Consider the following 71,383-nt stretch of genomic DNA (forward strand, 5'->3'; position numbering starts at 1 on the left):
GACTAAAATGAACAATGCTCTTCTTGCCCCTTATACTGCTGAAGATGTTCGCAAGGCGCTATTCGAGATTGGGGACTTAAAAGCTCCAGGGCAGATGGACTCCATGCTATCTTCTATAAAAGATTTTGGCCTATGCTAGGGGACGATCTAGTTGAGGAGGTCCTACAAGCCATCAATACGTGTACTATACCAGCTGGTTGGAACGATACTGCGATTGTGATTATTCCAAAGGTTAACACACCCGAAAAAGTAACCCAATTTAGGCCGATCAGTTTATGCAATGTAGTATATAAAATAATTGCAAAGATGGTGGCCCTTCGCTTGAAGGTTCTCCTGCCAGATATTATAAGCCCGACTCAGAGTGCTTTTGTGTCTGGCAGACTAATAACGGATAATATATTGATAGCTTATGAGTGTTTTCGCACAATCAAAAATAAAAGAGAAGGTAGAGAGGGCTTGTGTGCTATTAAACTGGATATGCACAAAGCTTATGACATAGTTGAGTGGCCTTTTTTGAAGGAGATTATGCTGAGACTGGGCTTCCGTCAAGATTGGGTGAAATTAATTATGCAATGCGTCTCAATGGTCGAATACAGAGTAAGGATTAACGCGGAGGATAGCGAGAGTTTTAAACCTACAAGGGGTTTGAGGCACGGTGACCCATTGTCACCATACCTTTTCTTGTTGTGCACAGAGGGATTGAATGCACTACTTACACGGGCGGAGGAAATTGGAACTATTTCAGGAGTAAAAGTTTGTAGAGATGCCCCGCCCATCACAAACCTTCTCTTTGCGGATGATTCTTTGATTCTCGTGAAAGCCAACCAACACAATGCGGAAGCTCTGAAAACAGCGTTAGATTTATACTGTCAGGCATCGGGACAATTGGTAAGCATTAAAAAATCCAGCATTTTCTTTAGCCCAAACACGAAGGTGGAGATTAGGGAACGATTGTGTATAACGCTGAATATAATGACAAAGGCCCTCGGTGATAAATATTTGCGCTTGCCAGCAAATGTGGGTGTAGATAAAATAGACTGTTTCCAATTTCTGATTGAACGGATTGTCAAGAAAATTAGTGGCTGGAAGGAAAAATTATTGTCTGCCGGGGGAAAGGAGATCCTGCTCAAGGTTGTGATCCAAGCCATACCCACCTATGCAATGTCGGTCTTTAAAATTCCTAAAAAAATTGTAAAGGAATCATTGACACGATAGCGCATTTCTGGTGGGGAGACGAGGAGAACCATAGGAGGATGCAGTGGATGGCCTGGTGGAAAATGTGCGTACCTAAAAACCAAGGGGGGGTGGGATTTCGTGATATTCACTGTTTCAATCTGGCACTGCTCGCCAAACAGGCATGGCACCTTCTGGATAATCCAGATTCTTTGTGTGCCACAATTCTAAGGGCTAAATACTATCCTAATGGCGATTTGTTAAATTCTAAACAAAAGAAAGGCTCTTCTTTCACCTGGCAAAGTATTATGGTTGGCATAAATTCTCTGAAACGTGGCTATATTTGGCGTGTGAGGAATGGACAAAATATAAATATTTGGGAAGATGTCTGGATCCCAAATTGTGATACTAGAAAAGTTGTGACACCTAGGGGGACAACTGTTAACTAAGGTGGGTGATTTGATTGACCCTGTTTCAATTCTTGGGACGAAGATCTGATTACACAAACAATGTGGCACATTGATGTTCAACGGGTTCTCTCAGTTCCAATCTCGCAACATGATATGCCAGATTTCATTGCTTGAAGTTATACGAAAAATGGTATGTTCTCGGTTCGGTCTGCTTATTTTGTGGAGTGGAACCACCAGTATGGAAGTAGACTAAGACATTCTAACGGGACGGGGCGAAGCACAGTTAATCCTATTTGGAGTAAGATATGGAAGTTATCGTGTCCGGCAAAAGTCAAAAAAATTATATGGCGTACATTACATGGAACACTTCTATGTCGGGTTACGCTCGCAAATAGACATATGAAGGTCACGCCCATTTGCCCTACTTGCTATGAGGGTTCTGAAGATACGAAGCATATGCTTTTCCTTTGCAGTAGAGAAAAGGAGGTTTGGACAAGGCTAGGGATGGATGATATCATTGATAAAGCTTGCAAGGTTGACCTTGCTGGAGAGGCGGTGCTAGAATACCTACTACTTCTGCCAGACCAAGATTTGAGGATAATGGGTCATCACAATGTGCGTGAAATGATTGTTGTTTCAGCATGGTATCTATGGTGGGAAAGACGGAAGTTAGTGCACAAGGAGACAACTCAGAATGCACTTCAAATTTCAATGGGGATTCTAGCCCTTACGTCAAACTTCGTAAATGCATCATCCCCCAAGGCTACTATGAAAAAGGGGGGTTGGTCATGTCCTCCTAGAGGTTTTGTGAAACTTAACGTTGATGCTTCTTTTTGAAGGAAATATGCCCTAGAGGCAATAATAAAGTTATTATTTATTTCCTTATATCATGATAAATGTTTATTATTCATGCTAGAATTGTATTAACCGGAAACATAATACATGTGTGAATACATAGACAAAAACAGAGAGTCACTAGTATGCCTCTACTTGACTAGCTCGTTAATCAAACATGGTTATGTTTCCTAACCATAGACATGAGTTGTCATTTGATTAACGGGATCACATCATTAGGAGAATGATGTGATTGACTTGACCCATTCCGTTAGCTTAGCACTTGATCATTTAGTTTGTTGCTATTGCTTTCTTCATAACTTATACATGTTCCTATGACTATGAGATTATGCAACTCCCGTTTACCGGAGGAACACTTTGTGTGCTACCAAACGTCACAACGTAACTGGGTGATTATAAAGGTGCTCTACAGGTGTCTCCGAAGGTACTTGTTGGGTTGGCGTATTTCGAGATTAGGATTTGTCACTCCGATTGTCGGAGAGGTATCTCTGGGCCCACTCGGTAATGCACATCACTATAAGCCTTGCAAGCATTGCAACTAATGAGTTAGTTGCGGGATGATGTGTTACGGAACGAGTAAAGAGACTTGCCGGTAACGAGATTGAACTAGGTATTGAGATACCGACGATCGAATCTCGGGCAAGTAACATACCGATGACAAAGGGAACAACGTATGTTGTTATGCGGTTTGACCGATAAAGATCTTCGTAGAATATGTAGGAGCCAATATGAGCATCCAGGTTCCGCTATTGGTTATTGACCGGAGACGTGTCTCGGTCATGTCTACATAGTTCTCGAACCCGTAGGGTCCGCACGCTTAAAGTTCGGTGACGATCGTAATTAGGGTTTTGTGTTTTGATGTAACGAAGGTTGTTCGGAGTCTCGGATGTGATCACGGACATGACGAGGAGTCTCGAAATGGTCGAGACATAAATATTGATATATTGGAAGCCTATATTTGGATATCGGAAACGTTCCGGGTGAAATCGGGATTTTATCGGAGTACCGGGGGGTTACCGGAACCCCCCCCCCCGGGGGGGGGGGGGGGTTATTGGGCCTACTTGGGCCATAAGGGAGAAGAGGAGGGCCGGCCAGGGCAGGCCGCGCGCCCCCTCCCCCTAGTCCGAATAGGACAAGGAAGGGGGGGCGGCGCCCCCCTTCCCTCTTTCTCCCTTCCTCCTTCCTTTTCCAACAAGGCAAGAGGGGGGAGTCCTACTCCCGGTTGGAGTAGGACTCCTCCAGGCGCACCCATAGGGCCGGCCGCACCTCCCCCTCTCCCTCCTTTATATATTGAGGCAAGGGGCACCCCATGACACACAAGTTGATCCTCGTGATCATTCCTTAGCCGTGTGCGGTGCCCCCTTCCACCATATTCCACCTCGGTCATATCGTAGCGGTGCTTAGGCGAAGCCCTGCGTCGGTAGAACATCATCACCGTCATCATGCTGTCGTGCTGACGAAACTCTCCCTCAACATTTTGCTGGATCGGAACTCGAGGGACGTCACCGAGTTGAACGTGTGCAGAACTCGGAGGTGTCGTACGTTCGGTACTTGGATCGGTCGGATCGGGAAGACGTACGACTACTTCCTCTATGTTGTGTCAACACTTCCGTTGCCGGTCTACGAGGGTACATAGACAACACTCTCCCCTCTCGTTGCTATGCATCACCATGATCTTGCGTGTGCGTAGGAATTTTTTTGAAATTACTACGTTCCCCAACAGTGGTATCAGAGCCTAGGTTTTATGCGTTGATGTTGTGCACGAGTAGAACACAAGTGAGTTGTGGGCAATATAAGTCATACCGCTTACCAGTATGTCATACTTTGGTTCGGCGGTATTGTTGAATGAAGCGGCCCGGACCGACATTACGCGTACGCTTACGTGAGACTGGTTCTACCAACGTGCTTTGCACACAGGTGACTGGTGGGTGTCAGTTTCTCCAACTTTAGTTGAACCAAGTGTGGCTACGCCCGGTCCTTGCGAAGGTTAAAATAGCACCAACTTGACAAATTATCGTTGTGGTTTTGATGCGTAGGTAAGAACGGTCCTTGCTAAGCCCGTAGCAGCCACGTAAAACTTGCAACAACAAAGTAGAGGATGTTTAACTTGTTTTTGCAGGGCATGTTGTGATGTGATATGGTCAAGACATGATGCTAAATTTTATTGTATGAGATGATCATGTTTTGTAACCGAGTTATCGGCAACTGGCAGGAGCCATATGGTTGTCGCTTTATTGTATGCAATGCAATTGTGCTGTAATGCTTTACTTTATCACTAAGCGGTAGCGATAGTCGTGGAAGCATAAGATTGGCGAGACGACAACGATGCTATGTTGGTGATCAAGTTGTCGCACCGGTGACGATGGTGATCATGAAGGTGCTTCGGAGATGGAGATCACAAGCACAAGATGATGATGGCCATATCATATCACTTATATTGATTGCATGTGATGTTTATCTTTTATGCATCTTATCTTGCTTTGATTGACAGTAGCATTATAAGATGATCCCCCACTAAATTATCAAAGTATAAGTGTTCTCCTTGAGTATGCACCATTGCGAAAGTTCTTCGTGCTGAGACACCACGTGATGATCGGGTGTGATAGGCTCTACGTTCAAATACAACGGGTGCAAAACAGTTGCACACGCAGAATACTTAGGTTTAACTTGACGAGCCTAGCATATAACAGATATGGCCACGGAACACGGAGACTGAAAGGTCGAGCATGAATCATATAGTAGATATGATCAACATATTGATGTTCACCATTGATACTACTCCATCTCACGTGATAATCGGACATGGTTTAGTTGATTTGGATCACGTGATCACTTAGAGGATTAGAGGGATATCTTTCTAAGTGGAAGTTCTTAAGTAATATGATTAATTGAACTTAAATTTATCATGAACTCAGTACCTGATAGTATCTTGCTTGTCTATGTTTGATTGTAGATAGATGGCTCGTGCTGTTGTTCCGTTGAATTTTAATGCGTTCCTTGAGAAATCAAAGTTGAAAGATGATGATAGCAATTACACGGACTGGGTCCGTAACTTGAGGATTATCCTCATTGCTGCACAGAAGAATTACGTCCTGGAAGCACCGCTAAGTGCCAAGCCTGTTGCAGGAGCGACACCAGATGTTATGAACGTCTGGCAGAGCAAAGCTGATGACTACTCGATAGTTCAGTGTGCCATGCTTTACGGCTTAGAATCGGGTCTTCAACGACGTTTTGAACGTCATGGAGCATATGAGATGTTCCAGGAGTTGAAGTTAATATTTCAAGCAAAGCCCGGATTGAGAGATATGAAGTCTCCAATAAGTTCTATAGCTGCAAGATGGAGGAGAATAGTTCTGTCGGTGAACATATACTCAAAATGTCTGGGTATCATAATCACTTGACTCAACTGGGGGTTAATCTTCCTATTGATAGTGTCATTGACAGAGTTCTTCAATCACTGCCACCAAGCTACAAAAGCTTCGTGATGAACTATAATATGCAAGGGATGAATAAAACTATTCCTGAGCTCTTCGCGATGCTAAAAGCCGCGGAGGTAAAAATCAAGAAGGAGCATCAAGTGTTGATGGTCAATAAGACCACCAGTTTCAAGAAAAGGGGCAAAGGGAAGAAGAAAGGGAACTTCAAGAAGAACAACAAACAAGTTGCTGCTCAGGAGAAGAAACCCAAGTCTGGACCTAAGCCTGAGACTGAGTGCTTCTACTGCAAGCAGACTGGTCACTGGAAGCGGAACTGCCCCAAGTATTTGGCGGATAAGAAGGATGGCAAAGTGAACTAAGGTATATGTGATATACATGTTATTGATGTGTACCTTACTAATGCTCGCAGTAGCACCTGGGTATTTGATACTGGTTCTGTTGCTAACATTTGCAATTCGAAACAGGGGCTACGGATTAAGCGAAGATTGGCTAAGGATGAGGTGACGATGCACGTGGGAAATGGTTCCAAAGTCGATGTGATCGCGGTCGGCACGCTACCTCTACATCTACCTTCGGGATTAGTATTAGACCTAAATAATTATTATTTGGTGCCAGCGTTGAGCATGAACATTATATCTGGATCTTGTTTGATGTGAGACGGTTATTTATTTAAATCAGAGAATAATGGTTGTTCTATTTATATGAGTAATATCTTTTATGGTCATGCACCCTTGAAGAGTGGTCTATTTTTTATGAATCTCGATAGTAGTGATACATATATTCATAATGTTGAAATCAAAAGATGCAGAGTTGATAATGATAGTGCAACTTATTTGTGGCACTGCCGTTTACGCCATATCGGTGTAAAGCGCATGAAGAAACTCCATACTGATGGACTTTTGGAACTACTTGATTATGAATCACTTGGTACTTGCGAACCGTGCCTTATGGGTAAGATGACTAAAACGCCGTTCTCCAGTACTATGGAGAGAGCAACGGATTTGTTAGAAATTATACATACATATGTATGTGGTCCAATGAATGTTGAGGCTCGTGGCAGATATCGTTATTTTCTCGCCTTCACAGATGATTTAAGCAGATGTGGGTATATCTACTTAATGAAACATAAGTCTGAAACATTTGAAAAGTTCAAAGAATTTCAGAGTGAAGTTGAAAATCATCGTAACAAGAAAATAAAGTTTCTACGATCTGATCGTGGAGGAGAATATTTGAGTTATGAGTTTGGTCTACATTTAAAACAATGCGTAATATTTGCGCAACTCACACCACCCGAAACACCACAGCGTAATGGTGTGTCCGAACGTCGTAATCGTACTTTATTAGATATGGTGCGATCTATGATGTCTCTTACTGATTTACCGTTATCGTTTTGGGGTTATGCTTTAGAGACGGCTGCATTCACGTTAAATAGGACACCATCGAAATCCGTTGAGACGACGCCTTATGAACTGTGGTTTGGCAAGAAACCAAAGATGTCGTTTCTGAAAGTTTGGGGCTGCGATGCTTATGTGAAAAAGCTTCAACCTGATAAGCTCAAACCCAAATCGAAGAAATGTGTCTTCATAGGATACCCAAAGGAGACTGTTGGGTACACCTTCTATCACAGATCCGAAGGCAAATTTTTTGTTGCTAAATTCGGAGTTTTTCTAGAGAAGGAGTTTCTCTCGAAAGAAGTGAGTGGGAGAAAAGTAGAACTTGATGAGGTAACTGTACCTACTCCCTTATTGGAAAGTAGTACATCATAGAAACCGGTTTCTGTGACACCTACACCAATTAGTGATGAAGCTAATGATAATGATCATGAAACTTCAGATCAAGTTACTACCGAACCTCGTAGATCAACCAGAGTAAGATCCGCACCAGAGTGGTACGGTAATCCTGTTCTGGAAGTCATGCTACTAGATCATGATGAACCTACGAACTATGAAGAAGCGATGGTGAGCCCAGATTCCGCAAAATGGCTAGAAGCTATGAAATCTGAGATGGGATCCATGTATGAGAACAAAGTGTGGACTTTGGTTAACTTACCCGTTGATCGGCAAGCAATTGAGAATAAATGGATCTTCAAGAAGAAAACTGACGCTGACGGTAATGTTACTGTCTACAAAGCTCGACTTGTTGCAAAAGGTTTTCGACAAGTTCAAGGGATTGACTACGATGATACCTTCTCACCCGTAGCGATGCTTAAGTCTGTCTGAATCATGTTAACAATTGCCACATTTTATGATTATGAAATTTGGCAAATGGATGTCAAAACTACATTCCTGAATGGATTTTTGGAAGAAGAGTTGTATATGATGCAACCAGAAGGTTTTGTCGATCCAAAGGGAGCTAACAAAGTGTGCAAGCTCCAGCGATCCATTTATGGACTGGTGCAAGCCTCTCGGAGTTGGAATAAACGCTTTGTTAGTGTGATCAAAGCATTTGGTTTTGTACAGACTTTTGGAGAAGCCTGTATTTACAAGAAAGTGAGTGGGAGCTCTGTAGCATTTCTGATATTATATGTGGATGACATATTATTGATTGGAAATGATATAGAATTTCTGGATAGCATAAAGGGATACTTGAATAAGAGTTTTTCAATGAAAGACCTCGGTGAAGCTGCTTACATATTGGGCATTAAGATCTATAGAGATAGATCAAGACGCTTAATTGGACTTTCACAAAGCACATACCTTGACAAGGTTTTGAAGAAGTTCAAAATGGATCAAGCAAAGAAAGGGTTCTTGCCTGTGTTACAAGGTGTGAAGTTGTGTAAGACTCAATGTCCGACCACCGCAGAAGATAGAGAGAAAATGAAAGATGTTCCCTATACTTCAGCCATAGGCTCTATCATGTATGCAATGCTGTGTACCAGACCTGATGTGTGCCTTGCTATAAGTCTAGCAGGGAGGTACCAAAGTAATCCAGGAGTGGATCACTGGACAGCGGTCAAGAACATCCTAAAATACCTGAAAAGGACTAAGGATATGTTTCTCGTATATGGAGGTGACAAAGAGCTCGTCGTAAATGGTTACGTTGATGCAAGCTTTGACACTGATCCGGACGATTCTAAATCGCAAACCGGATACGTGTTTTTACTGAATGGTGGAGCTGTCAGTTGGTGCAGTTCTAAACAAAGCGTCATGGCGGGATCTACATGTAAAGCGGAGTACATAGCTCCTTCGGAAGCAGCAAGTGAAGGAGTCTGGATGAAGGAGTTCATATCCGATCTAGGTGTCATACCTAGTGCATCGGGTCCAATGAAAATCTTTTGTGACAATACTGGTGCAATTGCCTTGGCAAAGGAATCCAGATTTCACAAGAGAACCAAACACATCAAGAGACACTTCAATTCCATTCGGGATTTAGTCCAAGTGGGAGACATAGAAATTTGCAAGATACATACAGATCTGAATTTTGCAGACCCGCTGACTAAGCCTCTTCCACGAGAAAAACATGATCAACACCAAGGCTCCATGGGTGTTAGAATCATTACTGTGTAATCTAGATTATTAACTCTATTGCAAGTGGGAGACTGCAGAAAATATGCCCTAGAGGCAATAATAAAGTTATTATTTATTTCCTTATGTCATGATAAATGTTTATTATTCATGCTAGAATTGTATTAACCGAAAACATAATACATGTGTGAATACATAGACAAAAACAGAGAGTCACTAGTATGCCTCTACTTGACTAGCTCGTTAATCAAACATGGTTATGTTTCCTAACCATAGACATGAGTTGTCATTTGATTAACGGGATCACATCATTAGGAGAATGATGTGATTGACTTGACCCATTCTATTAGCTTAGCACTTGATCGTTTAGTTTGTTGCTATTGCTTTCTTCATAACTTATACATGTTCCTATGACTATGAGATTATGCAACTCCTGTTTACCGGAGGAACACTTTGTGTGCTACCAAACGTCACAACGTAACTGGGTGATTATAAAGGTGCTCTACAGGTGTCTCCGAAGGTACTTGTTGGGTTGGTGTATTTCGAGATTAGGATTTGTCACTCCGATTGTCGGAGAGGTATCTTTGGGCCCTCTCGGTAATGCACATCACTTAAGCCTTGCAAGCATTGCAACTAATAAGTCAGTTGCAGGATGATGTATTACGAAACGAGTAAAGAGACTTGCCGGTAACGAGATTGAACTAGGTATTGAGATACCGATGATCGAATCTCGGGCAAGTAACATACCGATGACAAAGGGAACAACGTATGTTGTTATGCGGTCTGACCGATAAAGATCTTTGTAGAATATGTAGGAGCCAATATGAGCATCCAGGTTCCGCTATTGGTTATTGACCGAGATGTGTCTCAGTCATGTCTACATAGTTCTTGAACCCGTAGGGTCCGCACGCTTAAAGTTCGGTGACGATCGTAATTAGGGTTTTTGTGTTTTGATGTACCGAAGGTTGTTCGGAGTCCCGGATGTGATCACGGACATGATGAGGAGTCTCGAAATGGTCGAGACATAAAGATTGATATATTGGAAGCCTATATTTCGATATCGAAAACGTTTCGGGTGAAATCGGGATTTTATCGGAGTACCGGGGGGTTACCGGAACCCCCCCCCCCCGGGGGGTTATTGGGCCTACATGGGCCATAAGGGAGAAGAGGAGGGCCGGCCAGGGCAGGCCCCCCCTCCCCCTAGTCTGAATAGGACAAGGAAGGGGGGGGGCGGCGCCCCCCTTTCCTCTTTCTCCCTTCCTCCTTCCTTTTCCAACAAGGCAAGAGGGGGGAGTTCTACTCCCGGTTGGAGTAGGACTCCTCCAGGCGCACCCATAGGGCCGGCCGCACCTCCCCCTCTCCCTCCTTTATATACTGAGGCAAGGGGCACCCCATGACACACAAGTTGATCCTCGTGATCATTCCTTAGCCGTGTGCGGTGCCCCCTTCCACCATATTCCACCTCGCTCATATCGTAGCGGTGCTTAGGCGAAGCCCTGCGTTGGTAGAACATCATCACCGTCATCATGCCGTCGTGCTGACGAAACTCTCCCTCAACATTTTACTGGATCGGAACTCGAGGGACGTCACTAGGTTGAACGTGTGCAGAACTCGGAGGTGCCGTACGTTCGGTACTTGGATCGGTCGGATCGGGAAGACGTACGACTACTTCCTCTACGTTGTGTCAACACTTCCGTTGTCGGTCTACGAGGGTACGTAGACAACACTCTCCCCTCTCGTTGCTATGCATCACCATGATCTTGCGTGTGCGTAGGAATTTTTTTGAAATTACTACGTTCCCCAACACTTTTGACCATGACCTACTTAGGGGCACGATGGGGGTGGTTTTGAGAGATGAAAAAGGTAGGTTTATCACTAGAGGAAACGGGAAGATTGACTATTGCGAAGATGTGTTGATGGCAGAAGCCTTAGCTCTTAAATTTGGTATAACATTGGCGCAAAGGGCGGGATGTAATCGCCTTATTATTAATTCGGACAACCTGGAGGTGATTGATACCATGAAGAACGGAGGACAGCCGGCGGGTGTGGCGGCGGCAATTTTCGACAATTGTTTTCATTATGCTTGTGACTTCGTTGCTACTAGATTCGAACACTGCAACAGAGAAGCAAATAAAGTAGCTCATAAGCTTGCGACTTTAGCTAGATTTTCGTTGATTTCTGATTGGTTTGAGGAACCTGTAAATGAAATTGTAATGACCCTCACAAACGATGTACTTGCTATCTCTAATGAATAAAGTTTTCGTTTATCTCAAAAAAAGCCAGGTCTATGTGCTAGAGTAGACGGTATGTGTGAGAAAACCTATCTTTCAGCCTTATTTCATGGCGGTTTGGATTCTTGGTGGCTAGTACAATTTATAGCAGAGAATGGTTATGTGTTCTCTGCTTATCAAAAAAGGCTTTCACCCCGCTTTATATATAAAGCAAACTGCCAGAGCACAACCACGAAACAAGGTTCAACCCATGCACGCACACGCAGGCACAGAGGCACACACACAAGGTAGCAGACGACACAAGTACGGGGTACTGCTGAGGGCACAACTCAACAAGCCCTACACAACACACACGCCCAGACCCAGCACCGGGTGGGGCAGCCACAATAGGCTAATCAGGCTCTGGCGGAGGCGGTGGAAGCGGCGGAGACAGACGACGCGCCATCGAGCGAAGGTCGGCGATGAAGGTGTTGACGGCGTCCTGGTCGGAAGGGCGGCTAAGCGGCCGCCAGAGCTGCAGGTAACCACACAGTTTAAAGACAACGTCAGTTGCACGTCGAAGGGGAACGCGCTGAATCACAAGCTTGTTGCGGACCGTACAGAGAGTCCACGCGAGCGTGCCTACGGTGAGCCACCTAATGTGGCGGACCGAAGGGGGAATGGCCTCAATCTCCGCGAGGAGGTCGGTGGGGTTAGTGTAGCACCAATGGACGCCCACGGCCTCATGAAAGCAACTCCATAGGAATTGGTGAAGGAAATATGCCCTAGAGGCAATAATAAAGTTATTATTTATTTCCTTATATCATCATAAATGTTTATTATTCATGCTAGAATTGTATTAACCGGAAACATAATACATGTGTGAATACATAGACAAACAATATGTCACTAGTATGCCTCTACTTGACTAGCTCGTTGAATCAAAGATGGTTAAGTTTCCTAGCCATAGACATGAGTTGTCATTTGATTAACGGGATCACATCATTAAAGAATGATGTGATTGACTTGACCCATTCCGTTAGCATAGCACGTGATCGTTTAGTTTGTTGCTATTGCTTTCTTCATGACTTATACATGTTCCTATGACTATGAGATTATGCAACTCCCGTTTATCGGAGGAACACTTTGTGTGCTACCAAACGTCACAACGTAACTGGGTGATTATAAAGGTGCTCTACAGGTGTCTCCGAAGGTACTTGTTGGGTTGGCGTATTTCGAGATTAGGATTTGTCACTCCGATTGTCGGAGAGGTATCTCTGGGCCCACTCGGTAATGCACATCACTATAAGCCTTGCAAGCATTGCAACTAATGAGTTAGTTGCGGGATGATGTGTTACGGAACGAGTAAAGAGACTTGCCGGTAACGAGATTGAACTAGGTATTGAGATACCGACGATCGAATCTCGGGCAAGTAACATACCGATGACAAAGGGAACAACGTATGTTGTTATGCGGTTTGACCGATAAAGATCTTCGTAGAATATGTAGGAGCCAATATGAGCATCCAGGTTCCGCTATTGGTTATTGACCGGAGACGTGTCTCGGTCATGTCTACATAGTTCTCGAACCCGTAGGGTCCGCACGCTTAAAGTTCGATGACGGTTTTATTATGAGTTTATGTGTTTTGATGTACCGAAGGAGTTCGGAGTCCCGGATGAGATCGGGGACATGACGAGGAGTCTCGAAATGGTTGAGACATAAAGATCGATATATTGGACAACTATATTCGGACATCGGAAAGGTTCCGAGTGATTCGGGTATTTTCGGGAGTACCGGGGAGTTACGGGAATTCGTATTGGGCCTTAATGGGCCATACGGGAAAGGAGAGAAAGGCCTCAAAGGGTGGCCGCACCCCTCCCCATGGGCTGGTCCGAATTGGACTAGGGAGGGGGGCGCCCCCTTCCTTCCTTCTCCTTCTCCTTTTCCCTTCCCTTTCCTTCCCTCCTACTCCTACTACATGGAAGGGCTCCTAGTTCTACTAGGAAAAGGGGAATCCTACTCGTAGGACTCCCCTAGGGCGCGCCATAGAGAGGGCTGGCCCTCCCCCTCCTCCACTCCTTTATATACGGGGGCAGGGGGCACCCCAAACACACAACAATTGATCCCTTGGATCTCTTAGCCGTGTGCGGTGCCCCCCTCCACCATAATCCACCTCGGTTATATCGTAGCGGTGCTTAGGCGAAGCCCTGCGTCGGTAGAACACCATCATCGTCACCACGCCGTCGTGCTGACGAAACTCTCCCTCAACACTCGGCTGGATCGGACTACGAGGGACGTCATCGAGTTGAACGTGTGCAGAACTCGGAGGTGTCGTGCGTTCGGTACTTGATCGGTCGGATCGTGAAGACGTACAACTACATCAACCGCGTTGTGCTAACGCTTCCGCTTTTGGTCTACGAGGGTACATGGACAACACTCTCCCCTCTCGTTCCTATGCATCACCATGATCTTGCGTATGCATAGGAAATTTTTTGAAATTACTACGTTCCCCAACAATTGGGCCGTGACACACACAAAGAATATGTGGTTCGCATCCTCTATTGTACCGCAGAGGGGACACATTCCGTCCCTAGGGCCATTACGTTTGAGCACCTCCACCCCAGAAGGTATCCGACCCCTAATCCATTGCAATAGGAATATCCTTATCTCGAGCGGCAGCTTGATGGCCCAGACAACAGTGAAAGCCGCCGGGGCCGTCGACGAGGCGATGGCCTGGTACAAGGACCGAGTGGAGAAACGGCTCGAGGGCTCAAGGTGCCACGACATGCGATGCGAGACCCTGTCTACGTCGGGGGTGTGGAAGGAGATGCACTCGAGCATCTCATCCCAGGCAGCAACATCTGGGGGACCAAAGGGGCGCCAGAACGCGAGGCGCCCAAGGTCCGAGAGAGCGACCTCGACCGAGATCCTAGGCTCCACCGCGGTGGAAAATAAATCCGGGAATCGAGCGGCAAAAGGGGCGTCACCCGCCCAATGATCGAACCAGAACAATGTAGCAGCGCCGGAGCCGATCGAGATGGACGAACTGATGCGAAGGACCGGAAGCAGCTGGATGATGGATTGCCAGAACTGGGACCCTTCAGAGCGCTGGCAAAAGGCTAGCGGCTGGCCCCGAAGGTACTTGTTTATAATGATGTCAAGCCAAAGCCCGTCCTCACCGTTGGCAATCCTCCAGAGCCATCTGGTCAGCAAGGCGATGTTCATGCGTTTGGACGACATGATGCCCAGACCATCCTGATCACATGGCTTGCAGATGTCGGGCCAGCTGACCATATGGTATTTCTGCTTGTCACCCTTGCACTAAGGTTAGTCTGGTTGTCTATTTTGTTATTAGGAATCGCAGCAATGCACCTGTCAGCTTCGCAATGCAAACGTTGCGATTGATCGGTAGGCTGATCACGGGACCTGAAGTTGGATGTTTGGATTGCGACTAAAATTGGCATTACCATCATTCTGGTCATGATTTTGGATGGTCAGCAAGGAATTGGTTTGCCCATACCCTTTCCCTCGGCGGTTTATTCTTCTTGCAAAAACCAAAACACGGAACAATTAACGTCAGCTTATCAAAGTGTGTTGTTACAGTTCAGAAGAAGAAGAAGAAAAACTATATTACATGCACATCACTATGTGAAGAGCCGGATATTCATTCAATTTGGCTCTGGCCAAAACCTCAAAATGAAATGGAAACATGCCAAAAACGTAAATTGCATAAAAGGCGTGGGGCATGGACAAGACTTACCTGGCGTGCTGCTGCTGGAGTGGGAATCTCATACTGTACTGCACACGCACGCACGCACGCAGCGCCAAAGGAATCCAAAGGGGTTCAGAGTCATGTCCATCATATCCTGGTGAGAAGAGACTGAAGCAGATTCTGCAGTTTTGGGTGTCACTTTCTTCAGCACATGGTCACGGGATCAGACTGTACAAGAATGCATCAGTTACAAGGGGTGTTAGATGAACAGGCACCGGCAGCTGCCGCTCCACTAGGCACAGACCTCTGTCCGGCCTGCGCCGCTCTGCTAGATCGCCACCTTCCAGTACGCACCTGCGGTCACTGCCTTGAGTGGGCTCTGGGAAGGATGGATATGCATCGTCAGCAGCGAGAAATCAGTTCAGAGTTTTACTGATGGTCAGGAAACTTGTGTTCAAGGAGCAATCCAACGGCAGACTGTGCTGCAGAGAAGACGGCCAGGTGGGGCACGCAGGTGCAAGGTGATCTTGTGCTTCATTTCCTATCCTTCTTTCACGATCCACGGCCGCGTTCCTTTCATGGACTCATCTTGTTCTTCTGTATTTCAGTCGGACAATCTCTTCTAGCTTTCAGGGCAATGCAGCTTCATGCAGAGGAGAAATGGGAACAATTGAAGCTAGTCAGTTGAAGGTAGTGTCTCAACAACACATAACTCAAGTTTCCTCTAAATGGTTGATGCAACTCACAAATATACATTGCTATGCTAGCCAAATATTTCACCTGATCACAGTTTTGGGTTGCTCTGAAGCAAGACAATGATATGCACTGACTTTGACTTAGAAAGAAAGAAACATGATTGCCTTAGCTCATGTAGGTAATAACACGGGTCTAATTTGAACATTTATAACATCGTTCAGCACTAATTCAAGCTGTTGCCAACTTCTGCGGGCCCTGACTTGGTTTGCTAACAAAATAATAGATCAAGGCAGCTCTTGTTTTTTCCCAAACAGACACCAAGTCTCTTATGCTATGTGATCACAATTTTTTCTGCAAGTACTGAATTTGACTCGTGCTATTCGTAAGAGCTGTGGAATTTTTCTCCAGCCTAAAGGATCTGTTGTGTCATGTTTTTCTCACGTGTGTGTGCAGGAAAATAATGCCCATCAGGGCCAAAACAATTAAAGCCAGTCAAAAGAATCAGTAGAAATCTTGAAGGGGGAAGAGTGTATGACCCGAACTCAGAAGCAGAAAGAGCAGCAAGATAAATAAAATCAAGCATCGGTACAGAACTAATCTGATGAGCAAGAGAAAAAAGGAAGAGCGAGACCATCAGCGCAAGAGGCCACTAAGTGTAACAGATACAGACCTGATGGGAAAAGGCAAAGGAAGAGATGCCCTACCTGCCATCAGCTATACAGATCAACAAATACCTTTTTGGAACTTGCGTACAAATCATCAACCATTGCAACTCAAGGAACCATGCATGTGCAGGTGCCGAATTTGCAAGGTGTTACGAGGAAATTCAAATCATCAACCATTGCAACTCAAGGAACCATCAGCTGTACACAGTGCAGTAACTGTGAAGCAAATTACCAAACAAAGACAAGAAAATGAATTAGCAAGAACAGCAAGGATGAAGAGGAAACTTGTGTTGAAGGAGCAATTCAACACAAATACTGGTAGTAAGATATGGAATTTTGAGGAGGCAGCTATAAGAAAACAACAAACACTGGGCTGGAGATTGCAAAAATTATGCACTTGCCAACGTTGCCACACGTTCGGGGCAAAATCAAATTATCAACCAGCACAAGTCATGGAATCATCAGCTGTAAACAGTGCAATAATGGCTGACCAGATGATGAAACTAAGACGCCAGGACGACTTAACAAGAACGGCACGAATGAAGAGGAAAGCACGAATTAAACTTAATAAGAGCAGAAAACGTGCCAGAATCAATAATGGTGAAATAGACAGGGTTGACAATTCTAATGCCAGTAAGATATGGAACTTTGGGGGGCCAACATGCATCTGCCAGCACTGCCATGCACTTATGTGGCATGGAGAAAAACTACAATCTTCCAGTAGCACACAACCATCCTTTGGACAATGCTGCAAACAAGGGAAGATTATCTTGCCGCCATTTAAAGAACCACCGCCTTACCTTACAAGTTTATTGACAAGGGGTGGAGGGGAAATATCAGCAAACTACCGAAAAAACATTAGGTCTTACAATTCCATGTTTGCGTTCACATCAATGGGGGGGACTTTGGATAAGGAAATAAACAAAGGGCGTGGACCTTATGTTTTCCGACTGAATGGTCAGAACCGCCACCAGATAGGAACCCTGCTACCTGAAGAAGGAAATAAGCCTCGTTTTCAACAGTTGTATATCTATGACACAAAGAATGAGATCCAGAACAGGATAGAAGCATCAAGGTCTGGTAAACGTGATGCCTCACTAGATGAAAAAATTGTCAGTGGCCTACTAACCATGCTCGACAAGAATAACACATTGGCACAATCGTTCCGGATGGCAAGAGATAGATTTAAAGAAAATGACTACAATAACTTGACTCTAAGGTTACTCGGTGATAGGGATCAAGATGGGAGACAACACAACATGCCATCAACATCAGAAGTTGCCGCGTTGATAGTCAAAGATCCAACCCAAAGATATGGACGTGACATTGTTCTTGAGTACAAAGATAAGAAACCTAAAAGGATATCAGAAATCCATCCAAAATTCATGGCCATGCAATACCCGTTGCTCTTCCCATATGGAGAAGATGGTTATAGACTTGGAATAAAATACAACAAAAGGAAAGGTTTAAGTAACAAGAAATACATCAGCATGCTGGAATACTATGCATATCACCTCCAACAGCGCCCAGGCCAGTCGATGTTAATGCTAACGTGTGGAAATCTGTCAATGCAGTTTGTGGTTGATGTCTTCACATGCATCGAACATAATAGGCTCCACTGGATCAGAGAAAATCAAGGAATTTTACGAACGGAACTTTATGACGGACTACAGGATGCATTCAGAAAAGGAGACACGCGGACAGAACAAGTAGGCAGGAGAATAGTACTCCCAGCAAGTTTTACAGGAAGTCCTCGAAACAAAGAGCAAAACTACCAAGATATGATGGCAATATGCCGTTGGGCTGGACAACCCCAATTGTTCATAACATTCACATGCAACCCTAATTGGCCAGAGATTCGGTTGATGCTAAATGAAGCTGGGAACCAGAAGCCAGCAGAACGCCCTGATATTATAGTTCGAGTGTTCATGCTAAAACTGAAAGAGCTAATGTCTGATATTAGCAGAAAACAGCATTTTGGAAAGACTAAAGCAAGTAAGTATTTGTAAATCATTTCCCGCAAAAAAAGAGTATTCGTGAATCATCACTTATCACTTTATCAGTATCAGATGCTTGCATTTTTTTTTCATGGCCAGTCATTTACTAACACAAATTTTAAAAATGCAGCCGTCTACGCAATAGAATTTCAAAAGAGAGGACTCCCACATGCCCATATTCTAATTTTCCTTGAAAACGGACAAAAAAGTCTCAAGCCCTCACAAATTGATGAAATAATATGCGCTGAGATCCCGGACAATGACAAGGATCCAGAAACATTCAAAGCTGTCAAGAATTTTATGATGCACGGACCGTGTGGAGAGGCAAATCCAAAGTCCCCGTGCATGGAGAAATATATGTGCACCAAGCGCTTTCCAAAAATATTTTCTGAAGAGACGATCATAGATGAAGACCATTTCCCACGATACAGGAGACGAGACAATGGGCGACAAATAGATAAGGGAGGAGTCAAAATGAACAATGGTTTTGTTGTACCATACAACAAAGATCTGCTGGTGAAATTCCAAGCGCACATAAATGTGGAGTGGTGTAATAAATGCATGTCAATCAAGTACCTCTTTAAGGACATACACAAAGGAGATGACCAAGCAACAGCACTGGTTCAAGAAAAAGTACCATCAAAGACTGATGATGAGATTAAAATGTACCTAAGATGTAGATACATAACAGCGACTGAAGCATGCTGGCGAATATTCAGATTCCCTCTGCAGTACCAAGAACCATCTGTTGAGAGGCTAACGTTTCACCAGGAGAACAAGCAACTAGTAATTTTTCCTGACTCCAGAAACCTAGATGAAATCATTAGACACCCAAGATCAGGTGTCACTATGTTTACCGAGTGGATGGAGACGAACAAAAAGCATGAAGATGCCAGAGAATTAACATATTCAGAGTTTCCTACAAAATGGACATGGAATCACACAGAAAAGAAGTGGACACGGAGAAGAGGAGGAAAGAAAATTGGCAGGATCTACAATGCACATCCTGCAAGTGGAGAAAGGTACTATCTTAGAGTTCTCCTCAACACTGCGAAGGGTTGCATGACATTTGAAGACATCAGGACAGTCAACGGAATTGTGCATTCGTCATACAAATCAGCATGTCGTGCGCTAGGATTTCTGAACAATGACAATGAGTGGATTGAATGCATCAAGGAAGCATCCAACTGGGCATCTGGGGTGCAACTACGACAATTGTTTGCAACTATACTGTGCCACTGTGAGGTTACTGACCCAAGGATGTTATGGGAATCCAACTGGGAGGTTCTCTCTAAAGACATACAGCATACACCAAGCTGGATCTTGGACTTTCCAGCCCCCTTCAGTCCTTCACACAAAAGGGAATGCAGTTTAATGGAAATTGAGAAGCAAATGGGACAAGCTGGAAAATCACTAAAGGAATACCCTGGCATGGAGCTACCAAATATGCCCGGGTTACATGAAACTGAGAAAAGGCTTATAAATGAAGAGATGAACTATGACAAAGACAAACTGAAGGGTGAGCACGTGCAAATACTAAAGAATCTAAATTTTGATCAGAAGAAGGCCTTTGATGCAATAATAGAATCAGCTGATCAATCATTAGGGAGAATAATATTTGTGGATGGCCATGGTGGGACAGGTAAGACATACCTTTGGAAAGCTATCACAACAAGGCTAAGATCAGAGGGGAAAATCGTACTTGCAGTTGCATCTTCTGGCGTCGCAGCACTTCTGCTTCAAGGAGGTAGAACAGCACACTCAACGTTCAATATTCCAATCAATCTGACAGATCAATCTACATGCTACATCAAACAAGGTTCAGATGTGGCGGATTTATTAATGAGGACGTCACTAATACTGTGGGACGAAGCTCCAATGGCAAACAAACAATGCTTTGAGGCACTTGACAAGAGCCTAAGGGACGTGCTGAGGTTCACAAATGAGAATAGTTGTGCCAAGCCCTTTGGCGGCATGACTGTTGTTCTTGGAGGGGACTTCCGACAAATCCTCCCTGTTGTGCCAAAAGGAGGACGGGAGCACATTATAGATGCATCAATCAAATGTTCATACCTCTGGCAATATTTCGAGGTATTTAATCTGACAAAAAATATGCGGCTCAAATCTCTATCCAGTGATCAAGCAGAGCAGCAGAAGACTGCGGAATTTGCAGAGTGGATACTACAGATTGGCAATGGAGACACATGTTTACTAGATAAAAAGGACTATCTAGGTATCCCCAGTGACCTGCTGCTAGAAAATAGAGATGATCCAAAAACAGAAATCATCCAAAGTACCTATCCTGACCTGCAAGACAATCTCTGCAAACACGAGTTCCTGGAAGAAAGGGCGATACTGTGTCCATTGAACGAGACAGTCAATGAAATCAATGAGTATATTATGAGTCAAATCCAAGGTGACAAGGTGACGTACCTGAGCCATGACAGTGTGAGCACATCGATGAATTACAGCCATGAAATGGAATTGTTGTATACTACAGAGTTTCTAAACAAGTTAAAGCATCCGGGATGTCCAAAACACCTACTTGAGCTCAAAGTTGGTCTGCCAGTGATGCTTCTCCGCAACATCAATCAAAGTGCAGGGCTGTGCAACGGTACTAGAATGATAATCACAAAACTTGGAGAAAGAGTCATCGAAGCGCAGATCATAACTGGAGCACACGTCGGTGCTAAGGTGTGCATCCCTCAGATCATCATGTTGCCATTCGAGCCTAAATGGCCATTTGTTCTAAAAAGAAAGCAATATCCTCTCTCTGTGTGCTTCGCGATGACAATCCACAAGAGCCAGGGACAATCTTTGAACAAGGTCGGCCTCTACTTGCCCAGGCAAGTTTTTGCTCATGGGCAACTCTATGTGGCAGTCTCCAGAGTAACAAACAGGCATGGCCTGAAGATCCTGATCACTGACGACGAAGAGCACGCAAGCAAAGGAAAGGCGAAAAACATAGTGTACAAGGAGATCTTCTAAATGCCTATCTGTAGCAGTGTAGTACTGTTCTATGTAGACTGTAGTAAATAATGTTATGTCAAAATTGGCCGTTCTGCTGTTCCGGCCATTAATAATCTAGTGTTCTAGAGCACGGTTGCAGCGCAACTGATGCCAAGACTCTCAACCGCGGATATGTGCTTTGGTTAATCTCATGTGTTACCATCTATTTGCTCAAATATCTGTTTTCGTCTCATCACTCAGACTGGATTACGGGTCAACAATTCGAGGTTGCGTCCGAGCTCACGCACCTCGAACAGTAGAGAATGGTGCATTGACGCAAAAAAAGGGGGAGGCGGTTGTAGTACCGGCGCATTGAAGTTGGTTCGCACAAGGGCGGAGTGGATGGCACGTTGAATGTGAGTCACAGCTCTGGCGGCGGCGGCGAGTTCCGGTGGGCTGCGCCGAGTCAATGGCGGAGCCAGGAACAATAGTAAGCACCGGGCCAGAAACAAATAAATTCAGTAACATGGGAAAATGTGGGCACTTATAGCTACTCAAAAACACATCATAACATTCCCTTAGTTCTACAACATGAAATAAAATTGACATAAAAACGAATCAATTTGAGTACATACACTGATAAAATCCATCGATTATTTTCAGTTCAATTTCACTAGTTCAGTACAACGTTCGAATGCAGAGGAAAGACAGGGGCTAATCAAATGCATCAATTTGGCAGAAAAAAAATACCCAATCTTGGGCGCAGCCGCGCAGCAGAGAGGCAGCAGCAGCACGAGTGCACAACGACACGGCGAGTCGGCGACAGGCGACAGCCACAGCACACAACAGCACGGCGGCTACTCTGGGGCTCTGCCGCTCTGCGCTGCAGCTGTGCAGCACGGCGAGCCGGCCGCTGGCCGGGGCGGAGCCTTGAAAGGCAACTCGGCTCGGCAGTAGGGGGTCGGGTCGGAGCAGCCAGTCAGCAGGCGCAGGAGGGAGGGGGACGCGTGGGAAGGCCGGGTGGGACGGAGACCGGAGGGTGGGTGACGGCGGCGCCGGCGCGAGCGTGTGCTCTGGGCACACCGTGCAGCATGCGTGTGGTTCGGGCCTTTTTTGGTTGGGATGGGCTGTGCTGGGCTCAAATCAAACTGCTGGACCAGCAGAAAATATAGGCTGTTCCTATGAGCCGCTCGTTGCGGCGAATTGCCGAGCGGACGCACAGGCGCGACTCCAGCTGGGCCGGCCCATTAGCGTAACCCAGTGAAAAATCCCAAAAAAATACTGCAAGCGGGAGGGATCGAACATGGGAGCTGACGTTGCTCCCGCGGCGAGTCTAGCCAACAAGTTAGATAAGCTTTCAGGTTTCACTACGGCGCGCAAAGCTACAAGTTATGTAGATCCGAACATTTTGTCAAATTCCGAACTCTATCATTATTCTGAAAAAGTGTTTTTCTTAAAAAAGCGAACACTTTTCAAATTTGAGCAGGAAAATAAATAGCTCCAATATTTTTTGAATATGCGAAGAATTTTTTGATAAAACGGAACACTTTTCTGAAAATCACGAACATTTTTTAATATGTGAACAATTTTTTGTTAAAGGGAACATTTTTTTAAACTCTGAACAAAAAATTGGAAACGCAAATATTTTGGAATCCGTGAACAATTTTTGAACCAAGAACATTTTTTCAAACTCAGAACAAAAATACGAAAATTAAAACATTTTTAAAAATTTCAAACATTTATTGAAAAACATGATCAGTTTTTATGAAATCAAGAACATTTTTTAAAACTGTTAAATATTCTCAAAAATCAAAAAAGGATCGGTGAAAATAAGCAGAAAACCGAAAAAAAAGAAGATGAACATTTTCAAATTCCAGAACAAATTTTGGATACGTGAATTTTTTTTTGAAAATTGAAAAAAAATGGAAACTCCTCAACAAAATTGGAAAATGTAAACATTTTGAAACATTTGCAAACATTTTTTGAAACTCCCAAACAAATTTAGAAATAGAGACATTTTCGAAAATTGCAAACAAATTTTGAAATGGAAACAATGTTTGAACCTACCGAACAAAATTGGGAAGCACACACATTTTCTTGAAATTGTGAATGAATTTTGAAAGAGGAAAAAAAGTCAAACTCCTGAACAAAATTCGAAAACGCGAACATTTTAATAAGAATGGAGAATATTTGAAAGGTGAACTTTTTTTCAAATATGCAAAGATTTTTGTAAAAAATGGAGAATTGATTTTTGAATTTGTTAACAAAATATAATAACAGGAACATTTTTTAAATTTCTGAATAACTTTTTGAATTTTTGAACAAAATTTGAAATTCTCAAGAACAAGAAAGAGAAGAAAAATGAAATACAAAGAAAAAGAAAAAAATGAAGTAAAGAAACAGAAATACTGAAAAGGAAATGTTTTTTTTAAAACACAAACATTTTCTGAAACTACGGAAGAAATTTGAAAACGTGAACAATTTTTGCAAACACAAACATTTTTTGAAAAACAAGAAAGTTTTGAAACTCCTAAATTTTTGTAAATGCAAACTTTTTTATAAATTTGAGAAGAAAACTCCGAATATTTTTTGAAATAAAAACGAAAAATAAAGAAGAAGAAACAGAAAAATGAGAAAAAATAGAAAAAAGAAACAGTAAAAAAATAAATTGAAACAGCAAAAAAACGGTTCAGGAAGCTTCTAGAAAGTTCCCAAAACCGAAGAAAGCCGGTTCAGGAATTCCTGGAAGGTTCCCAAAACCGAGATGGCATAGCGGTGGGCGGGCCGGCCCAGGTCATCCCTCGCTGGCGAACCTCTGTGCGAAAGCTCGACAAGACGCAAGGTGCGTCAAGTAGGATTTTCCGAAAATACCCCACGCCCTCCTCTCTTCTCTTCGGCGCTGCCCCCACGCGCCCATTTGCGCCGGCCCATGAACGGAGCAAGACGCCCCCTATTTTCTTTTTTAGTTTTGTTTTTTTTCATTCTTTTCTTGTTTAAATAATTCGGGATTTCAAAAAAGTTCTAAAATTCAAAAAAATGTGAATTTTGAAAAAGTTCGTGGAGCCAAAAAATGTCCTTCAATGCGAATAATGTTCACGAATTTAATAAAAATGTTCGTGAATTTGAATATGGGCGACGCTACGCGTCCGCCGGTCGATGTTTAGATTTTATCCGTCGCCGCGAGGGCCATTGGAAACCCGAGCTGATAGCCATCCGATCTAGTGCCCGCGTTCCGCATGCCCACTCGTTATTCCCGCAACAAATGCTTTGTTGCAGAAGCAACACTCCTGTCGCTGGCTCCGACAGAGCTGCACCCCGCGCGGTGCCGCGGCCAACCCACCGCAAAATCTGCCCGCCGCCGGCGTGCGGGAGCTACTCCAGCGCATCATATCGTGTGTCAGATGGTTGGACCTGACACAAATTGAGCTCACCGAGGGGGCCTGCTTTGAGCACAGGTGCGACCTCTACTCCGGCATGGCGGCAACGAGCTCCCACGCCGGAAACTCTTTTGCGATTTCTGCAACTGAAGCTATGTTTCTGAAACACGCATCGTGTTGCAATTCTTGGCCTTGTACGCTTTAAGATCGTGTGCTTCTTCAACGCTTTCTGTAACCGGGCATATGTTTCTGAAGCAGGAACCTTGTTGCAGAAAAAAAATCTTTGCTTTTTATCTGAAACAAGACTTGTGTTGTAGAAACTTTCTAAAAATAGACCCTGTTGTTGAAAAAACACTTCACCCCGAATAGTTCTTTATTTCTGAAACAAGGTCTTTGTTGCAAAAAAAGATACACACCTGCTGCTTATGCAGCCGTCAGCAACCTCAGATCCCGTCGTCATCGCCATCACGGCTGGTTTGCCGCGGTTACCTAGCCGCCGTCGACCACCCAGTCGCCGCCTCTGTCCCAACCGCACGGTGTTCCGCCTCCTCGCTGCTGGATCTAACCACAGAGCCCCGCAACAAGCGCTCTATTGCAGAAAGCGTTTCTGAAATAGCAGCTCAGCTGCAGACCCGTGCGCGTGGGTACGGGTGCTATCGGCCGTTGGATCAAAAGACGATCCGACGGACACGGAGCCAACGGACGTGGGCTCGAGATCGGCCGACAGAAGGTAAGCCTTTCCCTTTGAATATTGATGAACATTTTTTATTAGATGAACAAACTTTGATTTGATGAACATTTTTATGAATTTGAGGAACAAATTCTCAATTCTAGAACATTTTTTGAAATTTTTATGAACTTTTAGAAAATCGATTAACATTTTTCAAAATTGTGGTGAACAAATTTAAGATACGATGACTAATTTTGGATCTCACAAACATTCTTGATTTAGATGAACATTTTTTTAATTCAGTGAATAAAATATTCAAAAAAACAAGAAAAAGAAAAAACAAAGAATAAAAATAAAATAAAAAGCGAAAGAAAATAAACAAAAACTATAAAACAAAAAGGGGCAATGGAAAAAAGAAAATGAAAAAGGAGAAAAACCCGGCTTAGGAAGGACCTTCCCAAAACCGGACATGATCTACGTGGGTCGGCCCACTTATGCACAACGGGGAGTGGGGCGGGGGTATGCGCGTGGTCGCTTCGCGACAGCCTATGCGCCGAACAGGACTGCCCCGGCTTGGGCCATGGGTGACCGGGGACCAGCGCTGCCCCGACGACTGAGAAAGTGGTGCCGACCATGATGGGGAAGGAGATGGCTGAGGGCAACTAACCGGAGGTTCCGAGAGTTGCTACAAAACTGGAGGTTTCTAGACTAAAGAAACCTAACTAGATGCTATCCCTTGCGGGGACCTCCTCCAGGGCTTAGAGCACGCGAAGTGGTGTCTTATCTCCTGGTGAATCTCCTAGTCAATATAGCTCGACTTCAGGGGGTGTCTGATCTGGCAGAGACTGTGCGTTTTGTGTTTCGAGCGCAATGTACTAATTGGAATTTGTAAAGTGCTTGATTGTTCAGTGTCCTTACAGAATACAGAGAGGAGTACATAAATAGGGGAGCCGGGCGCAACCGCGGCAGGACGTGGGGAGAGACGATCGTGCAACGATCGTGCAATCCAAGTGGGAAGCGAGTCCACGCTCTAACACCCCCCCCCCCCGCAGTGTCAGCGGCGGCGTCGACGACGTTGAGACTGGAGCGTATGTCGAGGAAGGTTGTTGTTGGAAGCCCTTTGGTGAAGATGTCGGCAAACTGGGCGGAAGTAGGAACATGCAGAACTCGAACCTCACCTAGAGCTACCTTCTCGCGAACAAAATGGATGTCTATCTCGATGTGCTTAGTTCTACGATGCTGCACGGGATTACATGACATGTACACTGCGGAAATATTGTCACAATAGACAATAGTAGCATGGTGCAGAGGTCGGTGAAGCTCGCTGAGTAGTTGTCGAATCCAAACAGTCTCCGCCACTGTATGAGCGACCGAGCGATACTCAGCCTCCGCAGACGACCTGGAAACAATAAGTTGTTGCTTCGACGACCATGAAATCAGATTATCACCCAAATAAACATAGTATCCCGAGGTAGATCGACGTGTATCTGGGCATCCCGCCCAGTCTGCATCCGAGTAAGCTGTGAGAGAGGTTGGAGAGGATGGAGTGATGGAGAGACCGTGATCAAGAGTACCTTTGAGGTATCGAAGGATGCGACGGGCATGGTTCATATGTGGAAGACGTGGGTCATGCATGTATAAGCATGCTTGTTGAACATCATAGGTGATTTTAGGCCTTGTGAGAGTGATATACTGAAGGGCGCCAGTAATGCTACGATATAGGGTGGCGTCAGGAACAGGTTCTCCGGCGGAAGACAATTTGGCACCGGTCTCAACAGGTGTGCGTGTAGGATGGCATTCCAGCATGCCGGACTTGGAGAGCAGCTCAATAGCATACTGGCGTTGGGAGAGGAAGAGGCCAGCGGAAGAGCATGAGACAGCTATACCAAGAAAGTGGTGAAGATGACCGAGGTCAGTCATGCAGAATTCTTGGCGCAGAGAAGAGATGATGTGAGTGAGAAGAGAGTCGGAGGAGGCCGTCAACACTATGTCATCAACATATAAGAGTAAATATGCAGTGTGGGTGGAAGAGTGGTAGATGAACAGAGAGGAGTCAGAACGTGAGGGAATGAATCCGAGACTCTGGATGAACGAGGCAAACCGTTGAAACCAAGCTCTGGGTGCTTGCTTAAGGCCATACAAGGATTTTTGGAGATGGCAGACGTGATCAGGATAGGAAGAGTGGGAAAACCCAAGCGGCTGCCGGCAGTAAACGGTTTCAGTGAGAGAGCCGTGTAGGAAGGCGTTTTTGACATCGAGTTGGTGAATGGGCCAGGAGGAGGAGACGGCTAAGTTGAGAACTACACGGATGGTGCTAGGTTTGACGACCGGAGAGAATATCTCGTCGAAATCGATGCCAGGTTGCTGGGAATCGCCACGACAAACCCAGCGAGCCTTGTAGCGGGAGAGGGAACCATCCGAATGGAATTTGTGACGAAACACCCATTTCCCAGAGACTACGTTGGCACCAGGAGGTCGAGGAATGAGCGACCAGGTGTTATTGAGAAGAAGGGCATCATACTCTTCTTTCATGGCTTGGAACCAGTTTGGATCGAGAAGGGCTGCTTTGTAAGAGGTGGGAATGGGGGAGATAGGAGATGTGGAAGCTGTGAGGTTGAGGCGATCAACAGGTTGGGCAAAGCCAGACTTGCTGCGTGTGCGCATGGTGTGGGCGTTACGAGGAATGGGAACGGGAACAGCAGTCGGTGGCATGGAGGGGTCAGCTGAATCAGAAGAAGGAGTCGGGATTGGTGGAGTGGCGGAGCCTGGAGAGCTGGTTGGTGGAGTGGCGGGACCAGGTGAGCTGGTTGGTGGAGTGGCGGGGCCCGGGGAGCTGTGTGGTGGAGTGGCGGGGCCCGGGGAGCTGGGTGGCGGGCGATCCGAGAGATCGCCGTGGCTGGGTTGGTCGGTTGTGGAAGCGGTAGTGGGTGGCGAATCTTGGGCATGCAGTGGGTGAGTAGGGTCCAGATGAACAGCGCCATGCACGTCAACAGCGCCATGCACGTCGATCGCTGAAGAGCGTGGTGAAGGGGTGACAGCGCCGGAAATTGGGGCAGAAAAGTTTGGGGTAGCGTGAGTGGCGAAAGGAAAAATGGTTTCATCAAACATGACGTGGCGAGACAGAATAACACGACCTGTAGGAAGATGGAGGCAGCGATAGCCTTTGTGAGAATCAGAAAAACCGAGCAAGACATAGGGCAAGGAACGAGGTGAGAGTTTGTTATCAGTAGTGGCAGATAAGTTGGGAAAGCATAGACATCCGAAAATACGAAGATCGGCGTAGGTGGGTGGGGCTAGGAAGAGAGACTCATAGGGAGAGAAGCGAGGACAAGTTTTGGTGGGCCGGACATTAAGTAAATATGTGGCATGCCGAAGCGCTTCAACCCAATATTGAGGAGGCATGGATGCATGGATGAGTAGGGTACGGAGAATGTCGTTGATCGTGCGAAGTGAGCGTTCAACTTTCCCATTTTGGGGCGAGGTGTAGGGACATGAAAACCGGAGAAGAATGCCGTGGTGAAGAAAAAATTCACGGTTGCGGGTGTTGTCGAACTCGCGACCATTATCACATTGCAAGAAGCGAATGGGAAGAGAGAAGTGAGTGAAAACGTAACGCTGGAAGTTGACAAACAAGCTGTGAACACCAGATTTCGCTCGTACGGGAAAAGGTCCATATAAAGTGAGAATAATCGTCAAGAACAACAAGATAGTACTTGAAACCGGATACACTAGGGATAGGTGACGTCCACAAGTCACAATGCAACAGTTCAAAAGGGAAAGAGCTACTGGTAGTAGAAGAACTAAAAGGCAGCCTAACATGCTTGCCTAATTGACACGATTGACAAAGAGACGAGTCATGAGAGTCATGACTGTAAGGGATCCTAAACGCGTCGAGGAGGGTGGTTGTAGTAGCATGATTGGGGTGGCCGAGCCGTCGATGCCACAGACTGATGGAGGCGAGCATGGCGTGGGGCGAAGGAGTGGAGGCGCCATGGACGGTGTACATATCGCCCGAACTATCAAAGCGCGCCAGCTCCATCCGGGTGCGAAGATCCTTCACAGTCAATCCAAAAGGGTCAAATTCCACAGAAACTTGGTTATCAATAGTGAAACGACGAACTGAGATGAGGTTTTTAATGAGGGCAAGAGCGACTAGAACCTCGCGAAGAAGAAGAGGGGAGTGAGAGGAAGGAATAGAGGAAGTGCCGACACAAGAGATAGGGACAGTGGAACCATTACCAATAGTAATGGAGGGAAAGAGAAGAGAGGGATGAATGGAAGAAAGCGAGCTACTAGATGCAGACATATGCGCAGATGCACCAGAGTCGAAGATCCACTCGTTACCTGCGTCTTGGCTGGTGAGAGAGTTCATGGCGGCGATGAAGGCAGCCTGATCCCAGGCCGGCGCGGTCGAAGATGAAGGAGCAGCAGCAGCGGCGGGTGGCTGAGGTGGCGATGGCACTGGTGATGCAGCGTGCTCCCAGGTTGATGGTGTGGGCACCCCGTAGGGGTACAAGGAGTGCGCCGTTGGCGCCGCCATGGCCTAGTACAGAGGAGCATAGGCGGTGTAGGCCTGCTGTGGTGGACGAGAGCCCAGGAGCCCAGGAGCGCCGGTGGAAGGGCGAAGGCCGGGCACCCAAGCGCCGGTGTAGGCCGGCGGAGCACCGTACGGGGAGGGTGCGGACCATGGCATGGGCCAAGCCTGCACGAGCCCCGTCCAGGGATCGTGTGGAGGGCGCATGTTGAGGGAGCCGGTGAGGAAGGCACAGGAGATGGTGCAGCGGTTGGCGGTGCAGGAGTAGAGCTCGATGAAGAAGACGTCGATCCCTGCTTTGGTGGCCGATAGATCGGGTTTTTTCCCTTGTAGTTGGGGCTGGGGCACCACCCCGGCAGCGGTTGAGGTGCTGGAGGCGCCGGAGAGGAAGCCGCGGACGAACCCGCAGGAGTCGGAGCAGGGCGAGCCGAGGTGTGGAAGAGGCGAGGCGTGCTGGCCTTGCGCGCCTGATTCTGCTCCTCCATCTGGAGCATGGAGCGCGCCTCGGCGAGCATTGGCAAAGGTCGGAGCATGGGAATCAAGGTCGCCTGCTGGGCGAAGCGGTCGTCGAGGCCACCCATGAGCGCATGAAGGAGGGAGCGGTCGGCAACCACCTCGCCGAGCTCACGCAGCTCGTCGCCCGATGGCTTTGATGCATTGGCAGAAAACACCGACAGGGCGATCACCTTGAGTGATGGTGCGGAGCTCCATGTTGAGCGCGGAGATGCGAGCGTCGCGGTTGTCCTGAAACAGCCGGCGGAGCTCGAGCCAGATGTCACGGGCGGTGGCACCATCGGTCACCACAAGGTTGAAGAGCTCGGTGGAGATGCGGGTATACAGCCACTGAATAATGGCAAGATCATCCTTGAGCCATCTGGGATTGGCGGGGGCCGGTGGTGTGTCGCCGGTGATGTGATGAAGGAGAGAATAGCGGCCAAGATGGATCTCAAAGATATGCCTCCAATGATAGTAGTTGTGGCTGTGGAGATCAAGAACAATGGGGATGAAAGGAGTGATGTCAGTGATCGTATCGCTGAAGGAGAAAGCGGAGGGAATAGCAGGCTGGATGACTGGGGAAGGAGGTGTGGGATGGCCGACGGTGAGGGGAAGAATAGGCTGGCCGCCGCAGTTTGGAGGTAGGGTTGGCTGGCCGCCGGTGTTGGGTGGTTCGCCTGGATTCTGTTGGGTTACATAGTAATTTCAAAAAATTTCCTACGCACACGCAAGATCATGGTGATGCATAGCAACGAGAGGGGAGAGTGTGATCTACGTACCCTTGTAGATCGACAACGGAAGCGTTAGCACAACGTGGTTGATGTAGTCGTACGTCTTCACGGCCCGACCGATCAAGCACCGAAACTACGGCACCTCCGAGTTCTAGCACATGTTTAGCTCGATGACGATCCCCGGACTCCAATCCAGCAAAGTGTCGGGGAAGAGTTCCGTCAGCATGACGGCATGGTGACGATCTTGATGTTCAACCGTCGCAGGGCTTCGCCTAAGCACCGCTACAATATGACCGAGCTGGAATATGGTGGAGGGGGCACCGCACACGGCTAAGGAACGATCACGAAGATCAACTTGTGTCTCTAGGGGTGCTCCCTGCCTCCGTATATAAAGGATCAAAGGGGGGGTGCGGCCGGCCAGGAGAGGGCACGCCAGGAGGAGTCCTACTCCCTCCGGGAGTAGGATCCCCCCCCCTTTCCTAGTTGGAATAGGATTCGGGAGGGGGGAAAGAGGAGAGAGAGAAGGAAGGGGGGCGCCGGCCCCCTCTCCTTGTCCTATTTGGACTAGGGGGGAGGGGCGCACGGCCCAGCCCTGGCCTTCTCTCCTCTCTTCCACTAAGGCCCACTAAGGCCCATATACCTCTCGGGGGGTTTCGGTAACCTCCCGGTACTCCGGTAAAATCCCGATTTCACCCGGAACACTTCCGATATCCAAATATAGGCTTCCAATATATCAATCTTTATGTCTCGACTATTTCGAGACTCCTCGTCATGTCCGTGATCACATCCGGGACTCCGAACAAACTTCGGTACATCAAAATGCATAAACTCATAATATAATTGTCATCGAAACCTTAAGCGTGCGGACCCTACGGGTTCGAGAACAATGTAGACATGACCGAGACATGTCTCCGGTCAGTAACCAATAGCGGAACCTGGATGCTCATATTGGCTCCTACATATTCTACGAAGATCTTTTATCGGTCAGACCGCATAACAACATACGTTGTTCCCTTTGTCATCGGTATGTTACTTGCCCGAGATTCGATCGTCGGTATCTCAATACCTAGTTCAATCTCATTACCGGCAAGTCTCTTTACTTGTTCCATAATACATCATCTCACAACTAACTCATTAGTTGCAATGCTTGCAAGGCTTATGTGATGTGCATTACCGAGAGGGCCCAGAGATACCTCTCCGACAATCGGAGTGAAAAATCCTAATCTCGAAATACGCCAACCCAACATGTACCTTTGGAGACACCTATAGAGCACCTTTATAATCACCCAGTTACGTTGTAACGTTTGGTAGCACACAAAGTGTTCCTCCGGCAAACGGGAGTTGCATAATCTCATAGTCATAGGAACATGTATAAGTCATGAAAAAGCAATAGCAACATACTAAACGATCAGGTGCTAAGCTAATGGAATGGGTCATGTCAATCAGATCATTCACCTAATGATGTGATCCCGTTAATTAAATAACAACTCTTTGTCCATGGTTAGGAAACATAACCATCTTTGATTAACGAGCTAGTCTAGTAGAGGCGTACTAGTGACACTCTGTTTGTCTATGTATTCACACATATATTATGTTTCTGGTTAATACAATTCTAGAATGAATAATAAACATTTATCATGATATAAGGAAATAAATAATAACTTTATTATTGCCTCTAGGGCATATTTCCTTCAGTCTCCCACTTGCACTAGAGTCAATAATCTAGTTCACATCGCCATGTGATTCAACACTAAGAGTTCATATCACCATGTGATTAACACCCATAGTTCACATCGTCATGTGACCTATACCCAAAGGGTTTACTAGAGTCAATAATCTAGTTCACATCATTTATGTGATTAACACCCAAAGAGTACTAAGGTGTGATCATGTTTTGCTTGTGAGATGATTTTAGTCAACGGGTCTGTCACATACGGATCCGTAAGTATTTTGCGAATTCCATGTCTACAATGCTCTGCACGGAGCTACTCTAGCTAATTGTTCCCACTTTCAATATGTATGTAGATCGAGACTTAGAGCCATCTAGATATGTGTCAAAACTTGTATCAACGTAACTTTTTACGACGAACGTTTTGTCACCTCCATAATCGAGAAATATTTCCTTATTCCACTAAGGATAATTTTGACCAATGTCCAGTGATTTACTCTTAGATCACTATTGTACTCCCTTGCTTAACACAGTGTAGGGTATATAATAGATCGGGTACACATCATGGCATACTTTATAGAACCTATGGCTGAGGCATAGGGAATGACTTTCATTCTCTTTATATCTTATGCCGTGGTCGGGCTTTGAGTCTTACTCAATTTCATACCTTGTAGCACAGCCAAGAACTCTTTCTTTGACTGTTCCATTTTTGAACTACTTCAAAATATTGTCAAGGTATGTACTCATTAAAAAAACTTATCAAGCGTCTTGATCTATCTCTATAGATTTTGATGCTTAATATGTAAGCAGCTTCACCGAGGTCTTTCTTTGAAAAACTTCTTTAAAAACACTCCTTTATGCTTTGCAGAATAATTCTACATTATTTCCGATCAACAATATGTCATTCACATATGCTTATCAGAAATACTGTAGTTCTCCCACTCACTTTCTTGTAAATATAGGCTTCACCGCAAGTCTGTATAAAATTATATGCTTTGATCAACTTATCAAAACGTATATTCCAACTCCGAGATGCTTGCACCAGTCCATAGATGGATGCTGGAGCTTGCATATTTTGTTAGCACCTTTAGGATTGACAAAACCTTCTGATTGCATCATATACAACTCTTCTTTAAATCCATCAAGGAATATAGTTTTGTTTATCCATTTGCCAGATTTTATAAAAATGCGGCAATTGCTAACATGATTTGGACAGACTTAAGCATCGCTACGAGTGAGAAAATTTCATCGTAGTCAACACCTTGAACTTTGTCAAAAACCTTTTTCGACAAGTCTAGCTTTGTAGATAGTAACACTACTATCAGCGTCTGTCTTCCTCTTGAAGATCCATTTATTTTCTATGGCTTGCCGATCATCGGGCAAATCCATCAAAGTCCATACTTTGTTCTCATACATGGATCATATCTCAGATTTCATGGCCTCAAACCATTTCGCGGAATCTGGGCTCATCATCACTTCCTCATAGTTCGTAAGTTCATCATGGTCTAGTAACATGACTTCCAGAACAGGATTACCGTACCACTCTGGTGCGGATCTCACTCTGGTTTACCTACGAGATTCGGTAGTAACTTGATCTGAACTTACATGATCACTATCATTAGCTTCCTCACTAATTGGTGTAGTAGTCACAAGAACATATTTCTGTCATGAACTACTTTCCAATAAGGGAGAAGGTACAATTACCTTATCAAGTTTTCTACTTTCCTCCCACTCACTTCTTTCGAGAGAAACTCCTTCTCTAGAAAGTTTCCGAATTTAGCAACAAAAGTCTTGCCTTCGGATCTGTGATAGAAGATGTATCCAATAGTTTCCTTTGGATATCCTATGAAGACGCACTTCTCCGATTTAGGTTTGAGCTTATCAAGTTGAAACTTTTTCACATAAGCATTGCAACCTCAAACTTTAAGAAACGACAGCTTAGGTTTCTTGCTAAACCATAGTTCATACGGTGTCATCTCAAACGGATTTAGATGGTGCCCTATTTAACATGAATGTAGCTGTCTCTAATGCATAACCCCAAAACAATAGCGGTAAATCTGTAAGAGACATCATAGATCGCACCATATCAAATAAAGTACGATTACGATGTTCGAACACACCATTACACTGTGGTGTTCCAGGTGGCGTGAGTAGTGAAACTATTTCACACTGTTTTAACTGAAGACCAAACTCGTAATTCAAATACTCTTCTCCACGATCAGATCGTAGAAACTTTATTTTCTTGTTACGATGATTTTCCACTTCACTCTGAAATTCTTTGAACTTTTCAAATGTTTTAGACTTATGTTTCATCAAGTAGATATACTCACATCTGCTCAAATTATCTGTGAAGGTTAGAAAATAACGATACCTACCGCGAGCCTCAACACTCATCGGATCACATACATCAGTATGTATTATTTCCAATAAGTCAGTTGCTCGCTCCATTGTTCTGGAGAACGGAGTCTTAGTCATCTTGCCCATAAGGCATGGTTCACAAGCATCAAGTGATTCATAATCAAGTGATTCCAAAATCCCATCAGCATGGAGTTTCTTCATGCGCTTTACACCAATATGACCTAAACGGCAGTGCCACAAATAAGTTGCACTATCATTATTAACTTTGCATCTTTTGTCTTCAATATTATGAATATGTGTATCACTACGATCGAGATCCAATGAACCATTTTCATTGGGTGTGTAACCATATAAGGTTTTATTCATGTAAACAGAACAACAATTATTTTCTAACTTAAATGAATAACCGTATTGCAATAAACATGATCAAATCATATTCATGCTCAACGCAAACACCAAATAACACTTATTTAGGTTCAACACTAATCCTGAAAGTATAGGGAGTGTGCGATGATGATCATATCAATCTTGGAACTACTTCCAACACACATCGTCACTTCACCCTTAACTAGTTTCTGTTCATTCTGCAACTCCCGTTTCGAGTTACTACTCTTAGCAACTGAACCAGTATCAAATACCGAGGGGTTGCTACGAACACTAGTAAAATACACATTAATAATCTGTATATCAAATATACCTTTGTTCACTTTGCCATCCTTCTTATCCGCCAAATACTTGGGGCAGTTCCGCTTCAGTGACCAGTCCCTTTGGAGTAGAAGCACTTAGTCTCAGGCTTAGGACCAGACTTGGGCTTCTTCACTTGAGCAGTAACTTGCTTGCTGTTCTTCTTGAAGTTCCCCTTCTTCCCTTTGCCCTTTTATTGAAACTAGTGGTCTTGTCTACCATCAACACTTGATGCTTTTTCTTGATTTCTACCTTCATCGATTTCATCATCATGAAAAGCTCGGGAGTCGTTTTCGTCATCCCTTGCATACTATAGTTCATCACGAAGTTCTACTAACTTGGTGATGGTGACTAGAGAATTCTGTCAATCACTATCTTATCTGGAAGATTAACTCCCATTTGATTCAAGCGATTGTAGTACCCAGACAGTCTGAGCACATGCTCACTAGTTGAGCGGTTCTCCTCCATCTTTTGGCTATAGAACTTGTTGGAGACTTCATATCTCTCAACTCGGGTATTTGCTTGAAATATTAACTTCAACTCCTGGAACATCTCATATGGTCCATGACGTTCAAAACGTCTTTTGAAGTCCCGATTCTAAGCCGTTAAGCATGATGCACTAAACTATTAAGTAGTCATCATATTGAGCTAGTCAAACGTTCATAACGTCTGCATCTGCTCCTGCAATAGGTCTGTCACCTAGCGGTGCATCAAGGACATAATTCTTCTGTGCAGCAATGAGGATAAACCTCAGATCACGGATCCAATCCGCATCATTGCTACTAACATCTTTCAACACAATTTTCTCTAGGAACATATCAAAATAAACACAGGGAAGCAACAATGTGAGCTATTGATCTACAACATGATTTGCAAAATACTACCAGGACTAAGTTCATGATAAATTTAAGTTCAATTAATCATATTACTTAAGAACTCCCACTTAGATAGACATCCCTCTAATCCTCTAAGTGATCACGTGATCCAAATCAACTAAACCATGTCCGATCATCACGTGAGATGGAGTAGTTTCATTGGTGAACATCACTATGTTGATCATATCTACTATATGATTCACAATCGACCTTTCGGTCTCCGTGTTCCGAGGCCATATCTGTATATGCTTGGCTCGTCAAGTATAACCTGAGTATTCCGCGTGTGCAACTGTTTTGCACCCGTTGTATTTGAACGTAGAGCCTATCACACCCGATCATCACATGGTGTCTCAGCACGAAGAACTTTCGCAATGGTGCATACTCAGGGAGAACACTTCTTGATAATTAGTGAGAGATCATCTTATAATGCTACCGTCAATCAAAGCAAGATAAGATGCATAAAAGATAAACATCACATGCAATCAATATAAATGATATGATATGGCCATCATCATCTTGTGCTTGTGATCTCCATCTTCGAAGCACCGTCGTGATCACCATCGTCACCGGCGCGACACCTTGATCACCATCGTAGCATCGTTGTCGTCTCGCCAATCTTATGCTTCCACGACTATCGCTACCGCTTAGTGATAAAGTAAAGCATTACAGCGCGATTGCATTGCATACAATAAAGCGACAACCATATGGCTCCTGCCAGTTGCCGATAACTTGGTTACAAAACATGATCATCTCATACAATAAAATTTAAGCATCATGTCTTGACCATATCACATCACAACATGCCCTGCAAAAACAAGTTAGACGTCCTCTACTTTGTTTGTTACAAGTTTTACATGGCTGCTACGGGCTTAAGCAAGAACCAATCTTACCTATGCATCAAAACCACAACGATAGTTTGTCAAGTTGGTGCTGTTTTAACCTTCGCAAGGACCGGGCGTAGCCACACTCGGTTCAACTAAAGTTGGAGAAACTGACACCCGCCAGCCACTAGTGTGCAAAGCACGGCGGTAGAACCAGTCTCGCGTAAGCGTACGCGTAATGTCGGTCCGGGCCGCTTCATCCAACAATACCGCCGAACCAAAGTATGACATGCTGGTAAGCAGTATGACTTATATCGCCCACAACTCACTTGTGTTCTACTCGTGCATATAACATCAACACATAAAACCTAGGCTCGGATGCCACTGTTGGGTTACGTAGTAATTTCAAAAAAATTCCTACGCACATGCAAGATCATGGTGATGCATAGCAACGAGAGGGGAGAGTGTGATCTACGTACCCTTGTAGATCGACAACGGAAGCGTTAGCACAACGTGGTTGATGTAGTCGTACGTCTTCACGGCCCGACCGATCAAGCACCGAAACTACGGCACCTCCGAGTTCTAGCACACGTTCAGCTCGATGACGATCCCCGGACTCTGATCCAGCAAAGTGTCAGGGAAGAGTTCCGTCAGCACGACGGCATGGTGACGATCTTGATGTTCAACCGTCGCAGGGCTTAGCCTAAGCACCGCTACAATATGACCGAGGTAGAATATGGTGGAGGGGGGCACCGCACACGGCTAAGGAACGATCACGAAGATCAACTTGTGTCTCTAGGGGTGCTCCCTGCCTCCGTATATAAAGGATCAAAGGGGGGGTGCGGCCGGCCAGGAGAGGGCGCGCCAGGAGGAGTCCTACTCCCTCCGGCAGTAGGATTCCCCCCCCCCTTTCCTAGTTGGAATAGGATTCGGGAGGGGGGAAAGAGGAGAGAGAGAAGGAAGGGGGGCGCCGGCCCCCTCTCCTTGTCCTATTCGGACTAGGGGGGAGGGGCGCATGGCCCAGCCCTGGCCACCTCTCCTCTCTTCCACTAAGGCCCACTAAGGCCCATATACCTCCCGGGGGGTTCCGGTAACCTCCCGATACTCCGGTAAAATCCCGATTTCACCCGGAACACTTCTGATATCCAAATATAGGCTTCCAATATATCAATCTTTATGTCTCGACCATTTCGAGACTCCTCGTCATGTCCGTGATCACATCCGGGACTCCGAACAAACTTAGGTACATCAAAATGCATAAACTCATAATATAACTGCCATCGAAACCTTAAGCGTGTGGACCCTACGGGTTCGAGAACAATGTAGACATGACTGAGACATGTCTCCGGTCAATAACCAATAGCGGAACCTGGATGCTCATATTGGCTCCTACATATTCTACGAAGATCTTTTATCGGTCAGACCGCATAACAACATATGTTGTTCCCTTTGTCATCTGTATGTTACTTGCCCGAGATTCGATCGTCGGTATCTCAATACCTAGTTCAATCTCGTTACTGGCAAGTCTCTTTACTCGTTCCGTAATACATCATCTCACAACTAACTCATTAGTTGCAATGCTTGCAAGGCTTATGTGATGTGCATTACCGAGAGGGCCCAGAGATACCTCTCCGACAATCGGAGTGACAAATCCTAATCTCGAAATACGCCAACCCAACATGTACCTTTGGAGACACCTATAGAGCACCTTTATAATCACCCAGTTATGTTGTGACGTTTGGTAGCACACAAAGTGTTCCTCCGGCAAACGGGAGTTGCATAATCTCATAGTCATAGGAACATGTATAAGTCATGAAGAAAGCAATAGCAACATACTAAACGATCGGGTGCTAAGCTAATGGAATGGGTCATGTCAATCAGATCATTCACCTAATGATGTGATCCCGTTAATCAAATAACAACTCTTTGTCCATGGTTAGGAAACATAACCATCTTTGATTAACGAGCTAGTCTAGTAGAGGCGTACTAGTGACACTCTGTTTGTCTATGTATTCACACATGTATTATGTTTCCGGTTAATACAATTTTAGCATGAATAATAAACATTTATCATGATATAGGAAATAAATAATAACTTCATTATTGCCTCTAGGGCATATTTCCTTCAGATTCGTCATGGCGATCGTGGGAGGGGAGGGATGGATCGGATATCTGATACCATGTAAAGTGCTTGATTGTTCAGTGTCCTTACAGAATACAGAGAGGAGTACATAAATAGGGGACCGGGCGCAACCGCGGCAGGACGTGGGAGAGACGATCGTGCAACGATCGTGCAATCCAAGTGGGAAGCGAGTCCACGCTGTAAAGTGCTTGATTGTTGAGTGTCCTTACATAATACAGAGAGGAGTACATAAATAGGGGAGCCGGGCGCAACCGCGGCAGGACGTGGTGAGAGACGATCGTGCAACGATCGTGCAATCCAAGTGGGAAGCGAGTCCACGCTCTAACAGAATTGCCTCCGGTCTTGCATACTCCATACTGAATGTCCCAAGTGCATCGTGCATAGAGATATCAAGCCAGGAAATGTAATGCTAGACATGGACTTCAATGCCAAACTGTCTGACTTTGGGCTGGTGACACAAGTCAACCATACCCAAACCTCACGCACAAGGATGAATATAATTGGGAGTCGATCATACATCGGCCCGGCATATATTGAGATCGGAAAGGCATGCAGGCAATCCGACGTCTACAGCTTAGGCGTGATGTTGCTCGAGATTGTCAGCGGTGAAAAACCAACCATACAGACTAATGAGAAGAACAACCTTATTGAGAAGGTCTTGAAATGTCAAGCGAACAATACAATTCTCGATGCAGCTGACAAAGGGCTGAGGGGCCAATTTGACGGGGGACTCAAAAGTGTGTTGGAGATCGGGCTCATGTGTGTGCGCCGTCCACACATCGGAAGAGTGAGTGATTTCTTGATGCAACTGCTACTTTCAGTGTCCACTTCAAACCCCACCATCCCTTCCAGAGCAAATGGGAGGGGACCAACTAGCTCCAACACGTACCCTGCACATTCACCGGCTGATGAAGAAGCCGGTGATTCACCACTTCTAGTCTAGCCTCGATATGAGGTACCCCCTCCAACGAAGGCCTGCCAAATGAAGTTCGTAATTTTCAAAGAAAATGAATGAAGTGAGGTTCACCATGGAAGATACTTCCCCACTCTTGTTAACTATATGATGCATCCGTCCATTCACCCATCATGTATGCATGTAGTATTACCTCTTTCTTTATGTGTGGTACAGTAACAAACATATATATGATGTGAAAATGTATTCAATGATGAATCCAATAGTGTTGATTTGGTATTATAGATGTTGATGATTTTTTCTATACTTTGTTTTAAAATTTATGTAGTTCAACTTAAGACACAATACTAATATGCAAAGTAAATCCGTAAAAAAAACATGCTAAGTAAATTGAAACGGCCGGGTGCGAAAAATATCCATTTTCAAATCCTACCGATTTCACTAACCAAACCAAGGAAGCAGCGCACCGGATTTGCGCTGGCAATGTCTTTGATACATGTGCAAAATCGTCGTTAAAGCAATTTGTGTATGCATACAATACATACATACAACGAAACAAACGCAGCATACATATTGCAGCCAGGACTTCGCGTATGCAGAGCATTCGCATCCAATCCAATATTACAGCAAAACCAGTAGGAGTACATCACCAAATCAAGAAACATGGCACCATTTCCTCACCGGAGGACAACACTTCACCGGTCCCCAGATCGGCCGATCGATCGACGCATCAGATCAGAGAAGCTCGCCGATCACTTGTTGTTCATGAGCACCTTGACGAGCTCCTTGCACTGGACGCGGCCCTCGCCGCGGGGGTCGGCCTTGCGGACCAGCTCGTCGGCCTCCTCCTCCGTGAGCCGGTCGCCGTGGGTGAGCATCACCTGCCGCAGCTGCTCCGCGGGGATGACGCCGCTCCCGTCGTCGTCGAACGCGTCGAGGCACTGGGCCAGTCCCTTGGCCGATACGCCGGCGTTGGCCTTGCGCGCGGCCACGGCCAGGAACGTGGGGAGGTCGATGGCGACGGCGCCGGCGCCGCCCGCGCCGGCGTCCTCGAGGAAGCCCCGCGCCTCGGCCTCGTCCACGTTCTGGCCCAGCGAGCGGAGCGCCGTGACCAGCTCGCCGGCGGCGATGCGGCCGTCCTCGTCGCCGTCGAACAGGTCGAACACCTCCTTGCACTCGTCCGCCTGCTCCTGGGTCAGCTTGGCCGCCATGGCGGGCAGAGACCAGAGAGAGCCGAGCTGCTGGAGGGAGAGGGAAAGAAATGGACTGATTGATTGCCCTAATTGCTGTCCGGGCTGCTCGTCACGATGAAGCAACTTTAGCGAAGGTCGCTTTTCTTTCCTTTTGACAGGTCAAAAATCAAGAGAGATCGTAAGCAATGACAACTTTCCCTCTCTCGTTATTCTCCGAAGCAAATCGCTGCACATGACAGATGACACCAAGTTGAACTCTGCCAATTTTGGCATTTTTATGGTGAAGATGTTTTTTTCAAAACGGAAAAAGATGTATTATGATAAAAATATCAACGGCTTATGCTTTGATGAAAACAACGGACAGGTTGAAAAGGGAAAAGGAATAGTTCAACGAGCTGGCGCCAACCAACTATGTACCCAACAATTGATCATCATAGCATAGCATGATTACCACTTCCATGCCATATTGTTGGCACACAAGAGCGACGTGCCATCCACCACATTTGGTTTCGTTCAATCATAAGATGGTACAAGTTGCAAAACACCAGAGAGTACAGCGGGGAATCGCGGCGCCAGGAGCTGGATCTCGAGCTAACCAGGCCCCATCATATGGATCCCTGTTTAGATTCCGACAAATGCAGCTGTTGGTTTTGCTGTCGACTTGAGTTCTGTTCCGTCGTCCAACAACTGTACAAGACAATTTGCACCAGCGCAGTTCAGAAATCACAGCTACCACCGAAGTTCCAGAAGGTCCAAGCATGCCAAATGGAATCCATACAATGTACTCCGGCCAGCATTTTGGAGCTGAACACAAACCAAGCAGACACGCAAACTGCAGCGCAAAAACCGAGATTTGCACAACGCCCCTAAATTCCATGATAAGACGAACAAGATAAGTGCCACAACCAAAAGAAACCAGGTAGTAATTCCGATGCTGCTCCCCCAAGACTACACCGCTACAAGATAGATAACCCGACCAACTACCCAACAGGCAACAGTATCCTTAAAAAACATAGCACAAAATACAACCACGCGAGTCTGTCTGGCATTCCAATCCACTTGAATTTTAAGCTTATTTCGTGGGAGGGAAGACCCCTGTCCCGCCGCCACCTCACTTGGCCATCATGACCTTGACGAACTCCTCGTAGTTGATCTGGCCGTCGCCGTCCACGTCCGCCTCCCGGATCATCTCGTCCACCTCCTCGTCCGTCAGCTTCTCCCCGAGGTTGGTCATCACGTGGCGCAGCTCCGCCGCCGAGATGAAGCCGTTCTGGTCCTTGTCGAACACGCGGAACGCCTCCTTGAGCTCCTCCTCCGAGTCCGTGTCCTTCATCTTCCTCGCCATCAGGTTCAGGAACTCGGGGAAGTCGATGGTGCCGTTGCCGTCCGCGTCAACCTCGTTGATCATGTCCTGCAGCTCCGCCTCCGTGGGGTTCTGCCCGAGGGACCGCATCACGGTTCCAAGCTCCTTGGTGGTGATGCAACCTGCACAAAATTCAGCAAGCATTCGTTATCTAGCGCTACGAAATAAAATAAGAGCAAGTTTACTAGGGATTTAAGATTGGTCTGTTCGCCGCATATAAAATACCCAATGTGTTCTTGTTGTCCTAACAACACATGATATGTCATAATACCTCCAATCAGCATGTTGGCCACTTACACGCACCTATATATTGTTACTATAAGGAGCTGCAAGTTGGAACAGCTGGGAATCGTAAACAAACATGGCTTTAAACAAGCACTGTATTGCAGGATAAGCAGTACGGATTAAATATTATAGGCCGGCTGGGTAACATGAAGGGAACAATAAGATAGGTTAACTTGCCAGACGCTTTCCTATAGTGTCGCTGACGTTCATTTCAACATACTGAATTCTAGAAATCAATTTATGAATCATGCATCAGCTGAAGAAATGATGGACCGCCAGGCAGAAGCCTTAAGAAAGCAGTGCTTAGGTTTAGCATCAACTTGGATTGCATCCTATCAAGTAAATAAAATGTAGTTCTTGCTGCCCATTTAACATATGAAATCAAAAGTCAACCTTACAATTCTACAAGTCATCATGTGTACAATTAGATATGACACAGATCACAGACTAGACCAACTTGCATCTAAAGCCGTGCTGAAACATAGTCCTTCAATGTAGCACAAGCAAGGAAATAACATAAATGATGCAGAAATGAGCTATGACACTACTAGAAAAGAGGAATCTACAAATCAAGTGTTGGTCTTAGACTACACAGTTAAGACTAGATCTCCAACTTCCAGGCTACCAGAAGCTAGATCATGCTGCTACTGTCACCAAAAAGTCTCTTCAGTGTCGCGTTATAAAAGGAGAGCTAAACAGGATGAGAAATCCTGACTAAATCCTTGGCATCATCTACTACGGTACTCCAATTCACCATCTAGTCCACTCGTTGCTGCGTTCCACACTATAATTGTAACAAAACAGATGCTCATTGGCCTAGATAAGTTTACATCAGTGTATGACAACAACCTGATTCTCATCTCTGTCACTAGAAATTCCGAAACACTCTACAGCTCTAAACCCTAGCTCCTAAATGCAACCAGTCGCTGCTGCCCCCGAATTGTTCCTCCCACGGGAGCACCCCCAAGTCCTACAGCCACAAATCGGAACACAGTAACAAGACAACCCGCCCGCACTCGGCCACAGAACAAACAACTGGCCCGAGCAAACGACCCCGTCCATCAGATGCAAGCATCCATCCCGCGCAGGCGCACGCCCAGAGCAACACGAAAGGCCTAAAGAGACCACGCAGCCCAGGCATCACCGACCGGATCTAGAGACAAAACCCAATTCGGCCGGATCGAGGTCGGGCGGCGCCCGAGCCCGATCCGGCCGGCCGCGAGATACAGGGGAGAGAGGGGAGAGGGGGGGGGGGGGGGGGGGGTTACCGTCGCCATCCTTGTCGAAGAGGCTGAAGGCCTCCTTGAACTCGGCGATCTGCTCGTCGGTGAGCTGGTCCGCCATGGGGGAGGCTTCGAGAAGGTGCGCACGGGAGACACGGGGGCGGCTGCGCGAAGGGGAATAATAAACGGGGCGCGGTGGGTGGCGTTGGCGATGGTGCCCTGTCCGTGGGCTGGGTTTTATAGACCGCTAGCGATTAACGAGGGGGGAAGGTTTGCTCGAACCGCCGGTTTTGTATCCGGTTCCACTTTCCTTTTCCCTTTCTCTTTTTCCTTCCTTGGATCCTTGGCAATCTAGGGTTCCATTCATACTCGATTGTGCAGCAATGGTTTCCATGTGTTATTCTTGTGTGGATTTAGGATTCTATACTTTAGACTCTATTGAGTTTTGAGGTGTCTTTTGCTAGCGGCACATCGATGCGGATTAATAAAGACTTAGTCATGAGAGATAAGAGCAGCGGCCGCTACGGTGAACAATTGATATACTCCCTCTGTTTCTTTATATGAGTTGTATTTATTTTTGATAAAATTTCAGAATGTAAGATGCATTTTTCCTAATTCCTCGTGATTCCTCTGTTAGCACTCCGTAAAAAAGAAAAGTATCTCTCTCCTGATTGTATGTATCTCTCCTTATAGCAAAATAAGGAAATTATCTCTCTATCGATTGCACGTATCTCTTACTTTTCTGGAGTAACTGATTTACTTGCTTCCAACCAAAAAATTTGTCAAGGGTAATTTCATCATAACATGTCTATAATTATGTGCAGTGGTCACCGTGCCAAAAAAAATACACCTTACATAAAGGAACGGAGGGCGTACCCCTTCGCTCCTGCCCTCTTTCGGACTCTATTTTAAGGTTTTTTGCCTCTCATCGGCGCCACCGGCGGTTCGCCTCGTCGATCTCCTATGGCCCTTGGACCATGGAGGCGCGGTGGATCCCGGCCCTTGCAGACGGGATGGCTACGTTTGTATGTGCTTTTCAAAGTTTGTTAGGGTTTTGTGTCATGCTCAAGAAGACGAGACGGCGACGGCTTCTTGAAGATGGAATGAGATTCTTCCCACCTAGCCTCGCCCTAGTGATGCTTCAAACGTCGTCGGAAAACATGTGGAGGGGTGTCTCCGACAGATCTCGTGGGCCCCGGTCGGTGTTTGTCTTCGGGAGATCAGCCTGGATCCGTTCTTTCTCTATATCGGTGTATCTGCAGGTTGGATCCTTTCGATCTATTATGGTGTGCTGATCCTATGAGGTCTTAGCACGACGACTTTTCGACTGTCTACTACAACAATGTTTGTCCGACTCCAACGAGAAAGGGGCGATGACGGCGGTGTGTCTTCAGCTCGCTCAGTGCTTGTAGTCCTCGCTAGGTGGTCTACGGACCTAGATGTATGAGGATGGGTTTGAAATTGTGTGGCTCGTTAGATACGAGTCTGCTCCCGCCTAGTCTAGGATCAGTTTCCCTTTTCATTCTACAGATTTTGCCGGTCCCTTTTCTTCCTTTTTCTCTTGCGGGGAGACTGACATAAAAAATCAACTCATTGCGGTCCGTTGGTTTTTTCCTCCCCAAAGTCACAACAAAGTCGCCGTACTAAATGGGACGATGTGCTTGGGTATTTATTAATCTCAGAAACCTTGCGAGGAGGGAAGAGGCGGACGAGTCAAGGCGATGGAGGTAGCAAGCCGGACCAGGTCACCGCGCCGTCACCGTCGGATCAGACATCAGTCCGTCGCGCACAGGAGCCGGTCCAAGGCCAAGTTCAGGTCAAGACTAACCTCAAACACGTCCTCGTGTTAGAAGGGAGAGAGAGGGATTGTTGCGGAATATGATGGTTGTATTATTAAGCCTCGAGGGCGAGTATATATTGAGTACAAGACTTGGAGGGCAAGACGCCTCTCCTAGAGATAAGGTAGGAATCCTAAACTACATGTAACCCAAATATATCTCTAACATCCCCCCGCAGTCGTAGCGGTAGCGTTGCGAACAACAGGAGCGTCGCGGACGGTCAGACTGGAGAGAGTAGCAGCCGATGGGCTGACATCCCCCCGTAGTCCTAGCGGGAGCGTCGTGGACGGTGTCGCGTCGCGGACGCATTGACTGTAGAGGAAGCCGACGAGTTGCTCAAGCGGATGATAGCCCTTTGTGCCGATGTCGATGTAGCCGAGAGCGTAGGATGGTGTAGCCGTGGTTGAGGTAGCCGTGCGAAGAATGCCGTGGTCGATGTCGATGTCGAGGTGGCCGGTGTCGAGGAAGTCGCTGTGGAGCCGCAGGCGCAAGGGGGCGCCGAGTTAGCATGGGCGCAAGGGTGTCGAAGTAGTGGTGCGCCGGGAAGAAGATGTTGTTGACGACGCGTCGCGACGGGTTTGCCAAGCCCGGGGACACATCGTGGACGAAGGCACGCACCAGTGTTGCCAGCACCGGGCATGCGTAGACGGACGAAGGCGAAGTTGACGAAGCGCCGACCAGGCTTGCCAGGCCCGGGGACACGTCGTGGATGAAGGCACGCATCGGTGTTGCCAGCGCCGGGCATGCGTAGACGAGGGACCTGCACGAGCTGTACGCCATGTCGGAGAAGTCAGAGGGGCCAGCAGAGAAGAACTCGACGACAATTGCGGCGTCTATCGGCGCAGGGCCGATGTCACCAACGGTGGTCGGGGTAGATGACGGCGACGCTGGCGACGGGCTAGTGCTTGGACGAAGACGAAGGGGGTGGACGGGCGGCGGCGGCTACGAAGGTAGCGGCGGCGGCGGCCAAAGAAGAGCGACCGCGGCGGCCTGGCGGCGGCGGCGGCGGCTAGGTTAGGAGTGCGGCGGCGGTGCTCGAAGTAGGCGAAGAACCCTGACAGCGTGACGAAGACCGGCGCGGACGGTGGCGTTCCCGCGCCAAGGAAGACGGCGCGGCGCATACCACGGGAAGTCGATGCGCGGGGACGGCGAAGTGGACCACAGGCGCGGCGCTACGGTCCGAAGGAGCGACGCAGCGGCGGCGGGCAGGTCGGGCGACGGCGGTAAGACCTCGGGGCGGCGGCTGAGACCGCGGGCCGCGGCGCGACAGCCCAAGGGGCGGTGTGGCGGAGGAGTGCAGGTCGGTGCAACCGCAGGGACGGCCTCGAGACGGCTGCGTGGACCGCGTGCCACGCTCGCTACGGCCCGACGGGGCGACGCAGCGGCGGCGCGAGGGTCGGTGCGGCCACGGGGACGACCAGGAGCGGACGTCCTCGGGGCGGCGATGGACCGCGAGTCGCGGCACTACGGCCCGAAGGGGCGGCGCAGCGGTGACGCGGGTCGGTGCAGTCGGGAGAAGAACCACGGGGCGGCGGCACTGCGGCCCTACGGGGCGACGCAGCGGCAGCCCGATGCTCGATCGGTGAAGAGGCGCGCATGCTCGATGACAATCTTTATGAAAATCCCGTGGAGGCGTGCGCAGAACGATTGATCTGATCGACCGCGCAGCACAGATGGAATGAATCGCGGTCGCTTAGATGATCAGTCCAAACGCCCATGAGGTTGGAGTAGTTGCTCGCCGTGCGTTGCCGTCAGATGTAACAGGAGCCGGTGATTGGTGCAGCGTGGGCACGCGCCGTGCAGGATGACGCGCACGAGTCTGGGCCAGGAGCCCAAGCACTGGCATGACCGGCCAACAACACGGATGCATGCCTCTTTCTGGGACGTGGGAAGACCCACGCAATACCCACGTGAAGGCCTAGGCCCCTGTATCCAATGCGTGCGTGGGAGCACACGGCGCAGATCAGCAGCCAGTGCTCGGGACGAGCGTGATGCAGAGTATGTCGAAGACGGGGTTGACGGCGGATTCCAGATCGATGAAGGCGACGACCGTCGGTGGAGAATCACGTGCGGAGACGGCGGAGCTAGCCGCGTCGGCCGCACAGTTGATGAAGAGGCCGATGTAGTCGATGCCGGTATCGGAGTAGAGGCGCGCGAGGGGCGACGGCGGCGGCGGGCGACTCAAACCGATCGTAGATCGGAAGACTAAAAAGAAAACGCTGATCAAAACGACCAGCGAGAGAGAAAACCCCGGAGCAACGCTCGGGAAAAAGACTCTCTAGGGCAGCCGGTCAACACGACCGGCGGACGAACCCTAGCTACGGGCGGCGCGGCCCCCGGCGGCGGTCATGGAGGCCGACCACCCCGGGGACGGCGCGTGGGTGCGAAAGCGGTGGTGGTTAGGGTTTGGATCGTGATTAGGCTGATACCATGTTAGAAGGGAGAGAGAGGGATTGTTGCGGAATATGATGGTTGTATTATTGAGCCTCGAGGGCGAGTATATATTGAGTACAAGACTTGGAGGGCAAGACGCCTCTCCTAGAGATAAGGTAGGAATCCTAAACTACATGTAACCCAAATATATCTCTAACACCTCGTCGTTATTTTTTCGTTCTGGACGTGGCAATCAATGCGGTGTTTCGAGCCGAAAGCGATGCGTCCTTCTTTCATCTGTGCTGTCCGTCTGAGCCCATCAAGCATATGGGCATTTTCCCATTAAAAAAAAGCATATGGGCGTTTTCGCGTCTCGCGACGAAAAGGCCCGTGGGCTTCCTTCGAAACCGTCACAGAGAGCTGAGAGAAGAAAAGAGGAAGGACTATTCTGGCCTATAAAATACCATGAAGAAGAAAAAAAACTGGCCTCTAAAAAAGGGGTTTAGATCCTCTGCAGTACCGTATGGTGCTGTAGTATGGATAACATGTGGGGCCAGGTCTCACCTGGCAGTGACTGTACAACATCATACAGTACTGCAGAGGATCCTAACCCCTTAAAAAGTGGGGGCAATGGAATGGAACGGAATGTTTTCTGTTGCTGGGAGAATCGGAGCTTTGTCGAAAGCAGTTTGTTTCTTGTTAGAGCAGCAAAGTATTCACCCCCCCCCCCCTCCTCCTTTTTTTTCCTTTTGTCTCTCTCTTAGAAATGTCTTTTTTTTGTTATAAAATTTATTAATTCGTCCAGGTCGAACTTCACATGCTCCCTGCCCTAGTAGTTCAGAAAATAAAAGAATTTACTCCCATCGTCATCGTCACAAATAGAAGAAGCTGAGGCCGTGCAATGTGATGGGGTAAGTTTACCGCTTTGTCTGGGTTTCAGAAGATCTTCCACGGGATTAAAGCTCCAACCGTCCCTGTCGCTGTTGAGCCTTTTGACAAATGCGGCTAAGCTTTGTGATGGCGAGACGCTATCATTCTTTCCTGGCGGTCTCTTTTTGATAAAGGTGCATGTTACCTGATCTGTGTCCCTATATCACATGTGTTTGGATGGAATTTTTTTCTTCCAATGTCTTACTCCTAGTTACCTACACCTCCCAAAAACACATTGGCGTCTCAACTTTGTCCATCCTACTGAACTGCTCACACCTGTTAGAATAAATTCAATGCATACCATTAATCATCTGAGGATCAAGCAATCACATGAGCACGACACCGAAATTTGTTAACGAGGTTCACCGATATGGCTATATCCCGGGGCTTGACTACGGGCGCTCCTCCCCGTGACACCGTCACAATACCGCACACCGGCCACCCGGGCTCCGGCACACGCCGCCGGCTCCCCCTTGCGCACCTGTGATATTATGTTGGCATAGGTTACATCGTGTGTCTACCCCCGCTATATATGAGAGGCCTAGGATATAAGTGTCCTAATTGAACACGACTCCACACCCTATGTAAACACAATACAACTCATAGTCCAACTGTAACCTACCTTGTACACTATATTCGACACAACTCCAACAAACTCCACCTTGACGAATATTCTCCACCATCTTAAATTCATCAATGCGTCAAACTTCCATGTACATTGGACTTGAGTTTATCCCATGAGTATCGTTGCTACTCCAAAGACTCCATATGACTCCACCTGCAACTTTGTAGTCCCTCCTTTTCTTGACCACAGTCAACACTCGAGCAAAATTAAGTTCCTTGTTACTCTAGTTTGTGCTTTCAACTTTCAGAGTATCCGTCCAACGCCATCACACACTGATCACTGACCTGCGTGAAAATGAACAACTCACATATTGGGTGTCACACATAAAAGTTACCTGAACTCGACATCACCGCTCCTTTCTTAACCGCCTGTCTGAAACTTGAAGGAATTTCACCGTTCCTTGTCGTCATCCTGAGTCAAATTCGTAGTTGTCTCACCACATGTATGACCACCAGAGCCCTGGCCCGTCTCCATGCCCCGTGCATACCGCACGCCTCGCCGCTATTACCGCGTCAAGCCTCCGCTGTCCCGGTCGAGTCTCAAGGGTCGCGAACCCACACCACTCAACTCCCACTGCAGAGTACCACCGATCATCACCGGCCGGTGACGAGTTTCACGCTTTTATCAGACCACTGGGCTCCAGTCCGAACTGCGTGTCACTCGCTTTTTTCCGCTGAATAGGCTTCAACTCTCTGTGCACTTACGTCGTAGCCCCTCAATCCAACTCCACCTTCAACATGACTCCATGGTAGATGATCCGTCCACCCCTGCGCCTCATCGACTTCAAGCTTCGTGTATACACCACCTTGAGTCAACCCTGCGTCATAGTCTTGTCGAAGCCATACAAGCCCTCAAGCCTGCGCCACGTGTTTTCACGCCCCAGAAGTCGGTCACCATCAGCATCACGCTCCTATGTCGTCTTTGCTGATCCCACCACTGTCTTCTGTATCAACCGACTCACGTCGATCCGTCAGACTATCTAGTCCGACCCAGCCGAACTCGTTCGACTGTATGACACGCTCGAGGCTCCCAAATCATCTTCCGCGAATTTTCATCCATCACACATAATTCTATCTTAGCTGGCATGACTTCCCGCAACGCCCTCAAGCATCTCTGTTGTGCCAACAAATTTTTCATCCTTATCTGCCATAACCCAAGGTTTTCAGTTCCGTGACTTCTCCACCTCAAACCTGGTATCCGTTGGCGCCATGGTTCTTTGTACGGCTGATCCTGCGAAAAATTATATGAGCTTTCCACGCGATGCCCCAAGCACACGGACAGAACCTCTGCATGCTACTATATATAGCAAAACCAAGAGAATTAAAATCTTTGCCTTCACGTGGTAACTCTCGTCTCAGCTCAACTTCCTGATGCTAGCAATTGTCTTGTCAACGCTCCTGCTAATTTCAACGGATGCATATCCCTTGATGGATTTATTTTCCCGATTGATTTGCCTGCCTAATTCCGTGTCATTGGAGACTTGGTCCCCCTTTTTTTTCCAAAACAAATCTTGGTCGCTGTAGCTCAGCGTTGTACGCGTTCGTGTCTCCATCGGAGTCCAGTCCGCCTCCGCGTACGTACGCGCACACACCCGCCTGACTACGGCCCTCGCCAGCGCTCCAAGCGCCGCCTACCAGCCTGCCTGGCCACACACGAGCAGCGCAGCGCGCACCGCTGTATGCGCGATCCAGCCGCTGGATTGCTTTAGTTCCTGACACGAGTGCCGTTGATTTCTGTGCTGCCCGTCGAGTCCGATCTCTTCCGAGCTTGTTGCTTGCAATCGCTCGACCATAGCTTAAATCAAACTGATCTCTTCTGCGTCTTCTACTCTTCCTCTAGATCAACACCACGGCCTCAAATCGAACCTTACTCATGATACCACTTGTTAGAATAAATTCGAGACATACCGTTAATCATCCGTGGACCAAGCAATCACACGAGCACGACATCGAAATTTGTTAACGAGATTCACCGATATGGCTACATCCCCGGGGCCTGACTACGGACGCTCCTTCCCGTGACACCGTTACAATACCACACTCCGGCATGCCCGTGCTATTATGTTGACATATGTTACATCGTGTGTCTACCCCGCTATATATAAGAGGCCTAGGATACAAGTGTCCTAATTAAACACGACTCCAGACCCTATGTAAACACAATATAACTCATAGTCCAACTATAACCTACCTTATACACTATATTCGACACAACTCCAACAACACCTACCAGTTCACTCAAAAAGTTTTAAGACGAAAAGAAAATGCAGACAACAACATATTCCAACATAAACAAGTCGACAAGACCTCACTGGAAATATCGACATAACAGATCAGACGACAAGACCAGACATTTTCACAACACTCCCTCTTGTTTCATTTCGCCGGAGTTCAGACGGTTCAAACCCCACGCCACAAGAACAGTTCACTCAATCAAGAAAGAAAGAAAGAAAGAAAGAAGAAAAGAGAAACGGATGATTACGGAATCCCCCTTATGTACATTGTCAAACTACACTCTCTTATTCACTCCCATCAGTCCTAATCAGCCACCGTTGCTTTCTTTCATCTTCCACCAGCGGCACCGGTCACCTCCTCACCAGCAGTTTGTAGAGCACGAAGTTCACGTACTTCGACTGGAACCGGTGGGTGAGTCCGAGGGCGAGCAGAGACTGCGCCCCCCACCCTTTCTCGATGAACAGATGGTTGAGGACGACATGCTGCGGCTTCGGCTTTGGAGCGAGTTCGTCGGAGTGATCGATGCCACCAAGGGCAGTCATGAGAAGCTGAGGTGGAAGAGCGGGCGGATCCTGCTTGGTAAGCTCCTCATCGGTTGGGAACTCCATGTTGTAGCTGTGCTCAGGCGATGGGGGCGCGTCGAACTCCGCCACGCTGTCAAGACTATCTGGGATATACTCCTAATCAAAACAGAGAAGAGATGCTTTCAGATAAAATCAAGAACCTACATTCTGGAATATCATTTTAGAGAAGGCCGGAGCGAAATGCTGAAACAGACAGATATAATCCTTACTGACATGGACATCAAGGAGGTTGGCCACCTGCCCTCTTTCATCAGTCACATGAGGTAGTTCGGACACATATCTCGGCACCCCATCAACAATCATCCTGTAATGATATATTCCAGATGGCAGAACCAACAACACGGCGTGATCTTTCCCAGACCTCTCTAACACCTTCCTGAGAGTACTCATAAGGATATTTGGTATTTTAGCATGTCGTCTTCAGAATTGGATAAAACATTCGAATAACAGATCAGGTAAAGGGTAAACCTTGATGTCCAGTTATCCCATGATCCTTCCACAAACACCTCGTTTCCTCCTTGACTCCATGTAATCAAAGTTGGAATTTCAACCTCCGGGGGGTTATTGTTGGTGGATTCATCCGAGCCATTCATCCATGAATGGTTAAAAGCAGGTGAAAATTCATTCGGTATCTGCATCGGAGCTACTGGAACCTGTCAGGTGAAGTTAACCGTCAGTGCAAGCAGGACCATCAATATTGTTCATAGATGTGACTTGAACCCCCCCTCCAAAAAAAACGAGTTAGCAACATCCTACAAAAGATGGCCAAAGGTCAATGCACATATCTCACAGTACTATCTGAAAGGTCAATAAAGCACATGGTTTTGCATAGGTCAAAAGTAATTCAGTAAGAATAAACTGGATGCTTTAGCATGTCCATTCTAAAGGAAAAGAAAGAACATTGGCTGCCATTTATACACAATAACATGAGGCTTATTTTCCTTCCAACTGGTATCTTCACCTTTCAATGAATTGAATTGGAGCAGCATTGTCTTACAAGAGAGAAGGGAGCTGAAGGCAGGAAAGCAAGTTCGACGCGCTAGCAGGAAGCCCGTTGTTCACCATCGATCGCGACAATGAACTTCAGGGCAAAAACCTACTTCTCGACCTACTACCGTATTGCAGCCAAAGTTTGATCAAGCCAATAGCAAATCTGCCATACAGCAAAAGGATTACAACGTTCCAGAGCAGCTTAATACAGTAATACAGGGGCCAAATGCTTTTCTTCTTTACGGAGTATGAACTGTTGCTGATCAAATAAGGTGCAAGCTAATGTGCAAAATATGCTCCTATTTTAAGGCAAGAATCATATTGGGCCACACAGCATCAAAGACAATATCCAGTAGGTAAGTGAATCAACAATAAAAGCACCACCATAAATCATTGTATTTGAAATTCAAAACCATATATGATGGTAATACAGATCATGTATTCTTTTGTGTACCTTACCAAGTGCTACAGAATTCAGTTTGAAATAGTATGTACTACTATTGAACGTCCCATTACACTTAAGCAGTAGTGAATAATGTTCTTGCTCTCAGTTTGTTCGAGGATTCCATTTCCATTTATAGTTCCAAATTACATTTAAGCAGTACTGAACAAAGATTTTGCTATCAGTTTGTTCAAGGATTCCATTTCCAATTATAGTGCCAACCGTGAAACGCGTTTTGCTTATCATGATGCCCCACATATGTTTTCTTGAATGTGGACTGTCCCTGTATCAGGACCAAGAGTAAAAAAATTGGTCTACGATGTTGCTTAGCACACAGTATAGTTTAAACAAATAAGACAAACTGCCCAGAAAAGAAGATCAAGTTGTAACGGTTTGTCGCACACCACGTAATGTTCGAGGAAAATTAAAGATATTATCTAGTATCTAATGCTATGCAGAATGCGTGAAAGGAAGGATGACCAACTCGCCCACTGCACCAAACCAAATCCATTTGCAGAATCCAGGTGCAACCAAACGAAATCTACCAACGCGTCTTCATCAAAACTACGTTCTTCCACATGCATGTTCTAGCTATAACATAAACAAGAGCCTACTCTTGGAGAATACCAGGAACAAACTACAAGTTGCAGTTAAGCCGTGGATCTCTGAGTTAAAACATGTGCCATTGGCCATCCTTACAACTCAAGTTGCCATTTCAAGCTTAAACAGCGGGTGGAAATAATCTAGTCATTTAATGACTGAAGCAACCGCTAAGAACAATTAGCAGGACTAAATTTACTACAATTAATGCTAATTTAGTAATTCCGGCGCAAGTAACTAATTTAGTAATTTTACCCGTAAAAAAAACAACTTGGTAATTTTGATAGGAACGGAACGGGACTCGGTGCACTTGATAGCAACAACCGTATGACGGAAGAAAAGAAAACATCAAGAAGGCCAGATGAGGGTTTCTTCCCTCTTTACCATTTCGGGCAGGGCAAAATCATCATCACCTGCGGCGCGAAGACGTAGGGGACCGGAGGAGGGAGCTCCCGCATCACGGCGTCCGGCGGCGCCGCGGCCTCCGCGGAGCTCCCGCCGACGGGGGCCACGGCCACCTGCTCCATCGGCGCCGCCGCGTGGCCGTTCTCCACCGCCCTGGCGCTCGCGTTCCCCATGCCCAGATCGCCGCCGCCCGCAGCTGCTCACCCCCTCCCGCACCGCCCAGCCAGGCAGCACCGCCGTCCCTCGAACGCCGCCCCGAGCAGGTAGCCGAGGGCGAAACCAGCGGACTCTGGAGATCGCTCGCGCGCGCGTGCTGAGTTCAGCGGACTCTGAGGCAGCCACCGGCCGCTTCGCCGGAGGAAGGGGGCAAGGACATATAGGATGGCCAGGCACGTGCCCCGCGCGCCGTCTCCCCTCGCGCGCCACGTGAATCATCCCCGATTTTCCTCAGCCGTTGGATCTGGCGGTTCGAGACATCCCGACCGCACATGTATAGACGGTAAACGTTTTCGCTAATGGGTTTTGCATCAAGGGCGGTGTAAGAAGTCAACATTTGTGACTCGGCGATGTTATCTGTCAAAGCTTTTCGTGTTTGGATAGCGACCCAAAGAAATGCATGCTTCTAATGAATAAGAGTTAATGAAATGTAAACGTCGTGGCTTCGGCGGAGGAAGGGGAGGATAAGATGGCGCGATACGTGCCCTGCATGCCCCCTCCTGTTGTGCGTCAGGGCCATTATCTCTCGATTTATCTTCGCTGTTGGATCCGGCAGTCCGGGTCATCTCGACCGCATAAATGGGCTGCATGGGCTATAACCGATGTGGTGACGTGCTAGGCGGTGTAAGAAGTCAACATTTGCGAATCGGCGATGTTTCTGTCAAAGATTTTAGTGTTTGGATAGCGATGGAAATAAATACATCTTTCTAATGGATAAGAGTTAATGAAATGTAAATGTGTAGCTTCACCGAAAGAAGGGGAGGATAAGATGGCACGACATGTACCCCGCATGCCACCGTCTCTCGCGTGTCATGCCACCGTCTCTTCACCGTTGGATTCGAAGGTCCAAGTCATCCTGGTAGCATATATGTGCCGCATCGACTATAGCGATAGTATGATGATGCCTTCCTAAGCATGGATTTGGATCAATGGTCGTGTAGGTAAGAAGTCAAAAGAGAAAAGTTCACATTACAATCGTGAACTAACCACTCGGTTTAATATTCAACCCTGAACTTAAAAGTTGGTCGAACACCCTAAAAAAACACGGCTCGGGAATTACCCCCTCCCTCCGGGTTTAACACGGTCAAGCGGTTTTGACCATGTTGACTGCCTTGTCAGCGTAGCCATGTCACCTTTACCATTGGAGTCACCTCAATGTAGCGATGGCATTTTGCCAGCTCCATTCACGACAACTTTCATGTGCCCAACACGGTGGTGCCTGCCCCGACCGTACTATGAGGACATGGGCGGGGAGTGCTAGACGACGACCTTCTACAAGGAAGCGCAGAGGGGGTACTGCCTACCAACGGTGGTTTGGCTGCAACAGCTTGCTTTGACACGCTACGTCGACATCCACACGACACGTAGGTAGTGCGGGTGACAACGACCCTTCAACCACACAAGGGAGGTACAGGTGCAACGCCCGCTCGTCGGTCACTGGTGGCAGACGAAGTCAGGGGCTGCTGCTGCTGTGTGGGTGAGGTGGTCGGGGTCGGGGGAACAGCGAAATGAGAGAGAGAGAGAGAGAGAGAGAGAGAGAGAGAGAGAGAGAAAGGAGCCAACCTTATTTTTTAAACTGCTAGCCCTAGGCTTAGTTAGCGTATCTTGGTGACTTGGCATTACACAGTCCATCAACACGGTAAAAAACGCTTGACTAAGTCAAAACTGAAAGGAGGGTTGATTCCTAAACCATATGGTTAGTTTGGTATATAGGTTGACTGTTTTTAAAGTTCAGGATTGCAAATTAAACTGAGTGATTAGTTTAGGGTTGTAATATGGGTTTTTGTCAAGTCAAGACGTGTGACTTGATGATGTCGTCTGTCATTTTTCATGTTCGTGATATAACATTGCTATAAGAGAGTAAAACACATAGAGAGCCTTTTTGCAGTTATTCAACAACTTGAAACAAAACCTGACGCAAACAATGCCTCCACTCCCATAAAAAGCTTAGGGTTCCTCTGCCTCCCGTCAGCACTGCCACTGGTCAGCCTCGTCTCTGGGTAGCCTTAGGGGCCGCGGGGGTGCGGTGGATCCCAGCCCTTGTTGGAGGAAGGACTATGTTTTTAGATGGTTCTTTGAGTTTTTTTAGGGTTTATGTCTTGTTCAGAAAGATGAGATGGCGACGACTCTCTGAAGATGGAATAAGGTTCTTCGGGCCTAGCCCCCGTCCCGACGATGCGGCTACCATCGTTGGTAGGCATGTGAAGGTGCGTCTCCGGTGGATCTCTCTTTGGTAGATATGCTTGGATGTGGTCGTCGTTCGTCTATGTTCGTGTGTCTTCAAGTTGGATCCTTCAGATCTACGCTACTCTTCATCAATGTCGATTGTTGTTCTGGTGCGTTGGTCCTACGGGGACCTTAGCACGACGATTTCCTGATTGTCTGCTACAATAATTTCTGTCCGGCTCCGACGAAGGAGGGGCGATGATGGCGACGCATCTTTGGCTCGCTTCAGTGCTCGTAGTCGTCGCTAGACGGTCTACGGATCTGGACCGGGTGTAATTTATTATTTCTGATGTTCTTTGTGGTAACATGATTGAAGACGAATAGCGGACGTTTTTTTTCAACACGACGAGAAATGCATGCGCCTGACGCACGCATAAAGAGCTGAGGTTTGAGATGCGATAGTAGCAGACGTGGCTCGCTATCGTGTTCGTGTAGTGACCGCGCTCCAGCCGATGACAAAGAAGGGTCACGCAGGAGCACACCGCCACGGCCGGAAGAGAGTGAGCATTTCGCACGCATGCAAAAGAAGATTTGTCTCCGTCTATGCGCACGAGCTATATATACGCCTCTTTAGTCACGATGAAAATGCGACGTGAATCTTTTTTTTGGAAGAATAAAAATAAAAGAATGCAGCACGATGCCAAAATGCTTGTGTGGAAAGCGGTGTGAGGATAACTATTATCGCGACGGTCGATGAAGAAAGAGCAGAAGGGAATGAAGTGTCACAGAAGCAAGCCATTCTGTAAGCAAAAAATATCGGTCTCTCCTAGCAATGGAAACCATGTGATTTGACAGCGTAGAGCAAGGGAGATCTGGCAACTAAGTTTGTTTACTCTATCTTCTTCCTGAAGTAATTGTTATTTTATTTATTTATTTACTCTGAGTTACTAGCAACAAGGGAAGGGCGAGACCGAGATGATAAAATAAACCGATCTAATGTGGTGGCGGTCATGATTAGTAGGAACGGGACGTCGATGGACGGGTGGGTGGGGATGGGTAGGCCCGTGCTTATCCAATCCGATCCGAGCTCGCTTTCGAAGCTTTGTTTGGTCCGTTTTGGGCGATCGGATGCGGATCGATCCTCTGCGGCGCGTGCCCGTGTGCCGCCCCCCCCCCCCCCCCCCCCGGTTTCTGTAGAAGAGAGTTGCAGCGCTCAGGAGCTGCAGCGGAGTGTGCCAGTGCGGGAGCGCCAGTGGTGTCAGACTGTCAGCGTGCTGGTAGGTGGTGGCGCCGCAGCGCAGCCCATGCCTGTGCCTGGCTTCGATCGACCGATCCTTATCCTGCAGCTTGCACGTACGGACGGACGCATGTTGTTGCGCCAAACAATGTGTTGGATTTGGCCGGTGGTGGTGACTGCTGGCGGCTGCCATGGTGCGCAGGCCGGTCGTGCCGTGCGTGGGACTCGCGCTAGTCACGCACACCTACGTCTGCGTCGTGGCGTCGGCGAGCAGGGCGATGCCCCCGTGTGTAGGTTACTTGAAAATGATTTGGGCGCCGGTGCGCGGCAGTGGCACCGAGCCGACGATGCAATCAAGGCAAACTTGGAACGAGCCCAAGACAGACGGTTATGGCTGTTCTAATTCGTGGGCGTGTGGCCATGGAGTACATTGCGTGGAGTTAGACGATCCGTGCATGCGTGCGACGGGACCATGGCCGGAGACAGAAGAGAAAATTAGCTAGGCTTGTTCTAATCCGGTTGGATAAGCCCGAGCCTCGGCTCCTCGACCGGTCGGTCGGTCTCGGCAGATGGCCCACGCATGTCACTGCACGACCATACGACCGCCAGGCCAGGGGTGCGTAAAAAGCATCCGGGAGCTGGCCGTTCGCGGACTGGCCTCTTCAGGTCCATGGATCGTTCGTTCGTTCGTCGAATTTGACCCGTGATCGGCGATCAGCGACCGGACCGAAAAACGGAAGACCTCCAGCCAAGCACGCCCAAGGCAGTACGCAACGCAGCGAATAGACTCACTCGATCAAAGCGGCGACTTGCTGCGATTCCGTTACGGAAAGTAAGTAGTAGTAATTCATCCTGTTGAATCATTGACGGCAACGTGCGATCAAGCAATGTCTGGAGCTGGTTGTTGGTGAGGGTAAATGCTGGCAACAGCAATGGTGGGTTTCGGGCTGTTCGAACATCCTCCGACTAGCCATAACGAGTAGTAACATAGAATAGTAACATATGTGTGGTGTTACTCATACTATATGTTACTATATGCTTCTTTTTCTTTATTTATTGCTTGCCATACCATTTATTTCATCTAAATATGTGTGATGTTACTATCTATATTACTCTCATTATGGATAGTCTCAACTGCACATGACGCCCCTCTGCCTTTTTATCCCAGAGCACCCAATCCTCACCGGCAGACTTCGGGTTCGGTCGGTGTCGACGGGCACGCCGGGGCTGCACCGTGGTCGAGGTCGTCGCTTCCGCGCCTTGCTGGGTCGACCACAAGGCTCTCTGACAGCGTGTCTCTTGTCTTCGGTTTGCAGCGCGTCGTCGTCAGACAGGCCCTCTGACAGCGTGTTTGAGAGCTTGCTGGGTCGTGGTGAAGTTGGTTCTGGCCCGCCTACAGCTAGGTTCGGCTCGCCCAAAGCTTGAGCTCGGCAACGTTGGTGAGCTGATTCACACTAGACATGCCCTGAACGTTCAGCCGCGTGAGGCCTTTGGGAGTTCGGAGTTAGCACCAACTTTTTTTTTTGGCTTAGTTTGATATTTTCGCGATTCAGAAAAATGCCGTGACAACTTCACTCTTTGGAAAAATGCCGCTGCAACTTTGCAAAGCTTCTGATGTCATTATGCAAAATTCTGGACCAAAATACCCATGTCTCTTTTCTTGCTCTTCTCCCCATAAACTTTTTCCACATCAAATTTTATGACTCGGCTGTTTCACAACAGACATGCCCTTGTGCAGGCGGCGAAGCCCCTCTAAATCCGGCGAGCCCACCCATTCTTCTTTTGCCGCTGCAAAATTTTGGCTGTTCAAAGAACCTCACACACAACTAGAATCTCAATCAAGACTTCTTCGCTTTGTGCTAGCCGGGAACTAATGTATAAATATATCGACCTATGTTTGCAAGTTGGCATATGAATTCCATTGCTTAGAGCATCTTCAACAGGCGCGCTGTAAATATACCCATTTTAGCGCGCGCGCAACCCGGCGGATGGCTTCAGCGGGCGCGTAATAACCGCGCGCGCGATATAAGCAGTTGGGCGCGCGGCAGGAAGCGCTACCTCGCGCGGTGTATTTGCAGCGCCCGCTTCCGCGCGCGGCACACTCGAGCGCTCTGTCTTCTCCCCCTCCAAAGCCCCGCGCGCGCCGACGCCGACGACCCGCACCCATGGACCCACGCGCCGGCACCCCGCTCACCCCGTCCTATAGCCGCGCCCCCCTCCCCCCCCCCCCCCCCCCCCCCCCCGCCGCCGCCGCGCTAAATATAACCAAGCGCTAGGAGATGCGTCCTCCTGGAACTCCGACGACGAGCGGTTCCTTGACGCCTACGCTCCGACGTCGGAGGAGGACATTACTGAGACAGAGTCCGAGTCGGACGAGTAGTAGTAGGAGAACTATCTACGAAACCAAATATGTAGTAGGAAAACTATCTACGAAACCAAATATGTAGTAGGAGAACTATCTACGAAACCAAATATGTAGTAGGAGAACTATCTACGAAACCAAATATGTAGTAGAAAAAATTGAAATATAGCGCGCCTGCTGAAGCGGCGTGGGCGCGCTTTAATTTGCGGCGGCCGCTGGAGTCAGCGCACCGCTGCGCGCAAAAGCTGGCTAACCCGGCACTGTATCGCGAATTTTAGCGCGTGACGCGTTGCGCGGCTGTTGGAGATGCTCTCACAACATTGCACACAGACAGAGTGGTTTCTCTTGCAGCACATGGATGTTGGTTGATCTCATAAAACTTTGCGTAAATCAGATGCTCAATTGCTTCTATCGATCACTTAAAAGAAGCTAGATTCTTTTTTTTTTTTGAGAACTCTTAAAAAGAAGCTAGATGATGCGCTGACAGATGCAGACGAGAAGCAAGCCCACATCAACAAGATATGCAAAATTAATAAGCTCCGTCCCCTCAAAAAAATAAATAAATTAATAAGCTCCGTGTTGGGGATACCCCGGGGATCCTATTTGGCGCGCATGTCGCTGGTTAGGGACAGCACACCCCTTGCTTTCCGCTGCGTACATTTGGGCCGGTCCAACTACCATGTTTTTGGTTTTTTCTTTTTTCTCCTTTTCATTATCGTTTTTATTTTATTTTCCTTTTTCTTTCTTTTCCTTTTTTGTGAACATTTTTTAATATTATGAAATATTTTGGAAATCATGAGCATTGTTTTTGAAATTATGAACACTGTTCAAATTAGTGATTTAAAAAAATAATTTACATACATTTTTCGAAATTGTGAAAATATTTTTGAAACTTGTGATTTTTTTTAAATCAATCGAATTTAGAAAAAAATTTGTAACAGTTTTTAGAAATTCGCAAACATTTCCTAACTTTTGCGAACATTTTATGAATTCATGAACAATGTTTCAAATTCACTAACATTCTTTCAATACATGAACATTCTTTACATACATTTTATGAAATCGTGAACATTTTTTAAATACACAAACATTTTTTACAATTTTCTGAACATCTTTCGAATTTGCGAATAATTTTTACAAATTCGTGAGCATTTTTTTTTAAGTTGCGAACATTGTATACATATGCGTCGTGTTTTGCGGGTTTAGTTAGTTGGCCATAGTTTCTCTTGATGTTCTAGAACATGTAGTTCACACATATGTAATAGTCATTGGAGTTACATGTCTGGTCATCTATATATTTTGGTCAAATGCATAGTAATTTCTTTTCTATTGTACTGAACACCCATGTCTTTCATATATATCATTAACTATCTTTTTACTTTGTTCCTTCATTTGTGATGATAGATAAGATTTGCATTATTTGAAATAGAAATGGTAATTTGTATACACATATTCTCCCCTAGCTAACTCCTTCAACCCACACATCATTTTCTTAAAATCTCGGTGCTTCGCCACCTGTACTTTATCAGTTAAACTTTGGGCATGCTTTGCAATAATGAATATCTAGCGCCTTTTTACTATAGCAAAAACGGCGTGCATTTTTTTTCCTTCTGTTTGTCTTGTTGGTTTTTGGCCACCCACCTTTGGATACTCTTTATGTCCTGTAACCGTTGGTGCATTATCAGCATTGCTATCAGTGAGATGTTTGTCTGGTTAGATATACATTCAGGCCAAGGAATATAAAATTGAGGGATATGGGCTAAAATTGTATGCCATGTAGTTGAGCATGACGGCAGATATGGACCAAGCATGTTGTGCTATTAGAAATAGGATTGACGATCCATACCAGCCCACAATACTAAATACTTCTTTTACTCACAAAAGATCAAAAAGAGATGGTGCTTGCAAATGGTTTGCTGTCAATAGTTTTTGTTCTTTCAGAAGTGCACATCTGCAAGTTAATGTCTGGCATGAATGCTCAGCTCATATGCCTGTATCGAAGCAACTCAACTCCATGATTGTTTTTGAAGAGTTTTTGAGTAAACGGAAGGAATACCTTTGTCAGAAGTAGTATAGTTTCTTAGGGCCCCGCTATAAAATGTCTAAAAGCTCAGAACTTGTGTTTTTAAATCAGAGCAATTGACCTTTGTACTAGTTATGTTTTTTTCCCTCAAACACGCTCTTTGACTCTGAATCACACTAGCATCGAAAGCTTGTGTTACCAAAGTACCCCCAAAAAATACCGTGTACTATTATTCGTGGATTGGAACATTGTTTAGTGCTCCATTCTTAGAATAGGTGTGTCCCCCAATATGGCAAATAATACAACCAACCATGTGAATGCATGGTTGTCCAGTATCAAGCTGATCGGTCAACAAAAATGGTGCTGCCAACATCCTAGACTTATGGCACAGAGGTCGGGCCAATATAAGCTAAGCAAATTCCAGAACTATACTGGACAAAAATGTACAACTATAGCTTCAGGGCCCATGCATTGCATTCTTAGAGTTTTATAAGATACATCGTACTGCAGACTTTAATATTTAGCATTAAGTCGATTCAATGGTAAATATGGATTGGCTCGGAGTGACGACAACTTGGTATTTCTAGTAGACTGATATACGTAGATTTATCATGTAATTAATCCTGATTAATATGTAGTTATTGATCCGCTGAAAACGTGTGAACTACCCAAAGTGCCCTTAAACCCCAAATACGTACACTACAAGATTTTTGTTGTGGTATTGCGTAATTTGGGTTGTCGGATTATAAAATAAACGTCCAAAAATGATTTGATGTATTGTAAAAGGACTCTTACTTTTGTGTGAATGTAAAAATACTCTTGCGTTTGCATGTATATGTAAGCGTGCTCTGTCTCTTGCTACATGTTTCGACTCGAGGCTTACAAACACCCTCCTACTTACAAAGATATGTACAACAAAATATGATAATGACAACAACACGTCATGATTTCATACCTTGTAATGCTTCAGCCACAGTTGACTTTGCTTTGTACTCTGCTTAACAATCAATAAGAATGATTGTGTGCATCAGAATGATGCAGGGTCGGGGGTTTCAATCTCCTTTAAAACACACACACACAATGAATGCAGTCAACTCAAGCACCCAAAGCAAAGAAACTCGCTGAATAGATTCGAGAGTAGTGACTCAAGCACCCAAAGCGGCACGGGAAGCATATATGTAACTCATCCCATCGATGGCAACAGCCAGAAACAAGCCCACAACGATCGATCTCGGCTTGTACACAACACATACATAAATTAGCCTGCCTGCTCTCTGGCACTGGCACACAGCTAAATTAACCTCGCTCACGAATCCACCTAAGTCGTGCATGCATGAACCGGCGCCACCCGATTCTCTGGCTGCATGCTAGTAGTAGGAGTAGGAGTACCCAGTTTATTCTTCACTCCGGCGGGCAGCCAACGCCGTGCATCGGCCTAGCAGTTGCTGCCCAGCCGCGGGTTGTCGGCGAGGCTGGAATTGATGTTCTTGAAGGGACCATCCGTCGGAATCGGGCCGCACAGATCGTTGTTTGACAGATTACTGCAAGCAAAACAATGGAGATGAAGATCACTGGATTAATTGATCGTCGAGAGAGAAGAGAACAACTGAGAAAATCGTCCTACGTACACGCTCGTCTGGTCGGACAGCCCATCCAGCTCGCTGGGGATCGGGCCGGTCAAGCGGTTCTGTTGAAGGTGCCTGCCAAATCATCATGCAAATGTTCAGACATCAGAGCCAAACTTGTTTTATCATGAGAATTCAAAATTTTTTGTTTTTGTTTTATCATGAAACTTGTTTACCAGACTTCAGACTTCAAATCCAATATTGTACTACGAGGCAATTCGATGCTTGAAAAGCAAAAACAAAAAACATGAAGAGAAGAAGAAAAAAAAACTGGAGATCATGGACTCACAGCTGTTTCAGAGACTTGAGTTTCGCGAGCGATGCAGGTATCTGCCCCGAGAGGCTGTTGTTGTGCAGGTGCATGGTGTTCAGGTTCTCCAAGTTGCCCAGCTCTTCAGGGATCGTTCCTTGGATATTGGTGTACGAAATCCACCTGTTCATTAGATGCCATAAGAGTTTATAGTACATTTTGATCCATCAACCGCGTCAACGGAACAATCGCTACGGGCAGAAACAGATGGGTTAGAGAGAGAGGCTCACAGTTTGGTTAGCTGGTCCAGCTTGCCCAGCTCCGGCGACAGAGGTCCGGTCAGGTTCACAAAGCCGATTACTCTGACAGAACAAAGAAACCCCGTATTGAAAATCGGATGAAGTATACGACGGAACGGAAGCAGTATGGAAGGGAAGAAGGATCGGTGTCGCCTCACTCACATCTCGGTGACGCGGTTGGCCTGGCCGTTGCAGGTGACGTGGGACCAGTTGCTGCAGGGGCTCACCTCCGGGATCCAGGTATACAGCGCACCGTCAGGGTCCTGTAGGCCTCTCCGCAGGGCCATGAGCGCGTCACGGTCGCCGTACAGGCCAGCCGCCGCGGGCTGCAGCAGCATGGTCGTCACGACCGCCATGAAGACGGTCACCGCCAGGGGCACTCGGGCTCCGGCCGCCTTGGGCGCCATGGGGACTGGGGCGGGGAGTGGGACGAGCACGGCCGGTGTTGTGACTTGTGAACTTTCGAGCTGTGCTTTGGATGATCGTCATGCCGTGGTTTGATGGGGGGTTTTATAGGGGAAGGAAGGCGTGGGCGACGGGGTGGTGGTGCGCGTGTGAACTCCTACTCCACCTCTTTGTCAACACTGCGGCATGGGAACTCAAATGCAATGTGCTGCTCAAGAAGGTAGGGTTTTGGACAATGGCAGCTGGCCACCTTTGAAATGCTACGAAATGGTGAGTTTTTGGACAATGGCAGTTGGCCACCTTTTGCTCTGGAACTGCCGGTTTAACTTGGACTTATCGTCTATGCTATAATTATATATGTCCGGTCATATATAGCTTTTGCCGTTTTGATCACATCCATTATGCATTATGCATAGCAGCTTTTGGACAGATATTAGACTATATATACTCTGTGTCGTCATGCACCATGATAGATATATGCATGGTTTGATATATAATCTGAAAATCTTGGACAATATTGGATTGCAAAATATTCCTGTTGTCGAGTCATATGTGAAGATGGCATCTTAGTATCTTACAACGCGTCTGAAGCTGTGAAGCAATGTCATGTGTGCATACATTTCTTTGCTCGTGCGAATAGTAGATTTAATGGTCGTGGAGTTATATTTCTGTCCATGTATATATTTTGGTCAAATGCATCGAAATTTCTTTTCTACGGTACCAAACATTTATTTTTTGTGGGTATTATTAACTAAAATTGGTACATCGTTTCTTCATGTGTGATGAGATAAGATTTGCATTATCCTTTTTCAACCCACACATCATCCTCTTAAAATGTCGGTGCTTGGCCACCTGTAGTTTGTGGTAAAACTGTGTGCATGTTTTTCTATTATGAATATCTAGCAGTTTTTCCACTCTAGAGAAAATACTAATTTTCTTTTCTGTTTGACTTATTGGTACTTGGCCACCCACCTGTGGATACTCTTGATGTCCTACAACCACTGGTGCATTTATAGCATGGCTAAGTGAGATGTTTGTCTGCTTAGATGTACATTTATGCCATATAAGCAGAGTGATTTTCTTTCCATGGATTCTAAAATTGGGGGACATGGGCTATGCCATGTAGTTGAGCGTGATGGCAGGTACAGACCAAGAATTTGTGCTATTTAAACAGAATTGACTATCCATACAAAATACTTCCTCCGCCCGAAAAAGCTTAGCAGTTAATAATATTGTTCTTCCAGAAGTGCGAATCTGTAAGTTATTACTACCTGTAATGAACGCCTCATATGCCTGTATCAAAGCATCTCACCTCAACGTTTTTTTTAAATGCCTGGGTAAATGAAAGGAATACCAAAGCATCTGTTAGAAGCAGTTTCTTAGGGCCTGCTGTAAAATGTTAAAACGCTCAGAACTTGTGTATTTTTTTAAATCCATAGCAATTTACCTTTTACCAGCTATGGTTCTTTCCTGAATCAGGCTCCTTTATTCTGAGCCGCACTAGCATTGAAAGCTTGTGTTCTACTCAACATGGCAATATTCTCAACGTACCAAAAAATACCATGTATTATTACTCCATGAATGGAACATTGTTCAGTGCTCCATTCATAGCACAAGACTACCTCCCAATATGGCAAATAGTCCAGCTGAGCAGTCAATAAAAATGGTGCACCGGCACCCTAGACCTATGGCACAGGGGTCGGGCCGATATAAGCTAAGCAGATTCCAGGACTGAACTGAACCAAAATGTACAACTACCCGATATCTTCACGTAGCTTTTTTCAAACCAGGCTTCCCCCCTTTCTATTAGTTTCATAATGGAAATACATTTGTCTCAGGAACTGAAACTATCAGGGCTAGGGAAAGAAGAAAAGCGAGTTCGGAGCAATACCAGGAAACCCACCATCCGCGCCTGTCATCAGAAACAACAGATCATGGGGCGAAAACCTGATATCACCCAAAGCCGCACTACGAGAAACTAAACAAGTACCGCACATATTACAGACGCCATCACCAGGCACATGCCACAGTATCAGCAATTGCCAAAATAAAAGATACCCCCACCAAAGCACCCAGCAACACATCCCGGCAGACGATGACAAGCACATACTTCTGTTGACTCCAGGTGCATCTTTAACTTCCATCGTGCCCGTCCATTGTTGGCGCCGGAGGCCCGCATAGCAGCATCATCTGAGTTGTGTTCTCTTTCAGCATCTTCGCGCCCCTCTTCACCATCTCTTCCATCTCAGGTTTCCGGAGGCCTCCCCAGTATATCAGAAAAGCACAAGCTGTGAACACAATCTCAAACGGAGAGTTAATCCATTTGGACTCAAAGGTGGACCGGTTTCGAGTCAGCCAAATGGCCCAACATATAGCTGCCAAGCCAACGGTGTAAATTTGTTCAAGGCTAGGTAAGAAACTGTAAACCCAAATATAGTATTGCCAGACAGAATTAGGACAACAATCAGTCCCAAGAAGAGCTCCAACAGTTCTCCATACCACTCTAGATACAGGGCATAAGAAAAGCAAGTGTTGGGTTGTTTCCAATTGCTCACAAAAGGAACAAGGATTTCCGGGCCAAAATCTTTTTTTTTCATGTTTTCTCTAGTCAGGATGGCATTTTGCCCCACCCGCCACAAGCAGATTTGAATTTTTAGAGGTAGTTTAGCATCCCAAATTCACTTGAAGCTAGACCCAACAATATCATTTCCAGCCATCTATACAAAGACTTTGTCGTAAACTTTCCTGAATTGTCAAATTTCCAATACACCTCATCAGGCAAATTGCTTTGCTTTAATGTTAATACCTCTTTCTTCATTTCCTCCCATTGTTTCATTATCTCAGGAGACACCCTCCTCCTAAAGGAGGAGATTTGATTCAACGAATCAATTCTGTCAACAGTGCAATCTTGTTCAACACATATTTCAAAAAGCAAAGGAAATTTCTCTTTAAAGGGAGTCCTACCCTCCAGTTCATCGAACCAGAGCCTGGCCACATCCCCCCTATTCAATTTGACACCCCTGCCCAGCATATACAAGTCTTTCACTTTCAAAAGGGATTTCCAGCATGGCGAGTCATTGTTTTTTTCCTTCACCATGGCCACCAAAGTTTTCTTCAAGTATTTCACCTTAACTATATCTTGCCAGAGACCTTTATTTTTATCCGGTTTCCACCACCACTTCACCAACAAACTAATATTCCGTTTTCTTCAAGGCCAGGTAAGAAACTGTAAACCTAAGTATAGTATTGCCAGACAGAATTAGGACAACAATCAGTCCGAAGAAGAGGTCCAACAGTTCTCCATACCACTCTAGATACAGGGCATAAGAAAAGCAAGTGCTGGGTTGTTTCCAATTGGTCACAAAAGGAACAACAAGGATTTCCGGGCCAAAATCTTTTTTTTCAAGTTTTCTCTAGTCAGGATGGCATTTTGCCCCACCAGCCACAAGAAGATTTGAATTTTTAGAGGTAGTTTAGCATCCCAAATCCACTTGAAGCTAGACCCAGCAATATCCTTTTCCAACCATCTATACATAGACTTTGTCGTTAACTTTCATGAATTGTCAAATTTCCAATACACCTCATCAGGCAAATCACTTTGCTTTAATGTTAATACCTCTTTCTTCATTTCCTCCCATTGTTTCATTCGTTGGGGAACGAAGTAATTTCAAAAAATTTCCTACGCACACGCAAGATCATGGTGATGCATAGCAACGAGAGGGGAGAGTGTTGTCTATGTACCCTCGTAGACCGGCAACGGAAGCGTTGACACAACGTAGAGGAAGTAGTCGTACGTCTTCCCGATCTGATCGATCCAAGTACCGAACATAGGCACCTCCGAGTTCTGCACACGTTCAACTCGGTGACGTCCCTCGAGCTTCGATCCAGCAGAGTGTTGAGGGAGAGTTTCGTCAACACGACGGCGTGATGACGATGATGATGTTCTACTGACGCAGGGCTTCGCCTAAGCACCGCTACGATATGAGCGAGGTGAAATATGGTGGAAGGGGGCACCGCACAGGGCTAAGGAACGATCACGAAGATCAACTTGTGTGTCATGGGGTGCCCCCTTGCCCCCGTATATAAAGGAGGGAGAGGGGGAGGTGCGGCCGGCCCTAGGGGTGCGCCTGGAGGAGTCCTACTCCCACCAGGAGTAGGACTCCCCCCTCTTGCCTTGTTGGAGAAGGAAAGGGGAAGGGGGAAAGAGGAAAGGGGGGCGCCGCCCCCCTTCCTTGTCCTACTCGGACTAGGGGGGGAGGGGGCGCGCGGCCTGCCCTGGCCGGCCCTCCTCTTCTCCCTTAGGGCCCATGTAGGCCCATTAACCCCCCCCCCCCCCGCCCCCCGGGGGGGGGGGGGGTTCCGGTAACCCCCGGTACTCCGGTAAAATCCCGGTTTCACCTGGAACGTTTCCGATGTCCAAATATAGGCTTCCAATATATCAATCTTTATGTCTCGACCATTTCGAGAGTCCTCGTCATGTCCGTGATCACATCCGGGACTCCGAACAACCTTCGGTACATCAAAACAAAAAAACCCTAATTACGATCATCACCGAACTTTAAGCGTGCGGACCCTACGGGTTCGAGAACTATGTAGACATGACCGAGACACGTCTCCGGTCAATAACCAATAGCGGAACCTGGATGCTCATATTGGCTCCTACATATTCTACGAAGATCTTTATTGGTCAGACCGCATAACAACATACGTTGTTCCCTTTGTCATCGGTATGTTACTTGCCCGAGATTCGATCATCGGTATATCAATACCTAGTTCAATCTCGTTACCGACAAGTCTCTTTACTCGTTCCGTAATACATCATCCCACAACTAACTCATTAGTTGCAATGCTTGCAAGGCTTAGGTGATGTGCATTAC

General features: G+C 46.7%; 5 protein-coding genes across 5 annotated transcripts; 1 reads left to right on the forward strand and 4 right to left on the reverse strand.

The window, feature by feature from the left end:
• Window positions 1-15,567: 15,567 nt before the first annotated feature.
• LOC123191696 (uncharacterized) lies at window positions 15,568-21,607 on the forward strand. Its single transcript, XM_044604358.1, has 4 exons — window positions 15,568-15,782; window positions 15,870-15,951; window positions 16,411-18,617; window positions 18,750-21,607. The coding sequence occupies exons 3-4, from the start codon at window positions 16,559-16,561 to the stop codon at window positions 21,605-21,607; spliced, it is 4,917 nt and encodes a 1,638-aa protein (XP_044460293.1). The 5' UTR covers window positions 15,568-15,782; window positions 15,870-15,951; window positions 16,411-16,558.
• Window positions 21,608-41,350: 19,743 nt separating this feature from the next.
• LOC123161324 (probable calcium-binding protein CML9) lies at window positions 41,351-42,253 on the reverse strand. The gene has a single exon (XM_044579190.1). It carries the CDS (start codon window positions 42,047-42,049, stop codon window positions 41,591-41,593), a length of 459 nt encoding a protein of 152 aa, XP_044435125.1. The 5' UTR covers window positions 42,050-42,253; the 3' UTR covers window positions 41,351-41,590.
• A 630-nt stretch (window positions 42,254-42,883) lies between these two features.
• On the reverse strand, window positions 42,884-45,178 carry LOC123060651 (calmodulin-2). The gene is made up of 2 exons (XM_044483453.1): window positions 44,948-45,178; window positions 42,884-43,516 (listed from the first exon to the last, which is right to left on the reverse strand). The coding sequence occupies exons 1-2, from the start codon at window positions 45,021-45,023 to the stop codon at window positions 43,143-43,145; spliced, it is 450 nt and encodes a 149-aa protein (XP_044339388.1). The 5' UTR covers window positions 45,024-45,178; the 3' UTR covers window positions 42,884-43,142.
• A 7,809-nt stretch (window positions 45,179-52,987) lies between these two features.
• Window positions 52,988-56,272, reverse strand: LOC123060657 (SNF1-related protein kinase regulatory subunit beta-1). The gene is made up of 4 exons (XM_044483460.1): window positions 55,932-56,272; window positions 53,955-54,139; window positions 53,700-53,862; window positions 52,988-53,582 (listed from the first exon to the last, which is right to left on the reverse strand). The coding sequence occupies exons 1-4, from the start codon at window positions 56,094-56,096 to the stop codon at window positions 53,253-53,255; spliced, it is 843 nt and encodes a 280-aa protein (XP_044339395.1). The 5' UTR covers window positions 56,097-56,272; the 3' UTR covers window positions 52,988-53,252.
• An 8,760-nt stretch (window positions 56,273-65,032) lies between these two features.
• Window positions 65,033-66,567, reverse strand: LOC123161417 (leucine-rich repeat protein 1). The gene is made up of 5 exons (XM_044579280.1): window positions 66,264-66,567; window positions 66,093-66,164; window positions 65,842-65,985; window positions 65,556-65,627; window positions 65,033-65,468 (listed from the first exon to the last, which is right to left on the reverse strand). The coding sequence occupies exons 1-5, from the start codon at window positions 66,506-66,508 to the stop codon at window positions 65,363-65,365; spliced, it is 639 nt and encodes a 212-aa protein (XP_044435215.1). The 5' UTR covers window positions 66,509-66,567; the 3' UTR covers window positions 65,033-65,362.
• Window positions 66,568-71,383: the final 4,816 nt, after the last annotated feature.

This window comes from Triticum aestivum, chromosome 1A (genome assembly GCF_018294505.1).
Source record: "Triticum aestivum cultivar Chinese Spring chromosome 1A, IWGSC CS RefSeq v2.1, whole genome shotgun sequence".
In the NCBI taxonomy this organism is placed as follows: domain Eukaryota; kingdom Viridiplantae; phylum Streptophyta; class Magnoliopsida; order Poales; family Poaceae; genus Triticum; species Triticum aestivum.

Bases quoted from the DNA above. Each gene is read 5' to 3' on its own strand.
- LOC123161324 (XM_044579190.1), bottom strand. From the start codon at position 42,049: ATGGCGGCCAAGCTGACCCAGGAGCAGGCGGACGAGTGCAAGGAGGTG.
- LOC123060657 (XM_044483460.1), bottom strand. From the start codon at position 56,096: ATGGGGAACGCGAGCGCCAGGGCGGTGGAGAACGGCCACGCGGCGGCG. The intron at 54,140-55,931 runs GTGATGATGATT...TTCACCTGACAG, and splicing joins CCTACGTCTTCGCGCCGCAG to GTTCCAGTAGCTCCGATGCA. The intron at 53,863-53,954 runs GTTTACCCTTTA...GAGTACTCTCAG, and splicing joins TGGGATAACTGGACATCAAG to GAAGGTGTTAGAGAGGTCTG.
- LOC123191696 (XM_044604358.1), top strand. From the start codon at position 16,559: ATGAGCAAGAGAAAAAAGGAAGAGCGAGACCATCAGCGCAAGAGGCCA. The intron at 18,618-18,749 runs GTAAGTATTTGT...TTAAAAATGCAG, and splicing joins TTTTGGAAAGACTAAAGCAA to CCGTCTACGCAATAGAATTT.
- LOC123060651 (XM_044483453.1), bottom strand. From the start codon at position 45,023: ATGGCGGACCAGCTCACCGACGAGCAGATCGCCGAGTTCAAGGAGGCC. The intron at 43,517-44,947 runs GTAACCCCCCCC...AATTTTGTGCAG, and splicing joins CTTCGACAAGGATGGCGACG to GTTGCATCACCACCAAGGAG.
- LOC123161417 (XM_044579280.1), bottom strand. From the start codon at position 66,508: ATGGCGCCCAAGGCGGCCGGAGCCCGAGTGCCCCTGGCGGTGACCGTC. The intron at 65,986-66,092 runs GTGAGCCTCTCT...TCTAATGAACAG, and splicing joins CTGGACCAGCTAACCAAACT to GTGGATTTCGTACACCAATA. The intron at 65,469-65,555 runs GTACGTAGGACG...TTTTGCTTGCAG, and splicing joins CTGTCCGACCAGACGAGCGT to TAATCTGTCAAACAACGATC.